Source organism: Humulus lupulus, chromosome 1, assembly GCF_963169125.1.
Source record: "Humulus lupulus chromosome 1, drHumLupu1.1, whole genome shotgun sequence".
Lineage (NCBI taxonomy): Eukaryota > Viridiplantae > Streptophyta > Magnoliopsida > Rosales > Cannabaceae > Humulus > Humulus lupulus.
Genome location: NC_084793.1, coordinates 174058850 through 174130938, shown reverse-complemented (window position 1 = coordinate 174130938; position 72089 = coordinate 174058850). Strand labels below are relative to the sequence as shown.

At 38.4% G+C, this 72089-nt stretch overlaps 2 protein-coding genes and 1 non-coding gene across 3 annotated transcripts; 1 reads left to right on the top strand and 2 right to left on the bottom strand.

Annotated features, from left to right (window-relative positions):
- Positions 1-37020: 37020 nt before the first annotated feature.
- On the top strand, positions 37021-37131 carry LOC133813009 (small nucleolar RNA R71). The gene has a single exon (XR_009884061.1). It is a non-coding gene; the product is annotated as a small nucleolar RNA R71 (small nucleolar RNA).
- Positions 37132-45099: 7968 nt separating this feature from the next.
- On the bottom strand, positions 45100-45667 carry LOC133824703 (uncharacterized). Its single transcript, XM_062257673.1, has 2 exons — positions 45461-45667; positions 45100-45348 (listed from the first exon to the last, which is right to left on the bottom strand). The coding sequence occupies exons 1-2, from the start codon at positions 45665-45667 to the stop codon at positions 45100-45102; spliced, it is 456 nt and encodes a 151-aa protein (XP_062113657.1).
- A 403-nt stretch (positions 45668-46070) lies between these two features.
- On the bottom strand, positions 46071-46880 carry LOC133824696 (uncharacterized). The gene has a single exon (XM_062257664.1). It carries the CDS (start codon positions 46878-46880, stop codon positions 46071-46073), a length of 810 nt encoding a protein of 269 aa, XP_062113648.1.
- Positions 46881-72089: the final 25209 nt, after the last annotated feature.

Genomic DNA, 72089 nt, shown 5'->3' with positions numbered 1-72089 from the left:
TGGTAGTCTCTAGGAGATGGGTTAGAGCATTGCCAGTAGAGATAGACAGTACAGAGTTATCTGTTGATCTGATTGAGTTTGCAATGGATGACTTCGATATGATTCTAGGGATGGATTGGTTATTGAAGTATGGGAAGATGATTGATCTCAAGCGCAGGAAGGTGACCTTTGAACCAGAAGGGGAGGTACCCTTTGTATTTGTGGGGATAGTTATTGGACCGCGAGTACCTATGATTTTGGCACTAAAGGCTAGAGACCTGATGCAGGAAGGTTGCATAGGATTTCTAGCAAACATTGTGGATACCTCTAGAGTTGTGCTGGTGGGACTGAATGAGACGAAATTAGTATGTGAGTTTCCAGATTTGTTTCCAGCAGACTTGGCAGGGTTACCGCCACATCGGGAGATCGAGTTTGTTATAGAATTGGCGCCAGGGGCGGAGCCAGTATCTAGGACACCTTATAGAATGGCTCTAGCAGAGTTGAAGGAATTGAAGATTTAGTTGCAGGAGTTACTGGATTTTGGGTTTATAAGACTGAGTTTCTTGCCATGGGGCTCCATCATTGTTTGTCAAGAAGAAGGATGGATCTCTTAGGATGTGTATTGATTACAGGGAGCTGAACAAGTTGACCATTAAAAACAAGTACCCACTACCTAAGATCGACGACTTTTTTGACCAGTTACAGGGGAAAACCATGTTTTCTAAGATTGAGCTTCGGTTGGTCTATCACCAGTTAAGGATTAAAGAGGAGGAAATACCAAAGACTGCTTTCTACACGAGATATGGACATTATGAATTCCTGGTTATGTCCTTTGGATTAACCAATGCCCCAACAACCTTTATAGATTTAATGAATATGGTCTTCAAGGACTATTTGGATAGGTTTGTGATTGTGTTTATTGATGACATACTGGTGTATTCAGAGTTAGAGATAGAGCACGAGCAGCATTTGCGCTTGGTATTACAACGGTTGAGAGAGCATAGGTTATATGCTAAGTTCAGCAAGTGCGAGTTTTGGCTATCGCAAGTTACGTTTCTGGGCCATATTTTTAGTAAGGAGGGGATTTTGGTTGACCCAAGCAAGATTGAGGCAGTGAGAGACTGGCCTAGACTGAGCAGTGTACCAGAAGTTAGGAGCTTTTTGCGATTGACAAGGTATTATCGGCAGTTCGTTGAGGGGTTCTCCAGGATAGCCACACCGTTGACTAAATTGACGCGAAAGAAGACTAAGTATGTGTGGACAGACAGGTGTGAGAACAGTTTTAAGGAATTGAAGCGGCGACTGATCACCGAGTATTGAGTCTGACGTCAGACAATGAGAAGTTTGTGGTTTATTGTGATTCTTCCAAACAGGGTTTGGGGTGTGTACTGATGCAAGACGGAAAGGTGATAGCCTATGCATCATGACAGAGAAAGGAGTATGAGTAGAGATATCCCACACATGATCTGGAGTTCGCAGCAGTGGTATTTGCACTTAAGGTTTGGATACATTATCTATATGGTGAGAAGTGCGAAATATACACCGATCATAAGAGTTTGAAGTACTTCTTTACTCAGAGGGACTTGAATATGCGCCAGAGATGGTGGCTGGAACTGCTAAAGGATTATGATTGCAATATTCTATACGATCCTGGGAAGGAAAATGTAGTGGCCGATGCATTGAGATGGAAGGGCCCTGGACAATTGTTCCGTTCGAGCTAGATATCTAATAAGTTAGCTGAGGAGATGGCTAGAGCAGGTATAGAATTGGTGGTTGGTAGGTTAGCCAACATCACTCTTCAGTCTACACTCATTGAGAGGATCAAGGAAGCACAGGGGAAGGATCCCTAGTTGAGAGGGTACAGAGAGAGTGTCTTAGTCAGAGCGGCTAGGGACTTCTCTATTTCGGAGATAGGACTACTGAAGTACAAGGGTCAAATCTGTGTTCCGATGGATTCTGATATCCAGCGAGGGATCTTGGATAAATCTCATACCACTCCCTATTCCTTACATCCAGGTACAACGAAGATGTACCAAGATTTGAGAACCTTGTATTGGTGGTCGGGAATGAAGAGGGACGTGGTGGATTATGTGGCTAGGTGCTTAACTTGTCAGCAGGTAAAGGCTCAACATCAGAGGCCAGCAGGGTTATTGCAGCCTCTAGGGATTATAGAGTGGAAGTGGGAAGATATCACAATGGACTTCGTGGTTGGTTTGCCAAAAACTGTGGGACAACATGATTCAGTGTGGGTGATTGTGGATAGATATACCAAGTCTGCCAACTGTTTTCCTATTAGGATGACTTATACTGTGGAGTTGTATGCTGAGTTGTATGTGAAGGAAATTGTTCGACTTCATGGGGCTCTGAGGTCGATAGTATACGACAGGGACCCCACCTTCACCTCCAAGTTTTGGGAGAGCTTGCAGAAGGCTATGGGCACGCAGTTGCGGTTTCGTATCGCTTATCATCCTCAGATGGATGGACAATCTGAGAGGATGATTCAGATACTGGAAGATATGCTACGAGCTTGTGTGTTGGATTTTGGGGGATCTTGGAGTAAGTATCTCCCTTTAATTGAGTTTTTGTACAACAATAGTTATCAGGCGACTATTGGAGTGGCTCCGTATGAGATGTTACATGGGAGTTGGGATGAAACAGGTGAGAGAAAATACTTAGGTCCTGAGATGGTTCAGAGGACCAATGAGGCGGTTGAAAAGATTAAAGCTCGAATGCTCGCCTCCTAGAGTCGCCAGAAGAGTTATTCGGACTTGAAACACAGGAGCATAGAGTTTCAAGTCAGTGATCATGTGTTTCACAGGGTTTCTTCCTTGAGAGGAGTGAAATGGTTTGGTTTTCGGGGCAAGCTGAGCCCTAAGTTTGTTGGCCCCTTTGAGATTGTGGAACGGGTTGGAGAGGTAGCTTACAAATTGGCGATGCCTCCATCTCTATTAGGGGTTCATGATGTATTTCACGTGTCCATGCTCTGGAAGTATGTATCAGATTCTACGCATGTACTGAGTTATGAGAAATTGGAACTGGACCAAGATTTGTCTTATGAGAAGCCGGTTCAGATTCTCGACTGGAAGGATATAGTCTTGCGAAGCAAGACCATCGCCTTGGTGAAAGTGCTGTGGAGGAACAACAAGGTTGAGGAGGCGACGTGGGAACTTGAGTCAGATTTGCGAGAGTGGTATCCCGAGTTATTTAGGTAATTTCGAGGACGAAATTTCTATAAGGAGGGGATAGTGGTAGCGCCCCAAATTTTCTAATAAGGCTTAGGGCCTTGGTTAGCGTGCCTGGAGGGCAATACGTGATTTATTACATTGATATGTGAATTTGATGAGTATGTGATTAGAAATGCATGATTAGGTGAATCAAATATGCATGTGGGCCCCATTTGGTTATTTGGGGCATGTTTGTAATTTTAGCCTGTTAAGGGCATAAATGCAATATTTGCATATGTTGTGATTGACACCACATGTGAGTGGTGATATATTTGTGATGCATGATCTGAGATAGTCCAAGGGAGCAGTTTAGCTAGAAAGTCACAACGGAGTCAAATACCTGGCTCGGGAGGAGCCTAGGGGTATTTTTTGGTATATAATATGTGTTTGGAATTTATGGAGTAACGAGTAGTAATTTATTAATCATTTGGATATGTCGGCATTAAACATGGATTTATAGGAACACTTGAGGATTAGCGGGACAGGAAAAATGACGGAATTGCCCTTGAGGTTAGTATAGGAATTTTAGAGGAAAGGGAAAAGGGGTAATTTGGCCTTAAGGGTGGATAGACTTGGCTGAGGGGAAGTCCTTCATGTTTCTTACTTAGGCCATATACTTTAATTTTTATTTTGAAAGCTCTAGAGGAAAACAGAAGCTAGGAAAAGAAGGAGAAGAAGAACTGATCTTCTTTGGGGCCAAGGGAGGAATTCAAGGCTTGAGTTTGGGAGGCTAGTAGCTTGGAACTCAGGGGATTAATTCAGAGAATTATTTAGGTTCATAGGTAAGCATTAAAACCTAAAGATCAAATTGAATTCTGCTGAGTTTTGGTTAGAATTATAAGTTTGTGCATGTGAGCTAAATTGTGAATTACTCTTGGTTATTTGGGTGAGTTTTGGAATTAGTTTCGGCTGGGTATTGTTGTTAGGAACCTAATAGAACTATTGTGCTGATTGAACTATGTTATTGGGTTTGTTTTGAGTTAAATTGGCTGGGTTTTGGTTGTTCAAATGGGGGATTTTCTGGGTTCGAAGGGGTCGGGCCGCAGCACTGTTCTTGGTGAGCTGCAACCCTCTAGAGCAGAGGGGAGGCCAGGATAAAGGGTGGGCCGCAGCACCCCTTTGGTTGGGCCATGGCGCGTGTCTGCTGAGTGGGGAGGCTGAGCCTGTGGTTGAGGCGGGTCGCGGCTCTTAGGGGGTTTTTGGACCCCGAGAAGGTTTTTGGCTTCGGAACCCAAAAGTTAAGGCTTAGGATGGATTTTATCACCCGGATTGATAGAATTCAAGTTCCCAGAGACTAGAATTATATCCCCAAAGTTATTTAATGGAGTAGAGCTTGATGGATGGATGTTGTTGTTACGGTGTGACTAGGTTTTCAGTGAGGCTCGGATTTGGGGACCGTGCTCAGAATATCGGTGCTCGGGAAGCTTGGGACACAGGTAAGAAAACTTTTGTACCCGTAGAGCAGGGTGTGGCCCTATAGTTTGTATTGCAGGGCACGACCCTACGTGATTGTGTTGCAGGGCATAGCCCTATTGTTTATATTTGTATTTGTTTAAGTATTTGTTGATTATATGCTATGTATTGCATATTTGTGAATGAACGACAAAGGTCAGGAATGGCGAAGGCTGAGAACGGCAGGAAGCCGAGTACGGCAAGGGGCAAGAATGGCGTGAAGCACGTTGAGTGCAAGGCTGAGTACGGCAAGGGGCCGTGAGCAGAGTTGAGCACGCAGAGTGCAAGCCGCTAGGGTGAGACCTTTCTCAAATGCTTGAGTCATCCTCACGGTGTAGACCGCGAACCCAGGGCCTGGTAAAGCGCCTGGAACGGCACGACCGCTATGTTTTTAGCCTGTTGGATGCCTTGTTATATGTTGATTGATAGTTATGGATATGTTGATTGTCTGTGTTAAGTTTTCTTGTTGAGCTTTGGCTCACGGGTGCGCTATGGTGCAGGTAAGGGCAAGGGAAAGGTCGACCAACCATGAGTACGGAGAGCGTGGAGCAACGTGTACATGTTCGGCCTGCCTGGCTACCACGACCAAGGGTAGTTTTGGGAGATGTTATGTATTAATCTAAATTTTGTCATTTAGTCGACTTTAATCATATTTTTGAGTTGTAAATATTTCTAAACAGAATTTTGGGATCCCAAACGTATAACGCTTTATAATTCCAAATGAATGACTATATTTTCAAATTATAGGACTTTTATTATAGTTTAGCCATACTATTAACCTAAAACCTTGATTAGCGAGTTAATTGCACGTTTTAAACTCACTTAGTAATGTTTCTAAGGAAGTAGGGCGTTACATCAAGCCTTAAGTTTGTCTAGGTTACAATTTTCATGTATATTTTTGCAAGTGTTGTAATTTTTCTAGAAATACCCAAAAGTTTCCATACCTGCTTTTATTTTATTTATTTATTATAAATGTTTGAATGTGATTAAAATGTTTAATATTTTGTCATGCATTATGACATGCCATTCATATACCCACACAATATGCAACTAGCATGCATTACATTCGTGTAGAAACATGCTATTAGGAACGTCATATATTTTTTTATGTGTTTATATATGATAATTCATATAATAATAAATTTAGTCTTAATTAGTTAAGATGGTAAATCAAAATTAAAGTTGTTTAATCTGTTCTTTTAATGAAACTTTTTTATTAAAATAAAAATGATATTCTCTTAGTTAAAGAAAAATTAGAATTAGAATTAAGAGCACAATTTTTGTTTTGGTTTTGTTTAATTAGATTAGTAAACAATAGAATATCATTTGGTAAAAATAATTAAATTTATTTTTACAACTAAATTAAAAAATATTGATTTAGTGAAAAATACACTTTTTCCAAAATAGTGAGTGAGAGAGGGAGTTATGAAAATAAGTCTCATGCTCTCCATTATTGGTTGAACACCGAGAGGCATAGGAAGGCCTCGTGTCGCCTCCGTTTGCGGCCTCCCTAAGGAAAGACTTCTGAATATGTTTATTTTATCTCAAGGTTGACTTCTCTTATGAGAATATAATTAGTGGTGTATTTCATGTTTAACTGACCCTAAGACACACTCTCGAGTTAAGTCATTGATTAAAAATAATGGGTTACACTCCAAAGGTGTATCTAGGCTTTCGAGCACGACTAGTGCATCTTGACCAAATTAGCGGTAGTTCATAAGTCAAAAGAGAAAAAGACCTTTTTAAGTTTTCACTTATGAAATTGAACCTTGTCTAAAAATTAATTTGGGGTAAGTTTGACCTACCCTAAGGCGGTCCATTAACTTTTCAACTTAATTTATTGTGGATTAGTATATTTTTATGTGTTTTTATATGTTGCATTCATGCATCATATTTACTTTTCCAAATAAATCTAATATTTATTATATGTTTTAATTCATTATATTTTATTTATTTATTTCCAGCCACAATGGTTAATCCTCTTAATCCTTATCTTGTACTTGAAAACTTGGGAAATCAAACCTACCTCATTGACAAACTCTTGGAAAGGATTTCATTTAATCTTAACCACGTGAGAAGTTGGTACGATGGGACTCATATTGCCTTCAAAACACAAAACTTGTATTGAGCAATCTATGATCTACCACCAGAGGAACCAAGTTTTTCATCTAGCTTTGAAGAACATGAAAAATATGGTGAATGGATGAGATCGAATCACCTGGCATGTCAATGCATGTTATCGACCACGCATGGCGATATAAAGAAAGATATATGGTTATTGAAACTGCATGCAAGATATGAGCCATGATAAAGGATGATGCTATAGCACATGCTCAATTTTTTAAATACGAGGTAAATTAGATTTACTCAAAAACTATTCAATAATATTTTTAAATGCTTGATTAAAAAATTATGCCACTAATAACATTTTTCAAATGTTCTTGTTTTCAGGGATGCAGAAATCTTTTGAGGAAAAGAGTAGTTTTATTGAAACCAAAGTGAAGAAGAAATGATGATGACAATCGAATAAAGAAAAGATTAGTTTACAAATTTATTTTGTTTAGTTTAAAACAATTTAAAAAATTTCATTTTGAAATAGATGATTTTCATTATGAAAGAAATTAATATGTTCTTTTTCTAGAAACTATGTTTTTAGATCCATTATTTGATGAATGAACAAGTTTAGTATTTCTTTTGAATAATAAATTCAGTTGTTATTTTTTAAAAAATATACTTGTTCCACCTATTTCATCAATGAGTATAAATGATAATTATGGATTGTTCATTATGGTACAAATTATAGATTTAATAAGACATTGTTATTCCAATTCCAATTAAGTGAAACATATATGTTAATAATTTTTTAGATTGGTTTGTAATTAATTAGACACATAAAACAATAAAAGACAATCTTTTATTGCAATCATTAAATGGTTCTCTCCCTGTTTATATAGTCTTTTAATTAAAGTTAACCAAAAGACTTTTCTCTAATAACGACTCAAAAATCACATAATGGTTTAGCTAATACGTAGAGATGTATGTTGAACCCTTTAATGTTAAAATCTAAAAGAAATAATAAATAGTAAGTCAATATTGATTTAAATTTATTTTAGATATGTTTAACTTTGATCAAATACAAAGAAAATTTCTAGAAATTTTTTATGCAACATTCAAAGTAAAGTCACTTAGAGACTTGTTTGATTTGATCAAAAGGAAATCTAAACTCAAATTTGGAATTCAAGTAATTTGCATGTGAACTTGGAATTCAAACCCAACTCACATACAACTAGAATGCTAAGAAAAATTAGTATTTTGGAAATGGAATATAATCATATTGGATAAGATTAAATAGATAATGAGTAGTCATTATTTCCTTTATTATTTCTATAATTTTAAACACTTGTTATACTTTTTACATGGTTGATTGTACAACGTCGAAGACTTAGAAGTTGGGACTCACAAGTGGTTATGTGAATAAATTGAAATTTTTCCATGAAGTCATTTAGGGAAGCAGTTTTATAATCATAAAAGATTACAAAAGAGTTTGTATCTCTTTAGATGCTACTGTAATGAAGCATGATTATTATAATCACTATATTTTCTAGTTAAGTTGTACTAGAAATAATGACAACAAGTCAAGTAAGCGAGTTACTGATAATTAACAATGATAAAACCAAAGAATATCACAAGTTCTGTAAATCATTGTTGTAGTGGGAGTGTTAGTTAGTAACTACTCCATTACAAATGTACATATAGTTAAATTGTGTATAACACAATCTAACTATACTTCATTCGCATACTAGTATATTAAATGAAAAAGTTTGTACAGAAAACAATGGTTGAAACACCATGAATCAAGAAATTGAATTTAGAATTCTATGACAACTGAACTCATGAACGTCCAACTAAAGTTCATTGAACTTTAGTTTGAAACAAGATATTCAAGATGGAGAGGAGAACAGTAATAAAGTACATACTTTTCAAAGTTAGGTTAATAGCCAAAGGTTATGAACAAAAGAATTTATTACTTGAATAAATATCTTCTACTGTAACCAAACTTGAATCTGTTTACATACTCTTGTCCACTGCTTTATGCATGGATTATGAGATTGAGTTAAATGAATGTCTAAGTAGTCTTCACTGGAATGGCTGACATGACAAAATCATTTGAAGATCTCGACCAGAAAGATTGTGTTGTGATTCTTATTCTTAACATTGACAACGTTTTAATCATTAGGAATGGTGTAGAGAAACCATCAAAAGAAAAGAAATGGTTAGCTGAACATTTCTAAATATTGGATTTACAAAAGCCAGGAATGTTCTGTACATTCAATTCTATAGAGATTGAAAGAACAATTCTTAGGCTCTGTCTCAAGCAACTTATATTGATAAGAAGCTTAAATAATTTAGTTTACAAAATCCAAGAAAAGTTTTTTGCCTTCCTAGTAAGGAGGATGTATTATCTAAATAATAAATGTCCATTTATTCTTTTACTAGAAAAGAGGACATGTGACATCATTCCTACAACTCAGTGATAGACTGTTTAATATATCAAATGTTAAATTTTCGAATTGACATTTGTTAAACGGTGGGAATAGTCAGCAGTTATCAATCCATTATGGATTGAGTCATTGAATATTTATAAGGACCTAGTTTTGAGTATCTTAAATATAATAGAGATTATATGTATGTGTGAGACCTAAAATCCCAATGGATGATTTGATATTAAATCGTCAAGATTGATATTAGAATCAGATTCTGTAACTGGGGAGGAAACACATTAATCTAGAAATGTGTTAGACATTTCAAATTTATATGTTTCACCCCAAAAAATCGATATATAACAGTTATGAGCAGTTAAATAGACTATTTGATTTAGTTAAGTTCTTTGACATTCTAAAAAGGCTTTCAGACTAGAATAAACAGCTAGCATCTCATTGCGAAAGCAATGGAGATACAACTATTCTATAAGAACTAGAAATCATGAGAGGGTAAAGCACATGAAATGAAGTATCATTGAATACAAGAAAATTTTACATAATTGATGTAATAATCTTGAAGATAACTTAAAAAACAGTTTCTTACAAAACTTTTACAAAGACATAGACAAAATTGGTCAGGAGAATATGATTGACATATTTAAAGAGATGCCTCAATTTACTTTAGCTAAGTGGGAGATTGTTGGGAATAGTGCCCTTAAAGCAATTGTAGTTGACTAATATTTTAAATAAAATAAATAATTGAATTGAATTATTATATATACAGACTATGTCTGATATTATATGATAATATTAAGTAAATATCAGAAAATTCTAATGTTTATCTATGTGGTCTTAATCTCATATTGGTATGGGAAGATCGAGATTAAGATAATAAACTTAAATAGTTCGCAGTAAAATAAAGTTATGGAATCTTTAGATTAATTACTGCTAGTACAGTCCACTAGTATTATGAATACATGTGACCTAGATCCGGGTTACTAGTGTAGTAGGACACTTTAGTGAAGGGACTTTGCACGATGAGAGAATGTAGAATTGGACCAGATGTGATTTGTTAATACTTGTTTGAACACCGTTTCATAGTATTAATCAAAGCATCAAACGATGATCATATACATGTTGATCTCTATACTAAGGTTACTATGAACTCCTATATATTTCATTTGATCCTTTGATTCATGCGTTAAGGTTTTTCAGAATGATAAGGCTAAGAACAATTATTTTAGGGACTCAATGATGTATATGGCTGGGGACGTAGTTTAACAGATATGGAATCTATACCTTCTTGTACATTGAATAATGGTTCCCTATTAGGTTGGCTTTTGGAACTGAAAACGTTATGAACGCTCACGTCGCAAACTTGTTGTGACAGAACCTTCACTAGTAAAGTCAATGGTGAAACGGTAATTTATTCCCTTTTAATTATGAACCATTAGTAGAGGATTAATGTTGTATGTAATGATTATATCAATTGACACTTTATTCTTAACAAAGTACTCAGTAAATATATGTCTATAAATATCAAGAGTTCAATCTCATATTTTTAGTGGAATAATCATGAGATTAATAAATATGATTATTTAATCAAAGAGCTTTTATCAATAATGTAATATTTATTGGAGCTTGATATTATAGGTCCATAGGTCATCATGGTGACTCCATCAACACCATATCAAGGTAAGAGTTGATACAAGGGTATAACTATAATTTGAGAATTTGAGAAGAATTTTATTCTTTGGGTCAAGTATGCAATTTTATGATAATTGAAGTTGATTAATTAATTTAGAATTAATTATTAATTTTGAAAATATATTTATTAATTTAAATATATAAAATTTTGAATTTCATATATATAAATAAATTAATTATTTTATTTGAGTGGGAGAAAATAAAATTGGTAAGTCAAAAATAGTTTTTTATTTATTAAATCTTAAAATATGATGACAATGATGATCATTAATTTGAATTTAGAATTTAGAATTTAAATTTTTAAATATGGTTGTCATCTTTTCCTTAAAAAGATAAATACCTTATTTTGTGGGAGATTGATTTAGTTAAATAATTAAATAAAAGAAAAATGCAAAATTCCTGTAAAGGGAATAACAGTACACGCCGGACACAGTCCAATGACTGTGCTATGTGTGTACTACTTGTACTGATATTGTATGAGTATAGTTTTTATTTTATTTATTTAATTGTTTAATAATTTGAAAATAATTTTTTCAAATTTGGTAAGTTAGATATTTACCTAAATTAAATCCTATCATCATTATTATATTATATTATATTACTATTATTATTAGGAATAATAAGAAAATATAAATCTCTATATATATATGATATAAAAGAAGAAGAGAAAAAACACAAGACAAGATATCAAATACAACACAATACAAAATTCAGAATAGTTCTCAGAGTTTTTGTCAGGCAAAAACTCTCTATTTCTTTTTATTTTTTCTAGCCATTCTTAGACCATAATCCAAGTTCTCATGTGTTGAGAAATAATTGTGATTCCTAAAATACAAACCCATGTTCTCTATGTGCCCACACACATGTTGAGGTGTATGAGAACACACCAGAAGATCGTGGTTTGAGTGCTCAAAGCTTTGGATAGGAAGATCGATAAAAATACGAAAAGACTCAAGGAAACTTAATAAGCTTTAAGTGGTAAAAGATTATGTTCTTGATTTGTTGTGTTTATATATTATATATAAATATATTGGATATTTATATATATATATATATTTGTTGCATGGTTAATAGTATTGTATGATTATATTTCTGGATTATTTTCATGGTCATATAAATTGTTTATATGATTAATGAAAAAAAAAATTATTGTTGTTGTTCTGTTGTTCATAAATAATCAAAACCATGGGCCCACCACGCAAAGTTGTCGCTGTGTGCTCTAAATGGTTTTCCAACACTACATGAATTGTTGGATAAGGGGTTCATAAGACCTAGTCATTCACCATGGGGGGCACTAGTCCTATTTGTGAAAAAGAAGGATGAAAGCATGAGAATTTGCATCGATTACTGAGAACTCTATAAGGTCACCATTAAGAACAAGTATCCTTTGCCTAGAATTAATGACATTTTTTATCAACTTTAAGGGGCAGGAATGTTCTCAAAGATTGATATGCGATCCGAGTACCAACAGCTGAAGGTAAAGGAGGGAGACATTCCTAAAACAACTTTCAGAACTCGCTATGGGAACTATGAGTTTCTAGTGATGTCTTTTGGACTCACTAACACCCCAGCAACATTCATGGACATGATGAACAAGGTATTTAAGGACTACTTGGATAAGTTTGTAGTAGTATTTATAGATGATATCCTTATCTACTCAATGACCAAGGAAGAGCATGGGGTGAACTTGAGATTGACACTAAATAGACTACGAGAGCATCAAACTATATGCTAAGTTCTCCAAGTGTGAGTTTTGGTTGGACCAAGTGACTTTCCTAGGGCATATAGTGTCCAAGAAGGGAATAGCAGTGGATCCAGCAGAGATCGAGGTGATTAGAGACTGGCCCCAGCCAAAGAATGCCTCAAAGGTTCGAAGCTTCTTAGGGTTAGCGGGTTATTACCGGAAGTTTTTTGGGGTTTTTCAAAGATTGCCACACCCTTGACCAACTTGACCTGCAAACACCAGAAGTTCACATGGACTGATAAATGTGAAGAAAGCTTTCAGACTATGAAGGATAATTTGATCTTTGCACCTATCCTTTGTGTTCCTACAAAGGGCAAGAAATTCATGGTGTATTGCGACTGATTAGTGCTCAAAAATATCATTTTATTAGTCTTAAAAGTGTAAAATTAATATTTTTATGGATTTATTTTCATATATTTTATATTTGAAAATATTAATTTTAATTTAATTTGTATTTAATTTTCAGGAAATAAAATGTATTTTGACACAAAGAAAAAGAAAGAAGAGAGAAATAATTAAAATTGAAGAAATCATGAAGAAAATGGCATTTTTGAAGATGGAATAGCCCAAAATGGAGCCCAAACCCAAAGCTTCAGCTGCCACTTGACGCTGCCAAATGGTAGCTCCCCATTCGCCCAGCCAAGCCACTAGTAAGCAGCTAGCCGCCAGCCCAGCCGTCAGCCGCCCTGACACGATCTGACCCTGTCCCGTCGTCACCAGACTGCCCCCCACGTGCCTGATGCCTCCTAACGCCACGTCCCATCCGTCTGACGCGCCAGCCGCCCTGACACGATCTGACCCTGTCCCGTCGTCGCCAGACTGCTCCCCTCGCGCCCGACATGCCTACCAACGTGTTTGCTCCACTTATCCCATTTTGCACCTATTTTGGAGCCATTTTTCCCATTATTTTGTACACGGTTTTACACGTTTTTTAGTCCTATTTACACTATAAATAGAGTACCAAATGGAGTAAAAAATCATCAGATTGTGGAAGGAGAGTAGAGAGTATTGTTGGAGAGAAAAACACTTATTTTTCCTATTTTTCTTTTACATTTTTGTGAGTGAAAACAATGCCTATTTTAGGCTAAATTCTCTTGTGGAAAGGCTAGAGTGGAGTTCATGTTTAACATTATATTTTTAATATATTGATTCTTTATTTTGTTCTTCATTTCTATATATTTGTTACAATTAAATTCATTTTCTTCTAATTTTTATTCTAAATTTATTAGTGTCTTTTACATAAGTCTAGTCATGCTCTTCTTATGTAATTTAGGCTTTTAATTTAATTTAGGATATTTGTTATATTATATGCTTTTTACTGCATTTTGCCATTGGTATTTTGTCGCTCTAAGGTATATAATATGATAGGTTTTTAAAATTAGAAGTTAGTATAATTTAATTAAAGAACATATTTTAAGGTGGGCTTTATTATATATATTTTCCAACTATAATTAATGGTGTAGAATTATAGTTGAGCAAAATGAATCAATTTTATTAAAATATATATATGTTTGCATGAATGAAACTTATGCCTTCCATATTTTCTTTCTGATTCTAATTCCTCAATTTTATTCATTTAATGTTTATATTCTTTTCAAATTTACATTTCTCCAAAGTTTATTATTTTTAATTTACTAATCTTTCTTTTAATTTTGTATTTTACCTCTCTGTGGATACGACATAGCCTGATTACTACTGCGACCGCTTAGGAATTTATTGGGCGATATCAGCGACACATCAAAGAATGTTTGAGGTTGTGCGTTGATGCAAAAGGGGAACGTGGTAGCTTATGCTTCAAGACAACTCAAGGACTGTGAGGAATAGTATCCCACCCATGATCTTGAGTTAGAGGCAATGGTGTTCACACTGAAAATATAGAGACATCACCTTTATGGGGATAAGTGTGAATTTTACACCGATGACAAAAGTCTGAAATACTTCTTCACTCAGAATGAACTGCATATGAGGCATCGGAGGTGGTTAGAGTTAGTGAAGGACTGTGATTGTGAAATTCTATATCACCCAGACAATGCCAATGTAGTTGTTGATGCGTTGAGTAGGCGATGACATGAGAGTGTCTCAGCTCTGAGCACGATAGAGATGCCTTTGCAGAAAAAGATTATAAATGCCTGTATTGAGTTCATGACAGGAGGCCTAGCAAGCCTCACTCTACAATCCTCACTAGTGGAACAGATGAAGCCCTAGTAAAGCAAGAGGCTTTAGTATAGAAAAGTGAGAGCGAGGACTTCACTATGCCTAATGGTGGATTGCTGCAGTATAAGGATAGGATTTGTGTGTCTAACAATGACGAGATCAAAGAAATTATTATGAAGGAGGTGCATACAACACCATATTCCTTACATCCAGGGTCGACAAAGATGTACCAGGACCTTAAGGTGTTGTATTGGTGGCTTGGAATGAAGAAGGACATTGCTGAGTTTGTTGCCAGATGTTTGACATGTTAGCAAGTCATAGCAGAACATCAAAGGCCAGCAGGGCTACTTCAACCGCTTTATGTTCCAGATTGGAAATATGAAGATATAGCAATGTAATTTGTGGTTGGGTTACCTAAGACGACAAAACAACATGATTAAGATTGGGTAATAATGGGAGACTTCAGAGTTGTAACTGAGATAGTGAGACTTCATGGTGGAAAAGTCCGCCCATTTTCTAATAGTTAAGACCACCTATTCGGTGGAAAAGTATGCAGAGTTGTATGTAACCGAGATAGTGAGACTTCATGGCATTCCAAAATTGATTATTTCTAATCAAGGGTCAGTATTCACGCCGAAATTTTTGAAGGGATTACAGAATGCTATGGGTACAAGGTTAAAGTTCAGTACCACTTTTCATCCCCAGACCGAAGGGAAATCTGAGAGGACTATACATATTCTAGAGGACATGTTTAGATGCTATGCATTGGGCTTTTCAGAATCTTGCAGTCGATATCTACCCCCATTGGAGTTCTCCTATAACAATAGAAATCAGTCCACTATTGGGATGACTCCCTATGAGATGCTTTATGGGCACAAGTGTAGATCTCCCTTGCACTTGGATAAGGTTGGGGAGAAGCAAATATTAGGCCCCGAGGCAGTTAGGAAAGCCAACGAGGCGATCAAGAAAATTCACCAAAGGATGCTTACCGCTCAATGTAGGCAAAACGAGTTACGCAGACCTTAAGAGAAGGGACATCGAGTTTTCAGTGGGCGAGTTTGTGTTCATGAGAGTCTCGCGAATGAAAGGTGTTATGCATTTTGGGAAGAAAGGGAAGTTGAGCTCGAGATTTATAGGTCCATTTGAGATATCGGCCTATAATGAATGTCATTGCCTGTTGATTTTTTTTTTTGTTTTTGTATTTGATGTAACATATAATTATTAGAAACATGTTAGGTTATTTTGCTAAGTTTGGGATTGGTATTAAGTCCCTTACAAATGATGATCTAGTTCGTATATGAAGATTTGGTCTAAGCCTTGTTTAAACATGATTAAAAGTGGTTTTTCTTTTAATTGTGTTTTTTTTTAATTTGTGATGATAATTGTAAATTAATGTTTTGAAATGCACATGTGATGCCTCAAGTGGTATTTGATTTTTAAGTAAATAAAATGGCACATTTTTTTCACATATTAATGGTGTTTTTGTCAACATAATACATGCATATTTTTTTTTTGTGAATTTTATGAAACACAAATAAAGTTTTAATCCAAGTTTGTAATTTAATTCAATAAATAGTTGCTGGGATTTTGGATTAAAAATAAGAAATGTCTTTAAAATGAGATAAATAATGCTAGTGCATCAAATAAATTAAACCCTAAACTATATATATGATAAATGTGGTATTTTAAAAATGTAAATATGTATTTTTCACATTATTATTTAGTTGCAGATTTTTTATTTAAATGTGGAAAAGATTATGGTTTAAATTAACTTGTGATTTTTAAACAAAATAAATTGTTGCTGAAACTTTGAGTTATTATGATATAATAGTTATTTTATTTAAGATTAATGTGTCCTACACCTAAATAATTTAAGTCTTAAATAATATATATGAAAATGTGATTTTCCACACTTTATTTATAAATTTTCACATTTAAAAACTTGTAGTTCTTTTTAGATTAGTAAAGTTATTTTCTAAAAGAAGCAAGAAACTTATTAAGTATTTCTAATAGCTATAAAATTGTCACATATTTTTTTTATGCTATTTAAATAATAAATGAAATTATTATTTTATGAGAAATTAAAAAAGGCTTAATGAATTATTTTATAAAGTAAATACGATGCATTAAAATTTGTTTAACAATTTTGGGAGTTAGAGAAACAAATAATGGTAATTAAATTATGTTGCTGAATTTTGATTTAAGAGACAAGAAATAAGTATGTACGAATTATCGTTTTAAAACGCTAAATTTTAACAATGCTCCCACGTATGTATGTCGCATGCAAATGCATTTACGTTCAAATATATGCCTATTATTCAAACACATGACTTTTAATTTGTAACCATGAAGGGTCAATAGGTAGAATTAGCATTATTCTTTTATGATTTTTTTTGTGAAAATGTGTATGTTTGGAATTATTGGGCAACTTGTACCACATGTGCATGGCCCATGCACACGTGGGGTAAATCTATTGGGCATGAGTATTTTATGTGGTTCTAAGAGACGAAGTTTGATTATAATTATAGACTTGTTTTTATGTTTTTCTCATTTTTGCTTTGCTCGGACCTGAGGTAGGGAAGTTAGATTGAATTTCTATGTTTATGCTATGAAATGGTAAGACTTGTATGTTACATAGAAAATGTGCTATGTTTTGATGATAAACCATGTGATAAGAGAAATGGAATTCTATCTTGAAACGTTAGGGCAAGTATGATGCAACATGTATTTCTTTTGTCTTGATGTGTATTGGATTACATGTGTGTTGTATTGATGAGTGAATGAGAAGGTTGCTGGCGTGCTGAACGCAATGCAACAAAGGAGTTACTAAGGATATGATGTAACTCAAAGAGTGGACGCACCAAGGTTATTCAATGACCTGAGATCCTGTTGACCTCAAAGAGGAGGTTTTACCAGCCCAGTTATACTGGTTACCTCAAGATGTGACATGGACAACAGAGGTGTCATGATCACAAATAGTATGCTTATGTTGAATGAATGTGATGTATGACTATGTTTCATTTTGATTATGAGTTATGAGTATGATGATGTTATGAATTGCGCTGTTATGTTATGCATGTCTTTCTTGTCTTATCTTTGATTTTGTTGTACTTTCTTACTGGGCTTTTAGCCCACCACTTTACTTACCCCCCTTTCAGATGATTAAATAGGATTTCTCTCTGGCACACGCTATGATGTAGGGAGTTCCGACGTCTGAGTGTGTATGGCGTGGGGGTTTCCTATGAACAAATAAATGATCAACATAAGCGCCGAGTTTTTTTTAAGAACTATATTATGGACCTTAAATTTTCAAACATACCAGTGGGACTTAAATTTTTATTTTCTTAAATCATTGCATATGAACACGTTATTTTTATTTTAAACTATTGTGTCCAACTTGCATGTTTTATCATGGTCCCATTGAATTTATCTCTTAAGTGGTATTTTTTGAAGTATCTATGAGATAAGTGGCGTTTGTGCAAAGTAATAGAATAAGGCGTTTTATAGTGAAATTCTTTGCAACCTATAGGTTTCAGCATAGGCATTTAGAAAGTGTATAAAGCTCTTGCAAACTTTTGTGATATGCTTGAGTGAGTATGAAATGTGATTGAGACTAAATTGTACTTGCTATGTTTATGCATTTGAGGAAGTGGTCTTGTACTGTTTGGGTTTTGTGCATGGACTTGAGGTAAGGACGTTAGATAGTACTTATTCTTGGATTTTTATAATGTTGCTAATGTTCTATGATATTATGTATTTTTGTTCGATTGATGCTAAGGATACAAAAAAAAAGGTATCACAAAAGTTGTCCAAAAGGGTGTCATGAATGTTTTATGAATGCTTTTTTAATAATGTAAGGAAGTTAGCTAGATTTATTTTTGTTTCTGAATGGATTCTATTTATGAGATATGTATGGATTTGTTTGTGTTTGCTTAACCTAGTGTTGTAGCATTATAAAAGCAGACATTCCTAAGATTCTAGACAATAGGGGTGCCAGGTAAAACATGGACAATAAGGGTGCCATGTAAGTGACCATCAAGGAATAAAAGCCCTTGACCCATCAAGGAAATAAAAAAATGGGAAACCAATTCCCTTTTCCCTTGTGGCTGTCGTGCGCCCCTATTCCGTTACCCCTCAAATTTTTAATTTATGCACTTAGTTACTCTCTTATAATTTACCATTAAATCCTAAATAAGGAAAGAAATTTCTTCTTCCTTGGCCTACTCACATGCCACTCCCACTATCTCTTTCCTTGTTCTTTTTCTTTTAATTACATAAATAAATAAATAAAAATAACAAAAAATAAAATAAAATAATGCATGGTAAAAAATATTGCATGCTCACCATGTAACTATCCAGATGCACACACACAAATGTCAAGTGCATCTCTACTAACCATGTACCTTAGTGCACACGACCAAAACTCATGAACTCACAAATAAAATAATTAAATAAACAATTAAAAAATTTTAATTCACATAATTTCTACGAAGCAATTCAAACAATTAAAAATAAATTTCTAAAACTTAACAATTAATAATAAAATAAAGCAAAAAAATTAATAAAATAAAAATTTTTGGTGTGCTACAATATACCCTTCTTAAAAGGAATTTCGTCCCGAAATTCTTTCTTACAAAATAACTCGAGGTATCTTTCTTTCATGTCTTCCTCCAACTCTCATGTTTCTTATCTCTCTGTACTATTCTTTCGCAGGACCTTAACTAATAGAATTCTTTTGGATCTATGTTCCTTGATTCCCTTTTCGATGATACGCTATGGCTGCTCATTGTAACTCAAGTCCTGCTTCAGTTGTAACAGCTCATAATTCAGAACATGAGAGGGATCTAAAACGCGATTAAGTTCGCGGCTCGGGGTGAGTCTCGGGGTAATTTTGTGATTAGAACGTTGCCGAGAATTAAAGGGTAATGAGATATGATTTATTGATATTGGGAATAACAGGAATTGGAGAGTGTTAGTTATGATTAAAGAAATAGGCGGGAAAGGATGGTTTTACCCTTGGGAGCCTTTGGAAGACTTTAAATAGCCTAGGGGCAATTTAGTCTTTTCACCCTAGGATATGTATAAGCCATTGAAGGCTGTGGAACCTTGGCCAAAATAGAGCATAGAACTTCTCTCCCGTACATCACTTTCTTTTCATTTTCTTCTTGGATTTTTTAGCTTCTTTTGAGGATTAAAGCTAGGGAAGTGGACCTTGAGGGCTTAAGATTGTGTTCCACCATTGAAGAGGATCCTAAACTGAGCTTGAGGTAAGGTTCTAGACATTAAAAACTCTGGTTTGCTCTGTTTTCGTTTTGGATTTCAGCTTTGTTTTCTAGAGTTGATAATGGGAATTGATGGGAGTTTTTGGCTAGGGTCACTTGGGTTATGATGCCTAGGACATGTGTAGATGGTTTTTGGGTTCAATTGGGGGTTTAAATGAGGTTTGGAAGCTGTTATTTCAGGTTGGAAATGGAGGTGTCGAAGGATGGGAAAACTAGGGTTGAAAACCTTGGTTGTAACAACGCTAGCCAGGAGGGATTCTCCTCTGCCAAGGGCGCTGGGGCGCTAGGGGGTAGCGCTAGGCATTTTAAGGGTTTTTGGCTCGGGGTTTCAATTCCTAAGGCTCGGGATCGAATCTACTCACCGTTTGGGTACAATTCGGGGTCTCGGGAGTGAGGTTTAGGTCAAGACCCTTTTATTGTTGATTTTCATTAATGGAGGTTATGACTAGGTAATCGCTAAGGAATCAAAAGGTCGATCGTTCTCAAGGGTCGTTCTTGTACTATTTCTCGCTCGAACCAGTGGTAAGAAAACTGCACCTCATATGTGACATGCACAGTTATTCATGAGGCATGTTGAGGGTTTAAATGTGGACATTGATTGCATATAAAATGCTTAGACAATATTTCTTACTTGTGAATGGCACTCACTTATTAGTCTGAATCGGCAATGGTGACAGAACTGATTATGAAGTTGTGACTTACTAGTCAAGTTTGACAGTAGTACTGAGCACTGGCCGTATCTTATTGACCTATGAGTCAGGAGCGGCATAAGCATCGTGAATGCAGAGCCGAAAGGATTAGATCTAATCGACATAAGCATTGAATGACTCACCATGAGCATTAATGCCGAACTGACCCCAAGTTCGATGAAAACTAAAAGAGCTTGTCTAGTTCCATGACTAGTCACTCAGAGCCAGGGCTAGAAGGCCCAGGTGACTGCATTGTCACATGGCTAAGGGTACGAAACCAACACTAGTGACTCCATGGTCACTCATTTGGTTTACATTAGTGACTTGTTCATCAATCACTCATCTGGTTTAAGCTAGTGACCTGGTCACTCATTTGTGAAGGGTTTGGAACCCACATTAGTGACTTACACATCTGTTTAGGGCTATAACTCCTGTATGATTATCATGATGATCATTTGATTTTATATACATGCAGTAATGAGTTTTCTTGCTGAGCCTTGGCTCACGGTTGCAATGTGGTGCAGGTAAAGGGAAAGAAAAGCTCTCCCTGCCTTGAGTGGAGAGCTTAGGTGGTGATGTGTACATATGCGGCCGCTTGACCACCACGGCTGTAACGACCCGAATTTGCTAATAGGGCTTAGGGCCTTGATTAGTGTGCCTGGAGGGCAATAAATGAATTAATATGTTAATATATGAATTAATGTGAATATGTGATAATGATGCATGTTTAGTTGAGTTAAATATGCATGTGGGCCCCGTTTGGATATTAGGGGTATAAATGTGATAAATGCTATATATATGTGATATGTCTGTGCAGCTCAATCCGAGACAGTCCTGAGAAGCGGTTAGCCAGAAAGTCACAACGGGGTTGAGATTTTGACTCGGGGCGAGTCGACAGGTAATCTGGGTATTAGATGTGTTATGGGGTTATCGGGATATGGAAATAAATATTTGGATATATATTTGAGGATAGAATGTCTAGGAGGGAATATTGGGGAAATTTACCATTTTGCCCTCGGGGACGTTTTGGTACCCCGAGCCTTGAGGTAACCACATAGACTAAGTTAAATAAAACAAAGGAAGGAATCATTTAGAAGCTTAAGAAACCGACACTTACTTCCTCCCAGCTGAATATAGTTCTTATCTCTTTCTCTCTTTCACTCCCTAAGGCAAACTCAAGGAAAATTCTGGTGGAAGCTAGTTAAAGCACAGAATTGGGTTGAGAAATCTTAGGAGCTAAAAGCTTGAGGTTTAAGGATCAAACTCAGAGACTAAGCTCAGCAAAGGTAAGCTTTAATTATAAAGATTATTTTTAGAATTGCTTCTGGTTTGTTAGAGTTTGCATGTTAGTTAAGCTTAATCTGTTCTTGAGTGTTTTAGTTGAGTTTTGGAGCAGGTTTTGATAGGTTTTGATGTTGAAACTGGGCTAGAATATTGGGGTTGATTTTCTGGAACTGTTAGCTTGATTATAGGATGATTTGGTTTGAAGAAAATGCAGGAGAAAGATGAAGATTTCTGGGTTTGGAGGCTAGGGCCGCGACCCTAGGAGGGGCGCGTCGCGGCCAGTGTGTGCGCGCGGCCGTGGGAGGCCGAGATGCTTGAGGCGTGCCACGGCGCTTGGTGATGCGCGCTGCGACCCATGTGGGTGACAGTGGGGTGCTAGCCTCTATTTCGAGGCTAGCTGTAACGCTCTACTTCCTTAGAGCCGTTACTAAGTGAGTTTTTTAAGACAAAACAGTGTGCAATGAACTCGCTAACCGAGGTTTTTGAAACAAAAGTGTGACTAATTAAAAGTTAAGGCTGTAATCTTTGAAAATGCATCGTTTCATCAAAACTTCTATTATTAAACAGTTGGGATCCCAAAATAAGGTTTGAAAACTAATTACATCTTGAAATAAGGTTACAGTTTGAGAAATTATAAAATTATAGAATATTACAGCCATTTTCGAATAAACCCCCAACCAAAGCAGTCGGGCAGGCCAAACATGTACACGTCGCTTCACGCTCTCCGTACTCATGGTTGGTTGACTCAGTCATTGCCCTTACCTGCAACACAGAGCACCCGTGAGCCGAAGCCCAGCAAGAAAACTCATGCAGGACATAACATATGCAATGTATACAGTTTATCATAACAGATAATCCACAATAAACAAGTCAACCATTAGACTAAGCAAACACGGTCAAGCCGCCCCAGAGCCTTACCGAAGCCTGGGGTATCGGTTCTCACCGCGAGGATAACTCATGTATCCCTTGGGTCCCACCCTGAATATAGCATCCCATGTGCTAGGTGTTACTTTCGGCCCACGGCCGCCCCGGCTTACGCCGTACTCGGCCCACGGCCGCCCCGGCCTACGCCGTACTCGGCCCACGGCCGCTCATTTCATCATAATCACACATATAGTACATTCGAAATAATCATTCACACACATCATGATTCATTTAAGTTTAAACATTTGCACATAACACAATCTGGGGCCATGCCCTAACCTCGGGTGTTATAGTTTTCTTACCTGCATTCCGAGCCTCCTGATGCACTAAGGCCACGAGCACGGTCCTCAAGCACGAGCCTCACCAACAACCTAGTCACAACACACAAGAAACATCCCTCAATACTAATCAACCCAAAACCACTTCCCGGGACCAATCCCGCACTCTCGGGACCTCTAAAACCTTAAAACAACATCCCGGAGACATCCCCCGAAGCCCCGGAGCAAAGGCCTAAAATTGCCTAAAAATGCCATCCTGAAATTTGCCTTGTGCCGCGGCACAACTTTCTTGTGCCGCGGCACCCAGAAACCAGAGGCTCCCCGCCGCGGCAAGCAAAACCCGTGCCGCGGCACGCCCTCGCAGACCCAGAATTCTGGGTTTTTCCTTCGCGTTTTCCCGAGCTTCAACCTCTCCAAATCATCCTAAACCAATACCTAAACCCCAAAACTCAAATCCAAACTTCATATGAACATTCTATCAACCTACAAACACTAGAATCAAGATCCAAAACACACTCATACCCAAAATTCAACCCTTGATTTCTAACTTCAGAAAAACTCAAACCAAGGCATGAAACTAACTCAAGCTTTAGATCCACAACTCAAAACAGAAATCAAACTTAAATATGCACAAGATCCTTACCTCAAATGGAGAATCCACTCAAAAGCTCCCTAGATCCTCCTCCCAAGTTCCCACTTCAGCCCTTCACCCTTCTTCTTCTTTTCTCTTCACTTGCCCTAGCTCTTCTTTCTCCCCCTCTTTCTTCTCTTCAATTTCTATCAATGCCACAAGTGACCCCAAATGCCCAAACCGTACCCCCTTAGATCACAGCTGAAATTTTCATAATCCCCTTGCCAAAAGACCAAATTACCCCTTCCTATTAATCTTTCCAATCTAAACCTTCAAGGGCACTTAAGTCATTACTCTTCTATTTCATTTCTACCATTTTCTTTCTAAAACTTGTTACTCACAGCAGTAACTAATGGTTACCCAGGTTACTAAATCTCCAATAACCATTACCCGCTAAATCTCAACTTAACCATAAAATTCCCGAGGTACCCCTAGGCTCCTCCCGAGCCGGGTATAGAAATCCCGTTGTGACTCTTGAGTTAACTAGCTCTCTAGAACCGTCTCGGTACGTGCATCACAATAATACAACCACACCCACGTGGTACAATTCACAGAATACAGTTATCACATATCAATACAGTTATGCCCAACATGGCCAAAATTACAATTATGCCCTTCTAACACGATCCGGGCCTACATGCATACTAGTAAACATAGCCATGCATCTCAGTTAAACAAATAGCCAAATAACATGCTTTAAATCATAATCATGCATTTAATTCATAAAATCACACATAAGTCCCAACCTGCCCTCCTGGCACACTAATCAAGGCCCTTAAGCCTTATTAGCGAATTTGGGTCGTTACACTAGCCTCGGCGCTTGTGGGAAGGGTCATGGCTCTTAGTGCCAGTCTGAGTTTTTAAGGGTGTTTAGGTTTGGGAACTCAATGGTTAAGGCTCGGGATGGATTTTATCACCCGGATTGATAGAATTCAAGGTCCCGGAGGTTAGAGATATGGCTCAAAGTTATTTAATGGATTAGAACTTGATGGATGGATATTGTTAATGTGTTGTGACTAGGATTTCGGCGAGGCTCAAGTTAGAGGATTGTGCTCGGGATAGCGGTGCTCGGAGACCTGGAGACTCAGGTAAGAAAACCCTTGTTCCCATAGAGCTTGTATGCAGGGTTGAACCCAATGTGTTTAAATTGCAGGGCATAGCCCTTTGATAGAATTGGTTAGTATTCAATATATGTTTGTTATGCTATGAATGCAATTGTGTGAATGATCGGCAGAAGCCGGAAACGGTGTAGACCGAGGTCGGCAGGGGCCGAGAACGGAAAAGGGCCGGGAACGGCGTTAGGCACGTTGAGTGCAAGGCCGAGTACGGCAAGGGACTAGAAGCAGCGTTGAGCACGTGGAGTGCGAGTTGCCAGGGTGAGTCCCTAAAGGATACCTGGGATATCCTCACGGTGTGGACCGCGAACCCAGGGTCTGGTATGGCACCTGGGACGGCTAGGCCGTATGTGTTTAGCCTATTGATGGCCTGTTTATATGCTTAGTGTATGTTTTGCATATGTTATCTGTTTGTGGGTTTTCTTGCTGGGCTTCGGCTCACAGATGCTCTGTGGTGCAGGTAAGGGTAAGGAGAAAGCCAACCAACCATGAGTGTAGCAGGCGTGAAGCGGCGTGTACATGTTTGGCCAGCCTGGCTGCCACGGCCAGTGATTTTTGGGAGATGTTTGCAAATAAACGTAGATTTTGTCGTTTAGTCGATTTGGTTCTACTTATATGTTGTAAATGTTTCTAAACTGTATTTTGGGATCCCAAGTGTTAAACTTTTATGAATTTCAATGAATTAGAGTTATTTCCAAGTTTTTCCTCTATTTATGGCTTAATTACACTATTTGACTTAAAACCTCGATTAGCGAGCTGTAAGCACGTTTTAAAACTCACTTAGTAACGGCTCTAAGGTAGTAGGGCATTACAACTTGGTATCAGAGCGAGCCAAGGTTATTGGTTCTGGACATTGACCAAACATGTACACTCGCTGTCAGTTACAAGCTCGACTCAGGGTTGGTTGGTAAGATTGACTAATATGTTTGAATATGTGTTTGAATGCCCTGTTTGCCTGCTTATTTTATATAGAGCATGATGAATGAGTTAACACATGCATGATGCTAGGGCATGGCCCGTTCTGTGTTATATGTTATATGAGTTATTGCTTGTGGATGACTAATGGTTTGGGAGGTGGTTTTTGGATGTTGTTATCATGCCTGATGAGCGGCGTCGTTGGTTCCAGGCATACTTGTTGAGATGCCTTGGCAATCAGCTAGACTCCACGGCAGTAGGGCCGAGGATGACAACCAGGGTCAGGACCCTCCACCTGCCCCACAGAATTGGCAAGAGATGTTTGCTGAGATGGAAGCAAGATTGCAGCGAACAGAGGAAGAGTTGCGGCAGTTGAGGCAGCAAGCCCCACCTCAGGTTACTGGGCTACTAGTGCAGCAGGTTGCAGCGCCAGTGACAGTGTAGTCTACTGAGGAGAATAAGTGGGAACCTTTGTATGAAAGGTTCAGGAAGCAGCATCCTCCCACCATCGAGGGTGGATCAGACCCACTGCGGGTAGAGCATTGGATGAATATGATTTCCTCGATTATGGATTTTATGAGAGTTCAGGGGAATGAGAGGGTAGCTTGTGCTAGCTACATGTTTAGAGAGGATGCCCGCATCTGGTGGGACGTGGTGGATTAGAGAAGGGATGTATCAGTTATGACCTGGGAAGAGTTCAGGAATTTGTTTAATGAGAAGTATTATAGTGTGGCAGTTCATGCTGCGAAGGTTGATGAGTTTGTCAACCTGACTCAGAATCAATCGACAGTGACAGAGTATACTATAAAGTTTGATAGATTGGAGAAGTTTGCGCCAGATTTAGTGCCGACTGATGCGGCGAGAAGGGACAGGTTCGTGCGGGGGTTAAATGTTATGATCGCTCGCGATGTGAATATTACTTTGAATCCTGAGACTACTACTTATGGCCAGGTAGTGGACAAGGCCCTTACTGCTGAGAGGGCCGAAGATCAGATTTGGTAGGAAAGCGCTGTTAGGCGCGATGCCAGGAGGACAGTGCCTCCTTTTGTTGGATTCAGTCATGGTGGTGGTTCTAGTGAGCAAAAGAGGAAGGCCCCAGATTCCTTTGTTCCTCCAAGTTCAGATAGGAGGGCACGGGGTGCTTCTACTGGCCGTTTGGGTGGCAGTGACAACTAGAGGAGTTTTCCAGTGTGTCTGCGGTGCAGGCGATGACACCAGGGTGAGTGTAGGATTAGGGCCTGCTTTGTTTATGGGAGTACCAGTCATCCGAAGAGGGATTGCCCTTAAGTTAGGAATGAGGAGCAGAAGCAGAGTGACAGTCTTGCTTCTACCAGGGTATTCACTTTGACACAGACTGAGGCGGAGGCTAGTCCCTCAGTTGTGACAGGTCAGATCTTTAGTGCTGGTTCTCTGTGTACTGTATTGTTTGATTCAGGGGCTACCCATTCATTTGTATCTGCTAGAGTGATAGATCAGCTTTTTAGACCTAGTGGTGTGTATGCTAGGGGATTTCAAACTTTGTTTCCAACAGGAGAATTGGTAGTCTCTAAGAAATGGATTAGAGCATTGCCAGTAGATGGTAGGGAACTGTCTATTGATTTGATTGAGTTAGAGATGGATGACTTTGATATGATTCTAGGGATGGATTGGCTATCCAAGTATGGGGCAACGATTGACTGCAAGCGCAGAATGGTGACATTTGAACCAGAAGGGGAGGTACCCTTTGTGTTTGTGGGGACAGTTGGTGGACCGCGAGTACCAATGATTTCAGCATTGAAGGCTAGAGACCTGATGCAGGAAGGTTGCAAAGGATTCCTAGCGAGCGTTGTGGATACCTCTAGGGTGGTGTCAGTTGGACCGGGTGAGACTAGATTGGTGTGTGAGTTTCCGGATTTGTTTCTAGCGAATTTTCCAGGGTTGCCGCTGCAACGGGAGACTGACTTTGTTATAGAGCTGGTACCAGGAGCGGATCCAGTATCTAGGACCCCTTATAGAATGGCTCCAGCGGAGTTAAAGGAGTTGAAGATTCAATTGCAGGAGTTACTGGATTTGGAGTTCATTAGACCGAGTTTCTCGCCATGGGGTGCTCCAGTGTTGTTCGTTAAGAAGAAGGGTGGATGCCTTGGGATGTGTATTGATTACAAGGAGCTAAACAAGTTAACCATTAAGAACAAGTATCCACTGCCTAGGATCGATGATTTATTTGATCAGCTTCAGGGAATAACAGTGTTTTCCAAGATAGATCTCCGATCAGGTTACCATCAATTAAGGATTAAAGAGGAGAACATACCAAAGACCGCTTTCTGAATGAGGTATGGACACTATGAATTCCTGGTTATGTCCTTTGGATTAACCAATACCCCAGCAGCTTTTATGGACATGATGAATAGGGTTTTCAAGGATTATCTGGACAAGTTTGTGATTGTATTCATCGATGACATCCTGGTGTATTCTCTGTCAGAGATAGAGCACGAGCAGCATCTACAATTGGTTCTATAGCGGTTGAGAGAGCATAAGTTATATGCTAAGTTTAGTAAGTGTGAGTTTTGGTTGCCACAAGTTACATTTCTGGGCCATATTGTTAGTAAGGAAGGGATTCTGGTTGACCCAAGTAAGATTGAGGTGGTCAGAGATTGGCCTAGACCGAGCAATGTTCCTGAAGTGAGAAGTTTCTTAGGCCTAGCAGGATACTATCGGCGGTTTGTTGAGGGGTTCTCCAGAATAGCTACGCCATTGACAGAACTGACAAAGAAGAAGACAAGGTATGTCAGGACGGACAGATGTGAGAATAGTTTTAAGGAGTTGAAGCAGCGACTGATCACCGCGCCAGTGTTAAGCTTGCCGATGGAGAATGAAAAGTTTGTGGTTTACTATGATGCATCCAGACAGGGTTTGGGGTGCATGTTGATGCAAGCTGGTAAGGTGATAGCCTATGCATCGAGGCAGTTAAAGGAGTATGAGCAGAGATATCCCACGCATGATTTGGAATTGGCAGCGGTGGTGTTTGCACTTAAGATTTGGAGACATTATCTTTATGGTGAGAAGTGCGAGATATACACCGTCCATTGGAGCTTAAAGTATTTCTTTACTCAGAAGGACCTGAATATGCGCCAGAGGCGATGGCTGGAGTTGGTTAAGGATTATGATTGTGATATCCTATACCATCTTGGGAAGGCTAATGTAGTGGCTGATGCATTGATATCGGAAAGGCCCAGAACATTTGTTTAGTTCGAGGTAGATATCTGATAAGTTTGTTGAGGAGATGACTAGAGAAGGTATAGAGTTGGTGGTTGGTCAGTTGGCCAACATCACTCTTCAGTCTACACTCCTTGAGAGGATCAAGGAAGCGCAGGGGAAAGATTCCCAGTTGAGAGGTCATAGGGAGAGTGTCTTAGTCGGAGCGACTAAAGACTTTTCCATTTCAGAGATGGGGTTACTGATGTACAAGGGTCGGATTTGCGTTCCGATGGATTCCGAAATCCGACGAGAGACCTTAGATGAATCGCATACCACTCCCTATTCTTTGCACCCGGGTACGACGAAGATGTACCAGGACTTGAGAGCTCTATATTGGTGGTCGGGCATGAAGAGGGATGTGGTGGATTATGTGGCTAAGTGCTTAACTTGCCAGTAGGTTAAGGCTGAGCACCAGTGGCCAGTAGGGTTGTTGCAGCCTCTGGGGATCCCATAATGGAAGTGGGAAGATATTACTATGGACTTTGTGGTTGGTTTACCGAGAACTGTGGGACTGCATGACTCGGTGTGGGTGATTATGGATAGGTACACAAAGTCCGCCCACTTTTTGCCTATTAGGACAACTTATACTGTTGAGCAGTATGCTGAGATGTATGTGAAGGAGATTGTTCGACTTCATGGGGCTCCGAGGTCGATAGTATCCGACAAAGACCCCACCTTTACTTCCAAGTTTTGGGAGAGTCTGCAGGAGGCTATGGGCACGCAGTTACGGTTTAGTACCATTTATCATCATCAGACGGATGGACAGTCTGAGAGGACTATTCAAATATTGGAGGACATGTTGCGAGCCTCTGCGCTAGATTTTGGGGGATCGTGGAGTAAGTATCTCCCTTTGATCGATTTCTCGTACAACAACAGTTATTAGGCGACCATCGGAGTAGCTCCGTACGATATGCTTTATGGAAGAAAGTGTAGATCACCTATTCGTTGGGATGAAACAGGTGAGAGGAGATATCTAAGTCCAGAGATGAGTCAAAGGACCAATGAGGCGATTGAGAAGATTAGAGCGCATATGCTCGCCTTCCAGAGTCGTAAGAAGAGTTATTCATACCTGAAACGCACAAGCGTGGAATTTCAGGTTAGTGATCATGTGTTCCTTAGGGTTTCACCCATGAAGAGTGTGAAACGATTTGGTGTTCAGGGCAAGTTGAGCCCTAGGTTTGTTGGCCCCTTCGAGATTTTGGAACGGGTTGGAGAGGTAGCTTACAGACTAGCGAAGCCTCCAGCTCTATCAGGGGTTCATGATGTTTTCCATGTATCCATGCTCCGGAAATATATGTCAGATTCGACGCATGTTCTAAGTTTTGAGAATCTAGAGCTTAATCAGGATTTGTCCTATGAGGAGAAGCCGGTTCATGTTCTTGACCAGAAAGATAAAGTCTTGCAGAGCAAGACCATCGCCTTAGTGAAAGTGATGGGGAGAAACAGCAAGGTTTAGGAGGCGACGTGGGAACATGAGTCAGAGATGAGGGAGTGGTATCCCGAGTTGTTCAGGTAATTTTGAGGAAGAAATTTCTGTAAGGAGGGGATAGTTGTAATGACCCGAATTTGATAATAGGGCTTAGGGCCTTGATTAGTGTGCCTGGAGGGCAATAAATGAATTAATATGTTAATATATGAATTAATGTGAATATGTGATAATGATGCATGTTTAGTTGAGTTAAATATGCATGTGGGCTTCATTTGGATATTAGGGGTATAAATGTGATAAATGCTATATATATGTGATATGTCTGTGCAACACGATTCGAGACAGTCCTGAGGAGCAGTTAGCCAGAAAGTCACAACGGGGTTGAGATTCCGACTCGGGGGGAGTCGAGGGCTAATCTGGGTATTAGATGTGTTATGGGGTTATCGAGATATGGAAATAAATATTTGGAGATATATTTGAGGATAGAATGTCTAGGAGGGAATATTGGGGAAATTTACCATTTTGCTCTCGGGGACGTTTTGGTACCCCGAGCCTTGAGGTAACCACATAGACTAAGTTAAATAAAACAAAGGAAGGAATCATTTAGAAGCTTAAGAAACCGACGCTTACTTCCTCCCAGCTGAAGATAGTTCTTATCTCTTTCTCTCTTTCACTCCCTAAGGCAAACTCAAGGAAAATTATGGTGGAAGCTAGTTAAAGCAAGGAATTGGGTTGAGAAATCTTAGGAGCTAAAAGCTTGAGGTTTAAGGATCAAACTCAGAGACTAAGCTCAGCAAAGGTAAGCTTTAATTATAAAGATTATGTTTAGAATTGCTGCTGGTTTGTTAGAGTTTGCATGTTAGTTAAGCTTGATCTGTTCTTGAGTGTTTTAGTTGAGTTTTGGAGCAGATTTTGATAGGTTTTGAACTGGGCTAGAATATTGGGGTTGATTGTCTGGAACTGTTAGCTTGATTATAGGATGATTTGGTTTGAAGAAAATGCAGGAGAAAGATGAAGATTTCTGGGTTTGGATGCTAGGGCTGCGGCCCTAGAAGGGGCGCGCCGCGACCCGTGTGTGCGCGCGGCCATGGGAGGCCAAGATGCTTGAGGCGCACCGCGGCGCTTGGTGATGCGCGCCGCGGCCCGTGTAGGTGACAGTGGGGTGCTAGCCTCTGTTTCGAGGCTAGCCACGATGCTTATGGGAAGGGTCGTGGCTCTTAGTGCCAGTCTAAGTTTTTAAGGGTGTTTAGGTTTGGGAACTCAATGGTTAAGGCTCAGGATGAATTTTATCACCCGAATTTATAGAATTCATGGTCCCGGAGGTTAGAGATATGGGTCAAAGTTATTTAATGGATTAGAACTTGATGGATGGATATTTTTAATGTGTTATGACTAGGATTTCGGCGAAGCTCAAAGCTTGGGTCGACCACCCTAAGTCCCTAAGATTAGAGAACATGAAACTAGGGGCATAGGTGGTCGGCCTACCACCTTAGGGCGACCACCCAAGGAATGCAAACCTCAGAAAAATGCCAGAGGACTAAAGTTCAAGTCTCCAATAAATTGTACAGTACAAGAAAGACACCAAAGAGATCAGTAAAGGAGAAGAAAAAAAATAAGGGTCCCAGGTTGTCGGCTTATGCTTGGGCCGATCACCCTGGATCCCTGGAAGTCTCCCAGGGGTGTGGTGGTCGGCCCATGATCTAAACCCTAGGGTGCTCAGCCTGTGATGAGTTTGTAAACCTGAAAATCGCCAGGAGCATAAGCAAACCTTACGGGTAGTCGGCCCATGAGGGAATGGACATCCCTGGAAATCGCCTATGCTAGGGTTTGGAATCCTAGAAATCGCAAAGGTAATGGATCTAAAAGAGGTGGTCGGCCTAGGGTTTTACATCCCTTGAAATTGCCTATCCTAGGGTTTCACAAACTTGAAATCACATGTGCTAGGGTTTGTAACCCTGGAAATCGTCCAGGCTAAGGAAATTCTAGGGAAATTGTAGACTTGATTCAAACAAGTCAATTATTTTGAATCAAAATAAAACAAAACAAGAAGAATCAGACAAATTCCTCAAAGATTCAAAGTATTTCTTTTAAATCTAAGCACATTTAAATTAAATGATGTAAGGATTAGGAGAAAGTACTTACCCAAATAAATATTTGAGTTTGATGAAAAATTGGAGAAATCAAGCTTGGAGACTCCTATGGGTGAGGCGCACAGAGCAAGGAAGTGAGAAGTGAGGCCCTACTTATAACCTCTCAGGCTAACCATATATTTTTAGGAATTCAAATTTCCTTGAAAAATATCTGGTATGGTTAAAATTACAAATTCCTTTAAAAATATCTAGTATTTTTAGGAATTCAAATTCCTTGAAAAATATTTTGTATTTTTAGGAATTAATATCCTTGAATAATATTTTGTATTTTTAGGACATCAAACTCCTTGGAAAATATATTATATTTTTAGGACTTCAAATTTCCTTGAATAATATATTAGATTTTTAGAAAATTAATTTTTCTTTAAAAATCTAGTTATTTTTAGGAATTACAAATTATCCTTGAAAAATTCGTGTTGAGCACATTATCGACAGTTGACAAAAGCACTACGTAATGTCCCAAGGGACTTTGCTATTAAAGTACTGCTATGGTATGTTTCTCGGGCCAAGATCAAGTTTACCGTAATGTCAACACATTACAATAAACTTGGGAAAATGTTTTCCCTCAAAAATCCAGGGATGACATGGCGAATAAGAAAGCAGCACGTGGCATCATAAATCAGGGAAAAATGATGAAGTATTGAAAAAAGACCGATGAGCAAAAAAGATAGGCCCAGGGCCTATAGGGAAGTCAACCAGGCCTAAACCCCCTAGGGGTGGTCGGCCTGACCCCAACCCCTAGGGGTGGTCGGCCTGGCCCTAACCCCTAGGGGTGGTCGCCCTGACCCCAACCCATAGGGGTGGTCAGCCTAGCCCTAATTCTTAGGGGTGGTCGGCCTGACCCCAACCCCTAGGGGTGGTCGTCCCAAGTATGCTCAAAACCCCTCAAGGGGGTTGGCCCACCCTATCGTCCACAGGGTGGTCAGCCTACACTCCCGAAAACGGGTAAAACTCATGCTCGTTCAGATTGAGATCAACAGGCCCAGCACCTAAGCTCTAAAGGGTCGTCGAGCCTAGCACCTAAGTCTCATAGACCAATCTAGACTTAGCATTTTCCCATAGGTTTCAATTGTGCATTGTCTACCACGATCCAGAGAAACAACGAGAAGACCTATGATCTCATAATCATGGGGAGGTGGACACATATCTCTACTACCTAATAATCGTGTACCAAACCACAATCCCAATACTATTGATCATGTAACAGCCCCTGGGTACTATAAATAAAAGACCCAGGGTTTCATTGAAAAGGATCTAATGAATTTTTTGGGAGAAACTCTGGGAAAATTAGCAACAAGTGAATATTTTTGTTCATCAATGTAATTGTCTATCGAGTAATTCAATACTAAAAAGTAAGTGGATTAGGTTATTACTGTTCATTAGAATAGGGCTGAACCACTATAAATTTATGTGTGTTTGTTTAAGATATTTGTACTCTGCCGTATTTTATATTCATTTCAAAAGGTGTAGTATATTGTGCATACAACCATTAGCCAATTTCACAGGTCAACAAAAACAATAATAATAATAAATAAATAAATAATCTATCTATTTATATTTTTAACCTTTTGACAAAAGTTAGTTTTTGACAATAAAATGCTCAAACTGGTAATGGACCAAAATACACATGGTTCAAATTATCTATCAATTTATTACTATTTTTAATATTTTGTCAACAAGAGGTCTACAAGTTAATTTTTAAAAATAAAGGGTCCAAACGAGTAATCGGCTAAAATACAAGATTCAAAATGGTGTGAACCCTAAAAAATATAAATTATATAAATATATAATTTAATTTTTATAGAGAATTTTTATCCTTTTGAGTAAATATATGTTCCAAATGTTATTTTTTAAAAATTAAAGTTCAAAACGGGTAATCAACTAAAAAATAGTGTTAAAATAATCAATATATCTAATCTTGTTTTTAACCTTCTGACAAAATATGAGGCCTAGAAGTTAATTTTTAAAAATTAAGGATCCAAATGGGTAATCAGCCAAAATAACCCTTATTATTCAAAACTTCTCAAAAACCTAGAAGAGGTTTGCTATACAAAAATGAACACCATCATGAAAAAAAAAACTACGGTCAAGACGCCCTCACATGTCCATATAAGGAGCATATTGTACGGATAGGGTGAAAAAGAATCTCTATCACGCAATCAAGAATCTCTACCACACAATCTCCCAAATAAAAATTAAAATATATTTTTTAATTATTACAAAAGATTGCGCGAAGCGCGGTTATGTAATATAGTTAATAGTATAATGTAATGACTCTAAATTAGAGTTATGACTGGAGATGGAGTTATGAACTGTAAAATATGCACGCAAGTGTACGTGGTCGTGTCAAGTAATAAATTCTGGAAGAATGAATATCGTCCCACAGAGACTATTACCCAATTACCAATAATTGTTCTTTAATTTCTATTTGGCAAACAAAATTTAGATGAATAAATATAATTATAACGTGTATAGCGCTGTCGTTAACGTCATTTAGCCGGACGCTTGGTTTCTTTCATATTCAACTTGGATCAACTCCTCCGCTCACATCCTTGAGAGCCATAGTGTCATGAGTTGGCCCTCGTTTCAGATGATTAGAAATTGGTGGAACTTTACCCCGCTCATGTAACATTCGAATCCTTTCACTAAAGAACCTTTTAAACAATGATGCCCTTTTCGCATTCCAGTTTTAACCACAGATCTTTGCTTAGAGACTTCCAATTTTTTCTCTCCTTGTTTTACCACTTCAACTCTACAAGAAGTTGGAATTTCCGTTGCTGCAAAAACGTTAAATTTTACCTCCTCTTTTTGCACTCGTAGCTTTAACTCACCCTTTTGTACATCTATCAAAGCCCCACCAGTAGCCAAGAATGGCCTTCCAAGTATTATTAGAATATTTTCATCTTCCTCCATATCAAGAATAATAAAGTCCGCAAGAAAGATGAATTTATCCACCTTCACCAATACATCCCCAATCACTCCACGAGGATGATTGACTGATCTATCTGCCATCTGTAAAGACACAGTAGTTGGCCGAGCTTCTCCCAAATTTAACTTCTGAAAGATTGATAGAGGCATTAGATTTACATTGACCCCTAAATTACATAAAGCCTTTGTTTTTACTGAACCCCCTATAGAACATGGTATATTGAAACTACCAGGATCTTTAAGGTTGGGAGGTAGTTTCTTCTGAAGTATTGTTTAGCACTCCTCAGTAAGTGCCACTGTCTCGTAATCCTCTAGCTTCCTTTTCTTCAAAAATATTTCTTTCATAAACTTCACATTACTTGGCATTTGTTCAAGTGCCTCAGCAAACGGGATATTAATGTGTAGCTTTTGAAAGATATTGAAAAATTTAGAAATCCTCTTATCAAGCTTATTCTTTTGAAACCTTTAAGGATATGGAATCTTTATATTGTGATCAATACATATATCTTGTTGCTTCTCTAAGTTCTCTGTAGCATTAGACCCACTCACTTCCTTCTCCTTGTCAACCACTTTTGGCTCTTTTAACTCCTTGCCACTCCTCAAGTATATTGCATTGCATTGCTCTTTTGGGTTTACCTCGGTAGTGCTTGGTAAGTTCCCTTGAGCACGGTTTGTCATCAAAGTAGCCAACTGCCCCATTTAAATCTCCAAATTCTTGATAGATGCCATGGTTTTGGTCATGAACTGGTTCAGTACATCGGGTTCTACTTCAGGTTGTGTTGTTGGTGAGTTCATTGGAGGATGTGGTGGTGGATGAGATGGGTGTGGGTTTGGATCATAATAAGGCCTAGAATGTAGTCCATAAGTCGGTTGATGAGGGGGTTGGTGAGGTGGGTATTGTTGATACTGCGGTTGTAACCCTTGATTATTTTTCCAAGACAAGTTAGGGTGATTTTTCCATGCATGATTAAATGAATTTGAGTAGATGTCGGGTGTAGGTCTTGAAAAGTTACCAATAACCTGTGCCTGTTCTAAAGTCATATTATTTACATCTGTTGAGCAACTAGCTGTGCTCGGGCATTGTTCATAAGAATGTGGTCCCCCATAAATCTCACAACTCAGGACATTCTGTACTTACATTGCTTGTGTGGCGAGGTTATTCTGCTACAATTGCTTGGTTAGAGATGCCACTTGAGCGGTCAATAAAGCAATAGGATCAACTTCTCAGACTCATGCTACCTTCTTATTCTCATGCTCAGTAGGCCAATTATAGTTATTCATGGCCATCTCTTCCAATAATTCAAATGCTTCATTAGCGCTTTTTCTCATAAACGCTCCTCCCGATGCTGCATCTATAATTGTCATTGTATTTTCCCCCATACCATTTTAAAATGTATGAACCAGTAGCCATTTCTCTATTCCATGATGTGGGCATTTCCTTTGCAACTCTTTAAAGCATTCTCATGCATCATACAAAGACCCCCCTTCCAGCTGATGGAAGTTATTAATCTCTCTTCTTATTAAGGCTGACTTCGCAGGAGGAAAATATTTACCAAGGAATTTCTGAGCTAAATCTTCTCAAGTAACTATAGAGTTGGCTTGTAATAAATTCAACCAACTCTTAGCTTTTTCTCTTAATGAAAAAGGGAATAATCTTAATCTTACAGCATCGTTACTCACCCCATTCATTTTGAATTTCGCACACAGCTCTAAAAAATTTGTGATATGGAGATTTGGATCCTCATTTGGTAATCCCCCAAATTGTACACAATTATGTACCATCTGAATAATTGAGGGTTTTATCTCAAAATTATTTGCCTCAATAGTAGGAGGACGAATGCTTGAATGTATCCTCATAACAGTAGGGAGTACATAGTTTCTCAATGGCGGATCGGCTTCAGCTGCATTACCCATATTTGCATTGTTGTTGAAAATGTTATTTGCGTTCTCATTTCTTTATCTTTCGGTTCTGTCTGCACGTTCTCTCAATTTCAAGATCTATTTGTATGAGTCCCTTTTGTCTACTTCCTTGCATATACCGATAATTCCTGAAACACAATATAACCTCGATCTGAATAAGTGTAAAATATATACAAAAAAACCAAATTAGAACAAACAACAATTAATTTTGATATTGGAAATTAAGTCCCCGGCAACGGCGCCAAAAACTTGATCTATAAAATTATCACGCAAGTGTATGTGGTTGTGTCAAGTAATAATTTCCGGAAGAACGAATAACGTCTCACAGAGACTATTACCCAATTGCCAATAATTGTTCTTTAATTTCTATTTGGCAAACAAAATTTAGATGAATAAATCTAATTATAAAATATTAAAAAACTGTTAATAAAATAACTAAACAAAAATGAAAATCAATAATAAAAAGACCTAGGGTATTAAATTGATCAACTTTTCATTCTACTAATTTTATTAAGAGAATTTTACATAAAGTGCCAAATATATCACAATATAAACTTTTTTACTACCAAATGGCAATAATTACTTTTCTATTAATCAGGTTTTTTATATTTACGTTATATGTTTTTTTATTACAAAAATACTACTTTTGTCTCTTCTCTGTAATTTGTATTGATGAAGTTTTTTTTTTTTTTTTGAATTTTTTCTGGCAACTTCCCACTCTTTCCTCTGTCACGATATACTCTCTTCCACTCTTCTCTCCATTTTTTTAATGCTCCACGATCACACATTTATGCTCCACGATCACATTAGTATCTTAATTTTTTCCCAAAATATTGTGTTCTTCACGGTTATTGAAGCATTTAAGCCCACGTCCTTTGTTTTTATATATAGCATTATCTATCATCTATGGCTATATTACGATCGGGATTGTCTACTCCTTCTCCTTCTGTTAAAAAAATTCAAAAGTCTCCAAAGATTTCTAAACAAGCTTTACTGATGGGGAAGAAAACTTATGTGAAGCGGATTGAAGAGAAACAAAGCTCTCATAACTCGCCCAAAGTCGAGTCATCGAAATCCCAATCTCAGAAACGGAAGTTCGTTTTTGATGTTGTTGAAAGGAGGAAGGCGAAAAAGGTGAAATCAAGCAAAGTTGTGGGAGGTGATCTGAAGAAATTTGTTGTTAAGGTTTGCATGTTGTTTGTATTGTATTGTTTTGATGTTGGTTTTTAGGGTTTTGCATTTTTTTTCCCTTTGATTGTTGAATGTACCGAATTTGTTTCTTGTAATGTTTGTTTGAATATGTATTGTAAGTTTTAGTAATTTTCCCATTTTAAAGTTTCTTATATCATCATGTTTTTTTGTTGTGTTATTGTTGTTGTTTTGTTTACATTTTATCGAATTTTATTACATTGTAATTTTTAGTTGAACGCAGATAATGTGTTTGTTTTAATGTTTGTTTGAAATTGCATTATAAGTTATTAGTTTAATTTATAGTTTTAGTAAGTTGTTTTCAGAGCTTTTTTTTTTTTTTATTCTGTTTTATTGTTGTTGTTTATAAGTTTTCTATTTGTTTTTGTTGTTGTGTGGTTGTTTTGGTGTTTTTTATTTTTTTATTTTTATGTCCATTGTAGTTTATGTTATGTTTGTTTTGTTGTTTTATGGTTGTTTCATTACTATTTTTGTTATTTTATTTAGTTAAGTTTTTTTTTTGTAGGATTGGCATTACTTAATCAATCCGAAGCAATATTTTACTGCCCAAGTTGTATCTTGTTGTACTTATCAGGTTATTAAGGACCTTAATAACTATTTGTCTGATAAACAAAAACAAATGTTTTTTGAAACTTGTTTTGGTAGTTTATTGAATCTTCCTGCATTTAATCCACAGCCTCAATTATTGCATGGGTTGTTATTGAGGGAACTTAAGCAACCAAATGAGTATGAGCTATGGGTTATGGTTAGTGGTATTAAGTTGAGGTTTAGTATTGAAGAGTTTGCTTTGATTTTTGGTTTAGATTGTGAAGGGGAGTGCAATAATTTGAATTTCAAACAAGAGTCAAATAGATTTTTGGATAAATATTGGCCAGGTTGTGATAATATTTCTAAGCAATCTATTCGTGAGTGTTTTAGGGCTAAGAGGTGGGGTGATGATGATGAAACTGCTGTAAAGTTGGTTGTTCTGTATTTCGTGCAGTGGTTTCTACGTAGTTTTAGGAAGGAAAAACAAGTTATGCGTGAAGATTTAGATGTTGTTGATAGTGGTCGTTATAGTGAGTACGCATGGGGAAAGAAATCTTTTGATGAAACCATTATGTCTTTGAAGGGTAAATTAGATAGTTGGTACAATACTGTACAAAATTCAAATGAGGAGAAGAAAGTTAAACCTTATTATACATTGGTTGGTTGCCCACATGTGTTTCAAGTTTGGTTTTATGAGTGTTGTCGCTATATGGTTGGGAAGTACTGGAAATTAGTTTCGGAAACTATTCCGTGGATTGCTATGTGGAGTTGTTCTAGTACTCCTGATCTGAGATTGTTGAAGGTTACTGTTTTCGATATTCCAGCTAAGAAGGTATAGTTTAATGTTGTTTATATGTTAGTTTACTATTGTTATAGCGTTGTAGCATATTACATTTTAATGTTTTTATGTTTTTTGGTGGTTGTTTTGTAGTTGATGTTGAGAAATCTGAAGCCAAATGATAATGAGGGGTTGTCTTCAAGTTGGGTGGATTTTCTTTCAATGTAGATGTTGATGAAGTTGGGGAAGCAAAAGTAGATTTTGTGTCTAATGTGGGTCTTGTTGGTGGTAAAATCCCAACAACCCTCCCTGATGGGTCCACTCGATTTGATTCTTTAAATGCTAAGATGGATTCCCTAGTGTCTAAGCATGAAGGAATGGTTGCAGAGTTATTGGATTTGAAGGAGTATGTGAAGTCTCAATTTATTGGTGTTACTGCTCTGTTGTCTGCTATGCAGGAGAAGTTTGATACTATTTTTGTGGATGCATTTGATAAGGTAGTATTGTTTAGATGTTGTTATGTTATTGTTCTTGTTATCCCCAAAAATGGAGATTGATGACGTGGCAATAGAGGTGACAAATGGCAGTACATGGTCAGTAAAAGACACGCTAATAGTCAATAAATACATTGACTCCTCAGAGTTGTGATAAAGTGACCCGGTAGACTGACGAAGAATTTGGACTGCTTGAAAGATGTCATAACCAAGCCAAGTGCACCTTGGTCTGAGGAAAGCTAAGGAGAGTGCATCCTAGGAGGCTAAAGAGAATGCATTCTAGGAGAGCTAAGGAGAGTGCATCCTAGGAGAGCTAAGGAGAGTGCATCCGAGGAGAACTCAAGAGAGTGGTCCTAGGAGACCCCAAGGATGTGGTCCTAGGAGACCCCAAGAGAGTGATCCTAGGAGACCCCAAGGAGAGGTCCGAGGAGGAGAGCCCAAGAGACCTTGGTCCGAGGAGAACTCAAGAGAGTGGACCTAGGAGACCCCAAGGATGAGGAGAGAAGTGCATGTCCTACCACCATGCACGACCGACCAACAAGTGTATGTCCTACCACCATGCATGTCCGACCAGCACTTGCATGAGTGGTCAGTAGGAGAGGTGGATCAACTAGCTAGAGGAGGACTAAGTCAAGATTCCCAGAAACAGCTTCAACAAGATACGCAGGAATCTCTCATTCTTCCCACAAATGGGGGGTTTTTGTTACATTCTGAATGTTTTTTTGTAATTTAAATGTAATAAATATAATAAAATATCCCGATTCTAGGGGATATCAGATGTATGACCCTAAGCCTATAAATAGAGGGCTTATGGGATCAGAAAGGGGCTTCTTCCGCTTCTTCTTTCTAGAGAGAGAAAATTTGGGTCTGAGTATTCTAGAGAGAGAAAGTGCTGGCATGTGAAAGAATTCTTGTATTTTTGCAATGTGTACTGAAGAAACTCAGTTGGCTCAGTCCATCTTATCTTGAGTACAAATCTATAATCACAACTCTAAGTGGATTAGGCTATTACCGACAATCGAGGCTAAACCACTATAAAATCTTGTGTGTTATTTACTTTTCTTGATTAAACTGTCTGTGTTATTTAAATTCTCTTGAAGGTTTGTCGTATTTGACGTTCTCACGTCGTTGGCTAAAATCACAGTCAACAGTTCTGGTTATGTTACAATCCTGGTTTCTCCATATATGTTTGTTGTTTAATGTTATGGTTTTTAAATGTAGGTTGAAGAGAATGATTCTGATGATGATGATAAAAGGAGTGACAGCGATCGTGAGAAGAGTAATGAAAATGAAGAAGAGGTTAACGAGGAAGAAGAAGAGGATGCTGGAAAAGATGAAGGCGAGGAGAAGGGGGAAGAAGGAAATTCTAGTGTAGATATTAAAAGAAAGCAAAATGAGATTAGTGGAGAAGATTAGTGAAGACACTGAGAGTGACCCGGAACAGAAGGTATCTACATAGTCGACTTCAGCCCACTCATGGCATCAAAATGAAGATTTATTTATTGTTTTTGTTATTATGTTTGAAACTTTAGTTTTTTGTTATTTTGTTAAATGTGTTTTTTATACCATTGTTTTTTTGTTTTTTTTGGACTAAAAATAGGTTTAGTTATTGTCATGTTATTGCTTTAATGTATTTATGTTGCTTGATGCATATCCATTTTTTTGGATAATTATCATTGTATGGTTGTAATTATTTTATATTTTCAATGGATATTTTCTATTTTGATCATTGTTATTGTCAACTTTTTTTCTCCATAAAGTTATATATTCATTGTTATTGTTATTATATTTTTTAAGTATGTAGAATTTTCTTTTTATTTTTTCATTATGGTTGGTTTATTAATGTTGTAGTGTTGCAATCTTGTTAATAAAATGGCCAATTTCAGTGAATGTGTTTTTCTATTGTTGTTTTTACAGGTGGCTGATGTTGTAGCAACTATATCTGATGTTGTGAAACCTATGAAGGAGCATGAACTTGATGCTTATAATGAATCTTTGGATTTTGGAGTTGATGCAGTTGTTTTGTCTAATGAGGACATAGTTGAAAATGATGTTGTTGTGTCTAAGGATGTTATTGATGAAAAAGATATTGTTTTGGGCAAGGTAGATTGTTTATTTTTATTTGTGAAGGCTGCCAGTGAAAAAGATTTTGATGCGTTTTTCAATGGGTTAAGTCAGCTTCAAATTGAAGAAACTGTATTGTTTGGACTTGAGGCAATTTCAAAAATGAAGGTTTGGGTTGTTGTTTATTTGTTGTTGTTTTATTGTTGACATGTTGTTATATATGTTTGCTAGTATTCCATACATTTTTCAATCCATTGTTGTTGTACAGATTCCTACCAGTTCCTCTGCAGTTGTTGAAAACATGGTCATTGGTGATCAATTAGGTCAGGAGGGACTTGGTGTTGTACTAGCACAAGAGTCTAATGTTATTATTTCTGGTAGTGTTGTTGAGGTTAAGGATAGTAATATTTTAGAGAAGATAATTATGAAGCCTGGAATGGCTTTGAAATCTCCATTCCAACAAGATTTTGTATCTTTTGGTTCTGGTGAAGAAGGTGAAACATTTCAGATGGTGACTTATGTAGAAGGGTTGTTTCCACTGGATGACAACATTGGAGAGGTCCCTAATGAGGAGCATGAGAAGGAATTTGATCTTTGGCTTCTGGATGGTCGAAATAAAAGAGTGAAGTATGTTTATTAGTATTATTAGTATTTTTTTATTTGATATTGTTCTTTTTATTTTTAATATGTTTTTTTCCTTTATTTCAGGAAAACTAATATTTATTTGAAGGGTAAGAATACATTTAAGCCCGCCTTTGACTTTGGAGTTGATACAGTGAATGATAAGCTGTGTTTCCACACACTTTCTCATTGTGGAGAATGTTTACCAGACTCAGTGAGTTTTTTTTTTTGTTATATATAATTTTTGTATTTTTTCTAATGTTTGTATGGTGTTGCACTTATGTTGTCATGATGTGGTTTATGAGAATTTATTTTGTTATTATTTCATGTTGTTTTCAGCATATTGATGTCATATTCTATTACTTAAGGGAGAAGGGAAAATATTCAGCTTCTCCTAATGTGAACTTCACTACAACATATTGTTTTTTTAGTGATAGCATATCTTCTCTTTATGAGAAATTTTTGCAAAAGAATCGGGATGCATCCGTTCTTAACCTTAGGCATTTAGTTGCTCAGTTTATAAAAGGTAAAAAGCTTATGTGTGGTAAACCATGGATTGAGTGTGACCATGTTTTGTTTCCAATCAATATGAGGAAGGAGAGCCATTGGATTCTTGGGCGTTTGAAGATAAGGGAAAGGATTCATTACATGTATAACTCGTTGAATTCTGGACGGTATGAAGCTGCCTCTATGGCAGCTATGGTGCCATATTCTGTCTTGATGCTAATATTTTTTGAGTTGCTGAATTTTTACAATATTAGAAAGGACCCTAGTGCAATTTCTGTTGATTCCAAGGCTCATTTTTCTGTTGTTAGTGTTGATGGATTGCCTCAACAAGAGGACAAGTAAGTAATGTCCTATGTTTTTTATTTGATCTATTTAATATTTTTAATGCTTGTTTACATTTTACCAATCCATTAAATGGTGTCTATTTTGCAGTGATTGTGGTATTTTTGCTGCATCCTTTGCTGAGTATTTTGCTGATTGCAAGGAAATTCCCTTAAGTGACTTTTCAGTTGAAGATCACCATTTTGGATTGGTTGTTCTTCTTTATTCTTATGGAAAAATGAAGCAAATATAGAATGTTGCTAGTCAACCTGAACTTCGAAAGAAGTCTCCTAAAAAAGTTAGTAAAAAAGTTGGAAGAAAATGCAAAAAGCTATGTTTGAAGGATTGATGATTGTGTTTTTTTTTCGGCAGCTTTGTAACAACACTTTAGCAACAATAGAACAATTTCAAACATTATGTTTTATTTATTTTATGTAATTTCAGTTTTCTAGATAATAGTCTAGTTTCTTGGTTTATTTTGGTAAAAGTTATCTTGTTGGTCCTATTTCCTTTACAATATATTTCCAGACTTTCATCTTTCTATTCTTTGTCATTTTTGTTTGTTTGACTATTATAACTATATAGCAACAATACAACAACATCCTCATAATATAAGCAATTATGTTTTAAAAAGAATAACTGGTCATCATTGATTATAACTTAATATTAGTCTGATGCATATGTCCCAAAATCTATAAAGACAATAAAAAAAATATTTCATTTTAAAACAGGGGAGAAACATGAATTAATCAATTTCCTTCCAATGTTTAAGTGTTTAAAATAAAATAAAAAATGAAACCAATGTAATTTATTTAGGTGATTTGATAAACTAGCATCTTTTTTTGTGTTGCTGTGTTATTATTCTCAACTTCTTGGTGGTCGGGTTCGACATGTTTTCCTATTATGACCTCTTTGTCCACACTTGCTGCACTTGTTCTTCTTTTTAGTTTCCCAAGCAGCTATAATTCTTCTATTTTTTTTTTTTTGGTCTTCCAACCTTTACTCTTTCAAATGGAGGCAACACTATGATGTCTTTGAAAAAGTCTGGTAATTCCTAATGTTGTTGTTTCCCTACTGGATACACAGTTGCATCGTATGTTTCTAGCCATACTTTTGTTGTGTAGTAATGTGAACAATAATCGTAGGGGTCTATGTTCATCTCCTTCATCACAGCAAGAGCATGACCACATGGCATTTCATCCTTCTGAAATCTATTGCAAGTGCAAGTTCGTTCTTTAAGATTTACAATCCATGACTTATCTTCTTTAAATACCTCAAACAAATATTCATTTGCTGGCTTTACCTGTATTATATGTTGTATAGGTATAGTGGCAACATTAGAGCAACTCAATAACAACAATAATGATTGACAGAAATAATTTAAAAAAAAAAACTAAAAAATTGATCAATCTTACAGTTAATCTCAAAGAGTATACGAAGTTGTTGGTGAGTGCTTGTTCTGCAATTGGTGTCAATCTTGTCATTGTTTTTTGAGCTAGTTTCCTATTAGTGTATGCCCAATCTTTGAGTAATCCACGCAAACACTCCAAAAGTATTGTGACAAGTACTTCTCTAGCTGCCACGGTGGCTGCATTAAGTGACTCAGGAATGTTAGAAGTCATTATCGAGTACCTTTTGTTTTTGGAGTAGAATCTTGACCGTTTATGATATCCATTTTTTTTGCAAATGAGGCCTTATTCGCTTATCCAATTTGTCAAGCTCCTTCATATGATATTCGAATTTCTTTTCTGTGTACGCGGTTGCTGTAGCAAAGACAGGTACATTGTATTCTTTGGCATGTTTCTTGTAGGTTGTTTTCAAGTTGCTTAACAGGTAGAACATGCAGTAGCCATGTGTTATTTCTGGGAAAACTTTGTTTGTTTCTTTGATTATGCTTTCATGTCGATCTGATATTATACACTGTTCTTCTCTAACTCCATATGCTTCTCTTAATTTTGTGAAAAACCACTCCCATGACTTGTTCTCAGAATTTGCTATACAAAAAGCAAGTGGGAATATTTTACCTCATGCATCCTGTGCACTATCAGAGAGCAACGTTCCTCCATATGGAAACTTCAAGAAAGTGCCATCAATAACTATTATAGATTTGCATTTTGCCCAGCCTCTCAAAGATGCATTCAAGGCCATGAATAGAAACAACAAACTATCATCTTCTCCTTTTTCAATGTCAACTATAGTTCCAGAGTTGGTTTTTTGTAGCATGTACAAGTAACTTGGTATTAGGTTGTAAGATTCCCTTGCATTTCCTCGTAATCCATTGAGTGCATGATCCTTACTTCTCCATGCTTTCATATAATTCATCTTTATACTGTATCTATCATTCAAGTCACCTCTGATGTCTAGTGGAGTGCATGTTGTTTTCAGGTTGAGGAACTTTGGCTTTATGTAGTTTCCTATTAATTTTGATGGTGCTTGTCGTTGATCACCGAATCTGATATCCAAAGAGCATGTGTGTATTTTATAATATTTTCTGATGATGAATGCTTGTGTTGTTCCATTCCTTGATGCTCTTATGGACCACTTGCAGTTTTTGTCCAAACAAATAATGTTGTATTCTCTAGAGCATGATTTGAACACCTTGTATTGGAAGTGGTTTGTTATTGCAAAATAGCTAAGAACGCTTTTTAGTGTTGCCTTGTCTTTGTAGATCTGACCAATTTTGATTTCAGGATGGCGGGGGTTTGTGATTACAAGTGAATCTATATTGTCAAGCGGCAAGTCCTTATTCTTCTTGTTCTGTAGTTGTTCCAACATTTCTGCAATGACTAACTTTGTATAGTCGATGAAGTCAAATGTTTCACTGATTTCTTCCATGATTTCACATTCTTGTTGCTCTATAGTTGATTATGTTTTTCGTGGTCCATTCTCAATCATCGTCAGTTCCGCTGTTACTGTTGGCTCTTTATAAGTGTAGAATGGAATTTGATTTGATGTTGTTGTAATGTTGTCTACTGTGTTCACACATAGTGGATATCTTGTGAAGTCAGACTCGTTCATTTTTAACTGCAAGTAGAAAAGGAGACTTGCATCATCCACTATTTTGAGGGGTGTGTAGTCATCCTTCACTTGATACTGTAGTTGCATTTGTGATGTTGCAGGGTTGCAACGTAACTGCAACAACAATGTATGCACAAGTTCTTCATATTTGCAATTTCTAGGTATCAATTCCCCACTAGGTTCAAAATCAACGTAATTCTTGTTGTCAACTCATTTTCCGTTGCTATGTATCAGTATTGGTATTGTTTCCATTTGCTGAAATGTTAAATAGCAGGGTTATTATATGCAATAACTTACAAACAATTATAAAACAATGTAAGAGCAACACATAATATATATAGTCTGGATTCTTCAGTCAATTTGTTAGCATAAATATCAAATATATTTTTTCAGCATAATTGGATGAATAATGAAGAGAATCTATATGAAAATTACATACCTGGTTGTGATGTTTTAATGAGTTAATTGTTACAGCAATTATTTTCCAACAATTTCTTCCTTGATCTGAATTTTTCTACAAAATTGAAGCAAAGATTATGAGATTATTCAGGCAGTTTTGATTAATTAATTGTTTAGTTTTTGTTGGGGTTTTTTGCTGCTTACCTTATAGTTGACTTGTTTTTCCCTGAAATTGAATGTGTCTAGCCATTTTCAACATAGTTGTTGTTGCCTTTTTGTTGTAAACCTTTCTGCCATTGTTGTTGCTGGTTTCTCAGATCGGGATCGGGTTGTAGATGTGGGTTTATTTTTCAGTTGAGATCTATCGTTGTTGTGGTGTTGTTTTTAAGATCTGAATTGTATGTAGATGAATGTTGTTTCATATCGTAATCATCTATAGCTTTGTTGTTGTTTTAGGTCGACCATCACCGTTGTTTATCTTCGAAATCGTCATCCATTTCTTGATAGAGTTTTTGGCTGTGTTTTCGTTGTTGTTTGCGGTGGATATGGTGTTGCAGATGGAGGTCGCCATGGGTAATCATTGATAGAAAGATTTTGGCGTGCGAGAGAGAGAGACCGAGAGAGAGATGAAGTAGTATTTTTGTAATTTTCAATTTTTTTTGGTACGGAAGTAAAATAATCTGTGCTACAGTAATTATGCTATTTTTTATTACTTTTTGGTCATTATAGAAAAAATTCTTTTATTAATCAGCTCTAAATTTCTTTCTTCTTATTCTAATAGAAGGTTAACAAAAATCGATTCCTATTCTTTTTCAAGATATAAGATCTCATCATATATGCAGGTTTTCTACCTATTTGTGATAAACTTAAACATATGGCAGACATTAAGTATAAAAACTCAATTACTACACAAGTCATATAGGTACTTTTGTCCAATATGCAACCTATATCTATATAACGATAGCATATTCAATTCTCATCTTTCGAATTTTGAATCAAAATCATAAATCAAGCAATATTGATCAGGTATTTACTAGCATTAAGCAAACATTATATAGATTAGAATAGGGAAGAAAAATCAATAGAACATCGTAGTTAAATTAAATAGAAATCCAAGTTACTACATTAAACCCTAGATAAAAATGTTTAGTTCATATTATACATGACTAAATTAACAAAATAATAATTCAGAAACATAAGATTCAAAAACTTGAAGAAGAAAGAAAAAATATAAAAGTGTAGAAAAACTAGTCTAAGAATCAAAATTAGTCTCTAAAAACGTAATTAAAATCTGACCTCCTTTCTAATTAAACACTAAGTCTGAATTTATAGTTTAAAAACTCACAAATCCATTGTTTTTCATAGGCGGGCCGCAATTTGGCATTCCCTAGGTCGTGGCCCGTGTCTTTTTTATAGCTCCTTCGAGTCTGAATATGTCTTTAGGCGCCGCGACTCCGACATTATCAAGTCTCAGCCTGTATCTTTGATGTCCCCCTAATTTAGCCTCTCACTTCCCCTAGCGCCGCGACTCACGGCTTATAAGGGCAAGTTGCGGCTCTAATCCCCTTCAACAGCTTTGTGTTTCTGACTTGCCTAGAGTCGCGACCCTAAGCTCCTAGTCGCGGCCTTAATTCCATTATTTCTCAATTTAAGCCTTTCAACCTCATTTCTTCATCAAAAACTGATTTTTTTACTTGTCCTTAGCACCATTTTGAGTCGAATAACCGCCAAGAGTTTCGTTTTTCCACCATTACCTCCTCTTTTTACATTTTTTACATGATTCGACGCACCAATCTACAATAAAGACAAACAAAAGCATAATCTTACACAAAACAAATATAAAGACTCAAGATTACTACAAAAACACATTCTAAAACAACACTAAAATGAATTTATCAAGTTACAATATTAATTCATTAAGGCTTCATTCAAGATCCAAAAGTTGGATTGTATTGGCCATTCATTTTATCTAGCTTTGTTTCATCGTTTTTCTTTTTCTTTCCGGAAGTCTTTGTATAATTTTTCTTCTTTTTTAAATATACTGTCCTCATCTGGTTTGAGAAATTTGATAAATTTAGGTCTAATTTAGTCTAAACTAATCCAATATAACGATATATATATATACTTACTTTTTATCATAATTCATAACCATATCATAAAAAGAAAAATCCACATAATTAACACTTTACAATGATCAGCACGTCACTTTTATTTTATTGTTTTGTATTGGTTGTACAATATTTTTTGAGTGTTCACTCAGTATTTCATTTACGAAAATCTATGTTAACATGAAGATATCCGTGGTGAACTCATTTCGAGTAAATATTGATGGAGTGTATGTGACTTCAAAATTTTGACAAAGAAGGAGCATATATATCTCTTCTATATAAAAGTATGTAGGTAAAAGGAAATTTTTTGTTTTAACGGTTAGTTTTATACTTTAATGGAATATTCTAAATATTTAACGGAATATATTTTTAAAATTAACTAAAAATAGATATTTATAAATTATATTAATATAAATTTAAATATTATAAAATTATCATTATTATATTAATATTTAACATAAGATTACATATATAATAATTATATTAGTATAAATTCAAATTCAAATGTTATAAAATATTATTATTATAATAATATATAATATAAGACTAAATATTTAATAATTATATTAATATAAATTTAAATATTACAAAATATTATTATGATAATAATACATAATCTTAATTTTTTTTACTAATTATATTAATATGAATTCAAATATTACAAAATATTATTATGATAATAATATATAATTCTTTCTTTTTTTTTACTAATTATATTAATATGAGTTCAAATATTATAAAATATTATTATTATTACAATAATATTTAATATGTTTATGTCATTCTTTTATATATAAGATTGTTTATTTATTTAAAATTTATATGACAATGATACAAATTTAATAAATATAATTGTTGTACCTTAATTTTAGCTCGAGTCATTCACTCGGTTCGGGTACAGCTGGCAAATAAATATACGGAGAAATGACCAAGAGAATGATATCTGCTTTTTACCCACGTAAGAAACTCCAGTTTCACATGGGCATGTGTGGTGTTAGGTGTCCTGGGTTTAATCTGAGCTACAAACACGAATGGTTATAAAGTGTGAGCTCATAATATTCAAACAGCTGTCGAAGTACGAGCTCGGAGAGATATCCAGCTCGTGATAACTTAAATATATTGCGTACCCACGAATCCCCAAAGACTTGGGTACTTTTATACAATTTTTATGATCAGGAGAACATTTACTTTATGATCAAATCGTATCCTATTATAATGGGAAGTATATGTATTAAATGTAATAAATATGTAAATATGTGATTGACTCACGCGGTTACCGAAACCTGTCCATGGAATTTCTCTATAAATACTGAGAATTTGGACAGGAAAAGGGACTGATTATTCTATAATACGGAAACTCTGCCAATATATAGAGAGAAATAACAATAATATAGACTAGTGGACTAGGTGGATTTTAACCACTGAACCACGTAAAAGATTTGTGTTCTTGTGAATTCATTTCATCTTTCGTTACGGTTTATTACTAAGCACTAATCAACCTTATTATTTCTTAATACACTGTTGGCGAAAAACCGCGTCAATAGTTTGGTGCTCTCATTGAGAGGGAAATTAATGCTTTCATCAAAATCTCAATCAAATCTCATCATGGTGCTCACTCGCTCAATGCACGACAATAAGATGGAACAGCCTGGTGGGCAGGGGGCCCATCATACCGATGTTTTAAATGAGCATGGCCTGGAAGTCCAGCAATATCCGGGAAAGCAACCGGCGGCTCACGGCAATACTGGGAGTTCGTCTTCATTGCCACCGAATCCAAACCCAGACTACTTAACTTTAGTTAAGTTGGAAAATATGCAGTTAAGAAGCCATCTTGCTAAGGAAAATAGGAAAATTAAGGAGGTTTTGGCTCGTTTACCCCCTCTTGCAACCGACGTTAATGTCGAAAAGAGGCAAAGTGGGTCTCATAAGTCCCATAGGAATAACCGATCCAAACCAAATCGGTCAGTCAGAACTGCCACCCCAAGTTCTGTGCCTACAGCGCGAGATTGCCAAAATGCTCAACCAAGTGGCCCTCATAGGGGTCATCAGCACGCCAGTCGATCCGTTAGAACCGTGACCCCAAGTTCGGTGCCTCATTCACAAGGACCTATGAATGCCCATGGCAACCAATGAGGAGGGGCTGGGACAAGCTCACAGAGAAAAAATGTACCAACAAACCCTCCTACGTCACAATCGGATCGTCAGGCGCAGAGAGCTAGGAATAATGGGACAGAACAAAGGCGGGCTAATTTAGTTCACCCTGATGGGACAAGGATTGCCTTGACAGTTAGGCATCCCCTGTCACCCATTAGACATCTGACGCCACCTCGTCCTACATAAGACATTCCTGCTTATGGAGATAGCAGGAGAAATCCTCCCCCGTCTGCCCATATCTATGTCCCACGAACACGTGTCGAAAATCCAGATCCTCGGCCTCAACCGTGAGTTGTAAGCTTCGCAAATGGAAGTTTTTGGACTGAAATTCGTCGGAGTGGTAGGTCCGAGGGCGATCTAAGAAATAATCTAAGTTTGGCACAATGCTCTCGGTATGATCCACAGCCTGATCTGCATGATCGCCTGAATTCGCAGAGAAGAAATTTAGCTCGAGACGAGGGTGTTAGTTTTACTCGTCAAGAGGGAGGCCATTCCGAAGTACGTGATAATGGGAATGCCCCACAAAACCAAACTCGAGCTTGGAGGGACAACAACCCATCGAACGCGTACGATAGGATGGGAGTTGTTGAACAGCCCAAAAATAACCTAGGGACCAGGGACCAAACCCTCGAGAGGCTAGCTCAGATGGAGGAGCAAATGAATAAGCTTTTATCTAGAAAAGATAAAGACGATTGTGACTCAGAGGATCATCTCAAGCTTTTCGCTCCAAATATTGCGGCGGCCATATATCTGGTGGGCTTCAGAATGTCACACTGGTTAAAGTTTGACGGAGATTGGGATCCGTCTGATCACCGTGGGATGTTTAACACCATGATGATGGCCCACAACGATGGACTCGATCTAAGGTGCATTTTATTCCCCTCAACTCTGATTTGGCTAGCCAGCAGTGGTTTAAACAATACAAGAGGCATTCAATTAGCTCGTGGAAGAAGTTTTTTGCTCATTTCAAGAGAGCATTTAGGGCTTCCCAGAAAGCTCGGGTTAAGGCTGATTCATTAGCTAATGTAAAGCAGCAATTTGGCGAATTGTTGAAGGAATATCTAAGTAGGTTTGCCAATGTCGCTGCACGAGCTAGAGATGCCAACGATAGCTCCAAGCTCAAGGCAATGAGGATGGGAAGGCGACCTATGGCCAGAATTATAGAGAAAAGGAGTTAATTTTTGTGCACAAGTTCTTGGCACAAGCTCAAAGTTGGGTTAACCAAGAAGAGGCACGAGCTTCTAACGCAAGAACCAGCCAAATCCCTGTACAGCGTGTTTGAGCGGTAAAGAATGTTGCGGCTACGGCTCAAATCGATGCCCGGAATAACCAAGGGGGAAATAATAATAGGAAGGGAAATAGTGAGGGCGACCAGAGCGGAACAAAGAAAAATAAGTCCGGGGAGAAATTCAAACCTGTTTACGCAACTTATACCGACCTCACGAATACTTGAGAGCGCATCTTCTTAACTAATTATACTCACCTTCCATGGAAGAAGCCAAAACCATTGAAAAACCAAAGAGCGAAGAGAGATCCTTCAAAATTATGCCGATTCCACAATGATATCGGTCATAACACTGATGACTGTAGACAGCTGAAGGATGAGATCGAGACTCTCATCAGGGCAGGACCTTTGGCCCAATATGCCCGAAATCGAGTGGTCTCTAGTCAGCCCACTGGACAAAACCCTCCATCAGTCCTGAAGCTCCAATGAATCAAGATGGAACTCAAGTGAATCAAGACGACCCTCCTCTGATAATAGGGGGAGATAGCCACCATTTTGGGAGGACCTCATCTGGCAGGCATGAGCAGAGGTGCCCAGAAGAGGTACATTAACGAACTAAAATCCCATAATTGAGTGGAGTTTATCCCGGAACAACGGTTATCAAAACAACAACGATTGGAAAAAAAACCAATAATATTTACAGAAGAAGATGCTAGCCATGTCCAGTTCCCACATAATGATCCTTTGGTCGTAACCGTTTAGCTCGCCAACCGGAGAGTACGGAGGACACTAGTAGATAACGGAAGTTCTGTGAATCTACTTTTTAAGTACACCTTGGAAAAAATGGGGTTGTCTGTAATCGTGCTAAAGGTGACCTTAATGATTCTATATGGGTTTTCTGGTGAAGGGTTGTCTGTCATCGAAACGATCGAATTAGTGGTAACATTGAGAGAAGGTTCACGCACTGTCTCCAAGCTGCTGGAGTTCGTGGTAATCAACTATCCAGCCACATACAATGCGATTTTGGGTCATCCTGCGTTGATGGCATTTGAAGCCATAACCTCTATCCGCCACCTAACAATCAAGTTCCCATCGGCTGTGGGAAGATGCACCGTCAGAGGCGATCAGCTCACTACCAGGGAATGCTATAACATTTCTATGAAGGGAAAATCACAACCCGGGCAGCAAGCTATGGCCATAAGTGACAGAGGTGAGGAATCCTAGTAAGTGGAAGTTACTTGTGGGACGGAAAAACCTCAAGAACCAAAGGATAGTGACGTCGTCCCATGTGATGACATTGACCCATGAATGGGCGAGGATAGGTCAGAGCTCCATGCCATTGAGGAGTTTGAGGAAGTAAGTATAGACCCCAAAGAAGCTTCAAGAGTTGTTAAGATTGGAAAAAATCTTGATGATGAAAGGAAGAAAGAACTGATCAATTTCTTACAACAGAATTTGGACGTCTTCTCCTGGTCACATGAATACATGGTGGGAATAAGCCCAAGTGTAATCATGCATACTCTAAACTTGGACAAGAACATTCCTGCAAAATCCCAAAAAACAAAGGCGTTTGGGAACAGTTCGAGCTGAAGCACTGGAGGAAGAAGTAGCTCAATTGCTAAAGTGTGGGTTTATTCGTGAAACGAAATACCCGATCTGGTTTGCCAATCCCGTGTTGGTCCCAAAGCCAAACGGGAAATGGAGGACCTGCATTGATTTCTCCAACCTGAACAAAGCTTTTCCCAAGGATTGCTTTCCACTGCCAAGGATTGATCAGTTGGTAGATGCCACGGCAGGTCACGAGTTCATGTGCTTCATGGATGCATATTCTGGGTATAACCATATCACGATGAATCCTACAGACCAAGAGCATACTAGCTTCATGACCCCAACTAACGTATTTTGTTATAAAGTCGTGCCCTTCGGGATAAAGAATGTCGGAGCTACATATCAGTGATTAGTCAACAAAATGTTTGCTGATCAGATTGGTAGAAATATGGAAATGTATGTCGATGATATTCTTGTCAAATCCAAGACAGCCGAGAACCATGTATCTGATCTGAAAGAATGTTTTGAGATCTTAAGGAGGTATGACATGAGGCTGAATCCCCAGAAGTGTACTTTTGGAGTAGCATCAGGAAAATTTATGGGATTCATAGTCAATATGAGGGGAATAGAGGCGAATTCTAATAAAGTCAGATCATTGTTAGAAATGCCTTCGCCCAGGTCGCGTAAAGAAGTTCAAAGCCTGACTGGAAAGGTGGTAGCTTTGAATCGTTTTATTTCGAAATCTACTGACAAGTGCCTGCCATTCTACAACTTGCTTAGAGGAAACAAGAAGTTTGAATGGACTGAGGAGTGCGAGCAAGAATTTCTTGAGCTAAAAATGCACTTGGCCGAACCCCCAGTATTATCTAAGCCTATGTCTAGAGAACCTCTATTCCTTTATCTAGCCGTGACAGAAAATGCAGTCAGTGCCGTGTTAGTTCGAGAAAAAGACCGTGCTCAAAAGTCGATATATTATATAAGCAAGAGACTTCTCGGAGCTGAATCACGGTATCCACTGATAGAAAAGATGGCATTCTGTCTGATATTGGCTTCCAAGAAGCTCCGGCCATATTTCTAGTCTCATTCAATCAACGTCGTGACCGACCAACCTTTAAGGCAGGTGTTGCAGAAACCTGAAACATCGGGACGTCTTTTAAAATTGGCAGTTGAACTCAGCCAGTTCGAGATATTTTATGTTCCATGGACCTCAATAAAAACTCATGCCCTTACTGATTTTGTGGCTGAATGCACCGGATTTCAAAAGGAGCTTTTGAAAGAACCGGTGCAGGAGTTGTGGAAGATATTCATAGATGGATCATAAAATGAGAACAGATCGGGAGCTGGGATCATACTAATCTCCCCAGAAGGGCATCGATTCCATACAACTCTGAGATTTAGATTCGAGGCATCTAACAATAAAGTTGAATATGAAGCCCTACTAGCTTGACTGAGAGTGGCGAAGGAGCTCAAAATGAAGGTCGTCCGCTGCTATAGTGATTCTCAGCTCATGGTTAATCAATTGTTGGGAGAGTATCAAGCTCGAGGCACCAAGATGGCGGCTTACCTAGCTAAGATGAAGGGGGAGCTATCCTAATTTGAGTACAGTACTGTTGAACAGATACCTCGCGAGCAAAATTCTAATGCTAACGCTTTGGCAAGGCTTTCCACCACAAAAGAAGCTGAGACCTTGAATGTAGTGCCAGTAGAGTTTTTGGAGAGACCGAGCGTGACAGAAAAAACAGTAGAGATCGAGATGATTGACACAAGACCGACCTGGATGGCCCCCATAATAGAATACCTCAAAACGGGAAGGTTACCTGAGGATAGTAAGGATGCAAGAAAAATACTATATCAAGCTCTGAGGTATGTGATAGTAGATAGGACATTGTACCGACGTGGTCATTCATTGCCTCTCCTACAGTGTGTTCTGCCTGAGGAGGCTAAAACCATTTTGCCGGAAGAGCATGAAGTCTTCTGTGGAGATCATGCTGGGGAGCAAAACCTAGCACTGAAAATATTGAGCCAGGGCTATTTTTGGCCCACTTTAACAAAAGACTCCATCTCGTATGTTCAGAAATGTGACAAATGCTAGCGCTTCACCATAGTTGCCCGAGCTGCTCCAGTCAAGCAAATGATGATCTCATCTCCGTGGCCATTTGCGGTGTGGGGAATCGACCTAATAGGGTCCCTACCTATGTGCAAGGAAGGAGTTTGTTACGCGGTGGTGGCAATCGACTATTTCACGAAGTGAGTATAAGCCGATCCTTGGAAACCATCACTTCAAATAAAGTTATGGACTTTGTGGTGAAGAATATTGTATGTCAGTTTGGGCTTCCTAAAAAGATCATGTCAGACAATGGTACACAGCTCGACAGTGATCTCTTCACTAACTTCTGTGAAAAATATGGCATTATTAAGAACTTCTCCTCAGTAGTGTATCCACAGGCCAATGGACAGGTCGAGGCTATGAACAAAACCCTAAAGGCGAGCCTTAAGAAGAGGTTAGACGAGGCCAAAGGAGTATGTCCTGAATAGCTCCAGCAAGTCCTTTGGGCATACCGAACTTCTCACAGAACCTCTACAGGACACACTCCTTTTCTCCTTAACTTTTGGAAGCGAGGTCGTCCTTCCAGTCGAAGCCATTATAACCACTCACAGGCGAAAGACATCTAGCCAGGAACGGAATGATGAATTCCTTAACGCATCTCTCGACCTGATTGATGAGAAATGAGAGGATTCGCAGTTACAGCTCACAGTTACAAAAAATCACTCGTTACTTTAATTCTAAAGTCAAGAGGCGTAGGTTCGGATTGGGCGACCTGGTTCTTCAAAGGGTCTTTCTGGCGAATAAGGATCCCAAGGACGGTGTCTTGGGCCCAAACTTGGAGGGACCGTATGAAATTGTGGAGATTCTGCATGAAGGGACCTTCAAGATAGCTCGACTGAATGGGGAGATAGTCCCACGGACCTGGAACGCCATGCATTTAAAAAAGTATTAGCAGTAGTACCATCATCCATGTAAGGCTTAAGTGTTAGGAAACAATGTTTTGCCTCAATGGAAATTGATAATAATATTACAACTCTATGCAATAATATTACAAATAAATATAGATTGATTAAATAAGGTTACAACTCTATAACTGAAAGTACAAATAAACAAAATAGAAGAAGAAGAAGAAGAAGAAGAAGAAGAATGGAATAGTGAAAAATACAACTCTCTAAGCAAAAGATTACAAATAAAGTAAAAGTGTTTGGAACACAAGAAAAGATGATTACAACTCTAAACAAAATTACAAGTAAATAAAACAAGAGGAATGAGAAGAAAAACAATAGAGGAAATTGTAAGAACAAAACAAAGAAAACTCTCACTTACACAACCTAAGTGAAGAGTGTTGGGGATCACCAACTTGAACAAGGTTTAAAACCTTTGTCCAAAAGCTTATTTCCCCCTAACTCAAGCACTAAGGGATCTCTCTCAGATATTGGAAAAGCTTTATGGAATTATCAAGCCTCAAGGAGTTTCTAGCCAAGTGCTCTAATGGATAAAAATGTTGTATCTTACAAGTGAGCTATAGCCTCCTATTTATAGAGTTTAGAGACACCCTTTGAATTTCAAATTCCATCAACCCCCATAGCTGTTACCAATGTTTAATTGGATTAATATGGAATTAAAAATGAGATTTGGGAGTTATTTGGGGTTTTTGAGCCGTTCAAGATTGAAAAAACTGAAAAAATGGTTAGTTTTTGGCCTGTGGCCGCGGCCACTAGCCTCTGTCCCACAGGCCCCAGCCACCGACCATTTTCAGCACTAAAAAATATGCTATTTTTCCAAACGGTTCAAAACCCTCCCAAATGATTGTGTAACTGCCAAAACACATTATTGGGGTTAAAATCATATCTCTAACAGCCATATCACATATGGTTTTATGAAATTCATCTCAATATTGTGTAACAACAATTTTACACAATAAAGGGTAATATTTGGAAGTTACAAATTTGTAACACCAAATATGTTACATTATTTGGATATATCTCATATATCTAAATATTGTAACTCTCTATTATATGTTACAATATGTGACACACTTTGTCACATTTATTTAATCTAAAACAATATATTATAATATAAAATAATTTTACATTATATTATAAAATAATATAACATTCCCCCACTAGATTAAATAGTTATCTATTGTAACACTTATTTAATCAATCATTATATTTTGAAATATAACATATCCCCCACTTGATTAAATAAGAACTCACTCTTATAGGAGTAATTGCATGTAACGCCCTGGTTACCCCAGAATAGTTACGGTGAACGATGGACCGGAAATTTGACCTGCTACCCGAGTCCTTTGGTCAAAAATGTGCTCTAAGTGTAATTAACAGGTTAAGGTGAAAAACTAAAAAAAAGGGAATGGATATTTTCATTACAAACTGCTCTGCAGAGCTAATCAAAACATTTACAAGTTGTTCTCAGTACAAAATAGTCATTACTATTTCAAATTTAAAATCCGGCCGACCTAAGCGGCAAAATAGGGTAAACCCCCCCTCATTCCTCTGAGAACGCCTTGGCCGTGGTGGTCAAGTGGCCGCATATGTACACATCACCACCTAAGCTCTCCACTCAAGGCTGGGTGAGCTTTTCTTTCCCTTTACCTGCACCACATAGCACCCATGAGCAAAGGCCCAGCAAGAAAGGCATAATAAAACATGATATAATATCAACAATGACCGTAGTAATCATTCAGGACCAACAATCCAAACAAATAGGTGACAGTCGCAAAAGTCACAAATGTGGGTACAACCCCCTCTAGCCATGTGACGTTAGGGTCACTCGGGCTTAACTGATAAGTGAACATTTCGTAAGTTTAACCAGGATAAGTGTATGGTGAATAGTCACCAACATAACCCTCCTCATGACCATAAAGTCATAACCCTGGAACAACGTTCCCTAGCCGTGTGACAAACAGTCACCGGGGCCATATGCCCTGGCTCTGAATAACTAGTCTTAGACCAGACAAGCACTTATAAGTTCATCGACCTTAGGGTCGGTCCAATGTTAATGCCTTAGAGCCATTCAACACTTATATCGATTAGATCTAATCTTCATTTGGCTCGACGTTCATGACGCTATGCCATTTCTGACTCTTAGGTCAGTGTCCCTGACTAGTCAGTACATATACAGATAATCAACATTCACTAGCATTTAATATGCAATCCATGTCCACATCTATCAATCAACATGCCTCAATAGCCAACACGCATGTCATATATACGCAGGGTGCAGTCTTCTTACCTCAGGTTTGAGCGAGAAATATAATAAGGACGACCCCTGAGAACGATCGATCTTTTAGTTCCTTAGCGGTTACCTAATCACAACCAATGATAACCTCCATTAATTAGAATCCACATAAATAAGGTCTTAACCTAAGCACCACTCTCAGGACCTTGAAACATGCCCACACGGTGAGTAGATTCTATCCTGGGCCTTAAGGAGTGAAACCCCAAGTCAAAAACCCCTAAAAACACTCAAAACGAGACTTAGAAGGAACAGGGTAGCGCTACAGCGCTCAACCCCTAGCGCCCCAGCGCTATACTCAGAACCACCAACATGCCAAAAACCCTCCTGAGGAGCGCTGTAGCGCCCTAGGGTGGGCGCTATAGTGCTACCTCCAGACCAGCACTGCTCTAAACCGACCATCTTCAACTCCTTCGATTCCAACCTGATTCCCAAGCTTCCAAATCCCATTCTTAATGCCAAATGAACCCAAAAACCATCTTAACACATCCCAAACATCAGAAGCATAGGAACCCTAGCCAAAACTCCCAACAAAACCAAGAATTCACCCTAGAAATCTCAACTGCAAAACTAAGCCAAAACAGGGAAAACCAGAGAAATCTATGGTTAGAAACTTACCCAAAGCTCAGCTTATGATGCTCTTCAATGGAGGAACACACTCCCAAACTCCCAAGGCTTGCTTCCCAAGCTATAATCCTCAAGATTGGTTCAAAAACCACAAAGAAGGGTGAAGAGAAGAAGGTACGGGAGAACTCTTAAACATTATCTGTTTTTCACTATCTTCCTTCAGCTATCAAAGGATATATCTATCCTAGGGGTGAAATGTCCATTTTACCCCTAGGTCAATTAATAGTTTCTAAAGACTCCCAAGGGCACATTTGGTACTTCCCTCCTATCTCGTTAATCATAATTAACGCTCTCCAATTCCTGATATTCCCAATAATCTCAAATACCAATAATTCACATCCCGTTACCCTTTAATACCCGGTAACGCTCTAATCATTAAAATCACCCCGAGACTCAACCAAAGCCCCAACACTTAAACCTGTTGTGACTAAACCGCTAATCAGTATTCTAAGATCGTCTCATGCCACATAGCTCGAACAAACCCACATCCTAATGTGGCCTCAACACATATCATTGACATGCATACAATTATACCCTCAACGGGCCAAATTACCATCACACCCCTGTAATTAAAATGTGGACCCACATGCATGCATTAAACATCATATTATAATATAATTCACATATACATGCATAATATCATTTAATGGCATAATTAAGCAAGTACGGCCCTCTCGGCCTACTAATCCCGCCATTAAACCACATCGGAGAGTTCAGGGCATTACAACTATCCCCTCCTTACAGAAATTTCGTCCTCGAAATTTACTTGAACAGCTCGGGATACTGATTCTGCATGTCTGACTCTAGCTCCCAGGTCACTTCCTCGACCTTGTTGTTCCTCCACAATACCTTAACCAAAGGTATCGTCTTGTTTCTGAGGACCTTATCTTTTCTGTCGAGTATCTGGATAGGTTGTTCCTCATAGGAGAGATCTGCCTCAAGCTCCAGATCATCATAGCTCAAAATATGATTAACATCAGGCACGTATCTCCGAAGAGCTGAAACATGAAATACTTATGCACGGCCGATAACGTCGGAGGCAAAGCCAACCTATAAGCCACCTGACCAATCCTCTCCAGGATCTCAAATGGACCTACATATCTGGGACTCAGCTTGCCTTTCTTCCCAAACCTTCTCACCCCTTTCCATGGCGAGACTCTAAGGAAGACATAGTCTCCTACTTGGAACTCCACTTTCCTACGTTTGTGATCTGCATAGCTCTTCTGTCTACTCTGAGAAGTAAGCATTCTAGCTCTAATATTCTCTATGGCCTCATTGGTCCCCTGAACTGCCTCAGGACCTAAGTATCTCCTTTCACCTGTCTCATCCCAATGAATGGGAGACCTGCATTTCTTACCATACAGCATCTCATAAGGTGCAACCCCAATGGTAGACTAATAACTGTTGTTGTAGGAGAACTCTATCAAAGGAAGATTCTTACTCCAAGATCCACCAAAGTCCAGCACACATGCTCTCAGCATGTCTTCCAATATCTGGATCATCCTCTCAGATTGCCCATCTGTCTGAGGATGATAAGCAGTACTGAACTTTAATTGTGTCCCCATGGCTTTCTGCAAACTCCCCTAGAACTTGGAGGTAAAAGTAGGGTCCCGATTTGACACGATCGACCTAGGCGCACCATGGAGCTGCACGATCTCTCTCACATAGAGATCTGCATACTGGTCAACTGTATAAGTAGTCCTCACTGGCAGAAAGTGAGCTGACTTGGTGTAGCGATCCACTATCACCTAAATAGAATCATGCTGACCAACAGTCCTGGGTAAGCCCACCACAAAATCCATTGTGATGTCTTCCCACTTCCACTCTGGGATATCCAGAGGCTGCAGTAGTCCTGCCGGTCTCTGATGCTCAGCCTTGACCTGTTGACATGTCAGACACTTAGCCACATACTCTACTACATCTCTCTTCATCCCTGGCCACCAATACAACGATCTCACATCCTGATACATCTTCGTGGTGCCTGGATGCAAAGAGTAAGGTGTAGTATGAGATTCATCCAGAATCTCTCGCCTCAAGGCAGTATCTAACGGAACACATATCTGCCCCTTGTATCTCAACAAGCCTAGCTCAGACACTGAATAATCTCTAGACACTCCAGCCAGAACATCCTCTTTGATCTTGATCAACTGTGGATCACTCAGCTGACCCTCCTTAATTCTCTCCAACAACGTAGACTGTAGCGTAATGTTAGCCAACTGGCCCACCAGCAACTCTATACCAGCTCTGGTCATATCCTCTGCTAACTCTCTGGCTATCAGCCTCATACCATGAATCTGCCCCAGACCCTTCTGGCTTAAAGCATCAGCTACCACGTTGGCCTTTCCTGGATGATACAGGATCTCACAATCATAATCTTTTACTAATTCTAGCCAACGCCTTTGCCTCATATTCAAGTCTTTCTGGGTGAAGAAGTACTTCAGGCTCTTGTGGTCTGTATAAATTTCACACTTTTCTCCATAGAGATAGTGCCTCCATATCTTCAGAGCAAGGACCACAGCTGCCAACTCTAAATCATGAGTAGGATACCTCTTTTCATACTTCTTCAACTGACGAGAGGCATAAGCAATTACCTTCTCTGATTGCATCAAAACACAGCCCAAACCCTGATGAGAAGCATCACAGTAAATCACAAACTTCTCCTGACCTATTGGAAGACTCAGAATTGAGGCTGTAATCAACCTCTGCTTCAGTTCCTGGAAGCTGTTCTCACATTTATTTGACCACACAAATTTATGACTCTTGCATGTTAGCTCAGTCAATGCACTAGCTATCTTTGAGAACCCTTCCACGAAACGTCTATAATACCCTGCCAATCCAATGAAACTTCTAACCTCAGAAGCATTCTTTGGCCTTGGCCAATCTCTGACCGCTTCGATCTTCGCAGGATCCACTTTAATCCCCTCCTTACTGACAATGTGTCCAAGAAAAGATACCTGAGACAACCAGAATTCACATTTCTTGAATTTAGAAAATAGACTGTGTTTCCTCAGCCTCTGTAGAACCAATCTCAAGTGATACTCATGTTCTGACTCTGACTGAGAATATACCAGAATGTCATCAATAAAAACAATCACAAACTGGTCCAAATAATCCTTGAACACTCTGTTCATCAAATCCATAAAAGCAGCAGGGGCATTAGTCAATCCAAATGACATAACTAGAAACTCATAATGCCCATACCTGGTACAGAGAGCATTCTTAGGTATATCTCCCTCCTTGACCCTCAACTGATGATAACCAGAACGAAGGTCGATCTTAGAGAATACCTTCTTGCCTTGCAACTGATCGAATAGATCATCTATCCTTGGCAAAGGATACCTATTCTTGATTGTCAGTTTATTCAGTTCCCTGTAATCAATACACATTCTCATAGAACCATCCTTCTTCTTTACAAACAGAACTGGCGCACCCCAAGGTGAAAAGTTAGGTCTGATAAAACCCAAATCTAACAATTCTTGCAACTGAACTTTTAATTCTTTCAACTCAGCTGGGGCCATTCTATAAGGCGTTCTAGACACTGGCTCTGTCCCTGGTGCCAATTCTATAACGAACTCAATTTCTCTATGTGGTGGCAATCTTGGAAAATCTTCTGGAAACACATCCAGAAACTCACAAACTAACCTGGTATCCTCTGGTCTCACTGGCACGACCTGAGTGGTATCAACCACACTGGCTAAGAATCCAATGCAACCTCCTTGCAAAAAATCCCTAGCCCTCAATGCAGAAATCATAGGAATACGAGGTCCATGCACAGCACCAACAAACACAAAAGGATCCTCACCTTCAGGCTCAAAGGGGACCATCTTCCTTCTGCAATCAATGGTTGCCCCATACTTTGCCAACCAATCCATACCCAGTATCATATCAAAGTCGGTCATAACCAACTCTATTAAATCCACTGATAACTCTCTGCCCTCTACTGTCACTGGCAAAGATCTGACCCACCTCCTGGACACCACTAACTCTCCAGTGGGTAACAAGGTACCAAACCCCACAGCATAAAAGTCACAAGGTCTACACAATTTATCAATGTCACTACTAGCAACAAAAGAATGTGTAGCACCAGAATCAATCAACACATTATAAGGGGTTCCAGCACTAAGAAGCTGACCTGTAACAACTGAGGGAGAAGCCTCAGCTTCTGCTTGAGTCAACGCAAACACTCGAGCTGGGCCGAGCTGTCCGCTTTTCTGGGTTCTTCCTTTCTCGCTTTAGGGCAATCCTTTTTAAGATGACCTACTGCTCCCCACAAGAAGCAGACCTTTGCCCTACATTATCCCAAGTGATGCCTCTTGCATCTGGGGCACTCAGGAAAAGACTTCCAGGCTTCACCACCTGGACGACCCATAGAAATACCACGGGGCCTCCTGTCTGGACCTGGAACAGGGAAGGTGTCAGGAACCTTCCTCTTCTGATCACTGGGGCCAACACCCCTACCAGAACCCACAAATGGGGGACCTGGCCTCCTGAAATCCTTTCTGGCTGCACTATCACGCCAGATCTTAATCTCTGCACTCTCAGCTGTGAGTGCCTTCTCCACCACCTGTGCATGAGTAGTAACCCCGGCCACAGTGGTGATACATACATCTCGGGCTAACCTGGGCTGTAGCCCCTGCAAGAATCTCTCTCTCCTGGTCCCATCAGTGGGCACCAGCTCCTTGGAAAACTTTGCCAAACGATCAAATTTTAAGGCGTACTCAGTGACTGATAAGCTCCCCTGAAGTAGCCTAATAAACTCCTCGGCCTTCGCCACTCTAATAGCATCATTATAGTATTTTTCATTGAATAGAGTCTGAAACTCTTCCCAAGTCAAGGCATTCACATTCTTGGTCTGGGTAATCACTTCCCACCAAATCCGGGCATCCTCCCTAAAAATATAGGTGGCACAAGCAACCCTCTCATTACCAGATACCCTCATAAAGTCAAGGATAGTGGTAATCATGCTCATCCATTGTTCAGCCTTGGCAGGATCTGCACTGCCCTCAAACACCGGAGGTTGTTACTTCCTGAACCTCTCATAAAGAGGCTCCCATTTATTTCCAACCTCAGGCAGCTGCCCAGCTGCTGGCGCCGACACAGGAGGTGCCTCTGACCCACTGGCCACTGCAGGCCCTTGCTGTTGTTTCAAGAGACGAAGCTCTTCTCCCTGTTTCAATATAGTAGCCTGCAGATCATTGACTATCTGCTGCCAGTTAACAGGAGCTGGCTATGGAATCTGAGACTGGTCATTTTCCTGACCCTGGCTATTATTGTTATTCTGGCCCTGATCACTCTGGCCAGCTAATGTGTCTGTCTGCCCTGGATTCATGATTCTGTCACTGATACCTTGCTGAAACAATGATCAATACGGCCAGTCAGGTAGTAATAACTAAACCTATTGCCGCCTTACGGTCCAAGAATAAGCAGACAATTATCACATTCCACAGTCATACAGATATACACACAGATACATGTCCATAGCATTTAGCACTCAGCATGTATCACATAACAGTTCATAATCAATCACACTTATAAGTATGTTCCAGCAATTCCCAGTACTAATAAGCACACAGTTGCTGAGGACATAATATTTCAGGGCACAGGTTTAACATGGTGTCTCATGCATACAGGTAAAGCATATATACCACATTTAAGCAGTTATACATACAACTACATAAATAGTTACCAAACCATGAGTCGAGCATGACTTCAATGATGTGTGTACATGCCAAGCCAGTCTACAGGTACCCTAACCTTGGCATTGCTCTGAGACCAAGTTGTAACACCCTGGTTACCCCAGAATAGTTACGGTGAACGATGGACCGGAAATTTGACCCGCTACCCGAGTCCTTTAGTCAAAAACGTGCTCTAAGTGTAATTAACAGGTTAAGGTGAAAAACTAATAAAAAGGGAATGGATATTTTCATTACAAACTGCTCTGCAGAGCTAATCAAAACATTTACAAGTTGTTCTCAGTACAAAATAGTCATTACTATTTCAAATTTACAATCCCGCCGACCTAAGCGGCAAAATAGGGTAAACCCCCCTCCCCCCTAGTTCCTCTAAGAACGCCTTGGCCGTGGTGGTCAAGCGGCCGCATATGTACACATCACCACCTAAGCACTCCACTCAAGGCTGGGTGAGCTTTTCTTTCCCTTTACCTGCACCACATAGCACCCATGAGCAAAGGCCCGGCAAGAAAAGCATAATAAAACATGATATAATATCAACAATGACCGTAGTAATCATTCAGGACCAACAGTCCAAACAAATAGGTGACAGTCGCAAAAGTCACAAATGTGGGTACATCCCCCTCTAGCCATGTGACGTTAGGGTCACTCGGGCTTAACTGATAAGTGAACCTTTCGTAAGTTTAACCAGGATAGGTGTATGGTGAATAGTCACCAACATAACCTTCCTCATGACCATAAAGTCATAACCCTGGAACAGCGTTCCCTAGCCGTGTGACAAACAGTCACCGGGGCCATATAACCTGGCTCTGAATAACTGGTCTTAGATCAGACAAGCGCTTATAAGTTCATCGACCTTAGGGTCGGTCCAATGTTAATGCCTCAGAGCCATTCAACACTGATATCGATTAGATCTAATCTTCATTTGGCTCGATGTTCATGACGCTATGCCATTTCTGACTCTTAGGTCAGTGTCCCTGACTAGTTAGTACATATACAGATAATCAACATTCACTAGCATTTAATATACAATCCATGTCCACATCTATCAATCAACATGCCTCAATAGCCAACACGCATGTCATATATACACAGGGTGCAGTCTTCTTACCTCAGGTTCGAGCGAGAAATATAATAAGGACGACCCCTGAGAACGATCGATCTTTTAGTTCCTTAGCGGTTACCTAAGCACCATTCTCGGGACCTCGAAACATGCCCACACGGTGAGTAGATTCGCTCCCGGGCCTTAAGGAGTGAAACCCCAAGTCAAATACCCCTAAAAACACTCAAAATAGGACTTAGAAGGAACAGGGTAGCGCTACAGCGCTCAACCCCTAGCGCTACAGCACTATACTCAGAACCACCAACATGCCAAAAACCCTCCTGAGGAGCGCTGTAGTGCCCTAGGGTGGGCGCTATAGCGCTACCTCCAGACCAGCACTGCCCTGAACCGACCTTCTTCAACTCCTTCGATTCCAACCTGATTCCCAAGCTTTCAAATCCCATTCTTAATGCCAAATGAACCCAAAAACAATCCTAACACATCCAGAACATCACAAGCATAGGAACCCTAGCCAAAACTCCCAACAAAACCAAGAATTCACCCTAGAAATCTCAGCTGCAAAACAAAGCCAAAACAGGGCAAACCAGAGAAATCTATGGTTAGAAACTTACCCAAAGCTCAGCTTATGATGCTCTTCAATGGAGGAACACACTCCTAAACTCCCAAGGCTTGCTTCCAAAGCTATAATCCTCAAGATTGGTTCAAAAACCACAAAGAAGGGTGAAGAGAAGAAGGTACGGGAGAACTCTTAAACATGCTCTGTTTTTCACTATCTTCCTTCAGCTATCAAAGGATATATCTATCCTTGGGTGAAATGTCCATTTTACCCCTAGGTTAATTAATAGTTTCTAAAGACTCCCAAGGGCACATTTGGTACTTTCCTCCTATCTCGTTAATCATAATTAACGCTCTCCAATTCCCGCTATTCCCAATAAACTCAAATACCAATAATTCACATCCTGTTACCCTTTAATACCGGGTAATGCTCTAATCATTAAAATCACCCCGAGACTCAACCCAAGCCCCGTCACTTAAACCTGTTGTGACTAAACCGCTAATCAGTATTCTAAGATCGTCTCATGCCGCATATCTCAAACAAACCCACATCATAATGTGGCCTCAACACATATCATTGACATGCATACAATTATACAATTATACCCTCATCGGGCCAAATTACCATCACACCCCTGTAATTAAAATGTGGACCCACATGCATGCATTAAACATCATATTATAATATAATTCACATATACATGCATAATATCATTTAATGGCATAATTAAGCAAGTACGGCCCTCCCGGCCTACTAATCCTGTCATTAAACCACATCGTAGAATTCGAGGCATTACATTGCATTAGTGCATAAAGCAAAGTGTTTTTCAACTTGAACTTTACTATAGTGTAATTATCACAAAATTTGTCGAAAATTCGGTTGCACTAGGCATTCAACCATCTTTTCATGATAACAAATCGGTGATAACACACACACCTTTGCGATGTTCACTTGAGACCTCTATGTCTCGCTTTGCACCGCTAATGGCCATGTGCACTTTCCATTCATGGACGTTCTTGAGAATAATCCCAATTTTCATGAGAGGCGGCACCACCTCTAGGTCCATATAGGTAGAATTCTTACAGTATTTTGTTACCAAAAATACTTGTCTTTACAAGACTGAATTCTATTAAAAAACCTTTCGGTTTTAACCCTCAACTTGGTAACACACAAGTACTCAATATCTCAAATGGGACTTGTTTTGAGTACAACTAATATTCACTTGATTGACTTGTTGTTACCTATTAAACCTAACACTAGTTGAATAACTAGTGTTAAGATAGGTTACCATCAATCGTGAATCTCTTTAGGGAGTTTAAGTCCCATCCCTCGAGAAGATGCAGCCACTAAATCCCTCGTTAGTGGCTTAGTGAAAGGATCCGCCAGATTTTCACTTGTTCTTACATAGGATATTGAGATGACTCCTCTTTGAATCAATTCTCTTACATATCCATGTCTTAGACTAATGTGTCCAGACTTCCCATTATACACTCTGCTATATGCTCTAGCCAATGTCGCTTGGCTATCACAATGTATCGATATAGTAGATACATTTTCTTTGATTAGGGGAATCTCAATTAACAGATCCCTTAACCATTCAGCCTCTTTGCCGGTAGCAGCTAGAGTTATGAACTCTGCTTCCATAGTGGAATGAGATATACAGGTTTGTTTCTTGGAACCCCAAGAAATTGCACCTCCACCAAGTGTAAATACCCAACCAGTTGTGGACAAGTTGTCCCCAAGATTGGATATCCAACTTGCATCTGTATATCCTTCTAATATCGAAGGAAATTTGGAGTAGTGAAGGCTTAGTCCCTTGGTTTTCTTGAGATAACCTAGGACTCTTGCAATTTCCTTCCAGTGATCCACACTTGGATTACTTGTAAACCTACTAAGTTTACTTACCGCAAATGCTATATCAGGTCTAGTACACTGGGCAACATACATTAGACTCCCTATAGCACTAGCGTACTCCAATTGAGCCACCGCTCTTCCTTCATTCTTCTCTAGTTTTACACTATGATCGAATGGAGTATTGGCATCTTTAACCTTGAAATGATTAAATTTGTTCAATACTTTCTCAACATAGTGGGCTTGCCCTAACGCAAAACCCCCACTATGTTTCTTTACTTTGATACCGAGTATGGTATCAACTTCTCCAAGATCTTTCATCTTGAAGGTTGATGATAGAAACCTCTTCGTTTCTTCTATCCCTTTCATGCTATTACTTAGAATAAGCATGTCATCCACATATAAGCGAACAATGAACACATATCCCTTACAAGTTTTGGAATACAAACACTTGTCTCCATTGTTATGTCTAAACCCATTAGACATGATGGCTTGATCAAATTTCTCATGCCATTGCTTAGGAGCTTGTTTCAATCCATATAAGGATTTTACAAGTCTACAAACTTTATGTTCATATTTTGGTAGGACAAACCCTTCCGGTTGTTCCATATAGACCTCCTCATTGAGGTCACCATTAAGGAATGCCGTTTTGACATCCATTTGATGAACATATCTCCTATGAAAGGTGTAAAGCGGTTTGGGAAGAAAGGCAAGCTTAGTCCCCGATTCATAGGTCCTTTTGAGATATTGGACAAAGTGGGAGCAGTTGCATATAGACTAGCCTTACCGCCGGCACTAGCCGATAGTCACAACGTGTTCCACATCTCGATGCTATGCAAATATGTGTCAGATCCATCTCACATCCTCAAGTACAGTACAATAGCACTCCAGAAAGACTTAAGTTACGAGGAACGACCGGTTAGCATCCTAGATAGGGGGATGAAGCAGTTACAGTCCAAGAGCTTTCCTATAGTCAAAGTCCTATGGAGTAATAGTTCTGAACGCGAGGCAACGTGGGAGTTGGAGGAGGACATGCAAGGCCGGTATCCAGAGTTATTTGGTAAGTAAATTTCGAGGACGAAATTCTTTTTAGTAGGGGAGAATTGTAGAGTCAAAGAACTTTACTTAGCTAAGTTAGATAGTAGTATAATAGTAATAATACTATTATCTTTATGACTGTGGATTTTTGGTTCTAACTGGGATTTATTTGGACACTCATAGTAGTACTTGTAGATTTTCTAAGTTTAACCTATAGTTTAGGAATATTAATTTTAACCTAAGGTTTGATTAATATGACTGATATTGAGGATAATATTTAATATACTATAAGGTTTAGATAAGAACCAATAAGGTAATAGCACATGTCATGCATAGGTTTATTAATGATTAAGTATTTTGAGGATTAAATTTATTAAGGTTAAAATTTGAATACCCTAAGGTCAGTCAGCAGCTTTGAAAACGTTAGAGGGCTTAGTCAAGGCTGTTTACTCAATTCAAATTAAGCTAAAAATGTGTAATTTCGTGTTTAAATAATCAGCGTATGCCGATATATCGCAGCTATAGGGGGCGATATATCGCAGCACGAAGATACGAAAAACACGAAACGTTGCACGATTGCCTCGGGCATACTGGCCCAGGCGATATATCGCCTACAGGGGGCGATATTTCGCCCCTCTCAACATATTTTGAAAGTTTTCAAAAACGTTCTCCATTCAAACCTTCAACCTCTTGATAAGTCCAGCATCTTTTTGAACGAGTCTTCAGCCTCTGCTGAACGATAATTCAAATGTTTTTCACTTAAAAAGCCATTATTTTTATTCAAGTTAAATGAAGATCTCTTCATTCCTAAACTCTATAAATAGGACCTAGTACCTAGCCATTTATTCATCTATTACTCTAAGTTCAGAGGCTGCAAGTTGCTAGGTGAGTGTGAGAGTGTAAACACTTGGGTTGGGAATTATAAGCTTGATCATTATAAGCTTATCAAACACTTGGGGAAGTAAGGTTTATTCACATTTCAGTTCAAGGTTTAGATTGGTCATATAAGTCTTCAAGGTATTTCCAAACTCTAGTCCATTTCTGTATTATGTTCTTTAAAATTTCTCATAGTCTTCTACTCATTCTAACCTTCTTCTTATTCTTGGTTAGGAAATCCAAGTTCTTAAGCACAAGGTTTTTGGTAAGTATATTTTGATAGCATAGTCCCTTTTTCACTTTCATCCCTTTTCTTCAATATACTCACCATATTATAAATGGTTTTTAGGAGTGTTCCAAGGTCCCAAATCAGTTCCCATATCCCGGTTATTTTGGTAAGGAAAATAGGATAGGATTTATGTGTTATATGCTTTTATATGTTATCTTATGATTTTATGTTATGTAATATGTTATGTTGAGTATGATTGTAGACTTGGGCATATGACCTATATGACTAACAAGCCCCAAATAGAGACTTGCTTAGCTAGCAAGACCCCACTAATCTAATGGGCATATGACTTGTTTA

Bases quoted from the DNA above. Each gene is read 5' to 3' on its own strand.
- LOC133824703 (XM_062257673.1), bottom strand. From the start codon at position 45,667: ATGACTTCTAACATTCCTGAGTCACTTAATGCAGCCACCGTGGCAGCT. The intron at 45,349-45,460 runs GTAAGATTGATC...CATATAATACAG, and splicing joins TATACTCTTTGAGATTAACT to GTAAAGCCAGCAAATGAATA.
- LOC133824696 (XM_062257664.1), bottom strand. From the start codon at position 46,880: ATGGAAGAAATCAGTGAAACATTTGACTTCATCGACTATACAAAGTTA.